The sequence below is a fragment of the Cibotium barometz genome, chromosome 5 (genome assembly GCF_041138505.1).
Source record: "Cibotium barometz isolate CiBa-2024 chromosome 5, ASM4113850v1, whole genome shotgun sequence".
NCBI classification, from domain to species: Eukaryota; Viridiplantae; Streptophyta; class Polypodiopsida; order Cyatheales; family Cibotiaceae; genus Cibotium; species Cibotium barometz.
The window spans coordinates 24675142-24747230 of record NC_141050.1 but is presented as its reverse complement, the minus strand read 5'-3'; the positions used below and the strand labels follow the sequence as shown (position 1 = coordinate 24747230).

At 38.2% G+C, this 72089-nt stretch overlaps 2 protein-coding genes and 1 non-coding gene across 4 annotated transcripts in view; 1 reads left to right on the top strand and 2 right to left on the bottom strand.

Moving 5' to 3' along the window:
- The window catches only part of PFD1 (PREFOLDIN 1), a 25189-nt gene extending 18657 nt beyond the window's left edge, over nt 1–6532 (bottom strand). For both annotated transcript variants that reach the window (XM_086798175.1, XM_086798176.1), the window contains exons 1-3: nt 6419–6532; nt 6289–6342; nt 6058–6160 (exon numbers count right to left, since the gene is read on the bottom strand). In XM_086798175.1, the coding sequence (XP_086654301.1) occupies nt 6058–6160; nt 6289–6342; nt 6419–6439 (178 nt within the window). In that variant the 5' untranslated portion in view covers nt 6440–6532. The remainder of the gene's footprint in view (nt 1–6057; nt 6161–6288; nt 6343–6418) is intronic.
- A 29967-nt stretch (nt 6533–36499) lies between these two features.
- LOC147638259 (transcription factor MYC2-like) lies at nt 36500–40033 on the top strand. Its single transcript, XM_086798174.1, has 2 exons — nt 36500–37154; nt 37325–40033. Exon 2 carries the CDS (start codon nt 37330–37332, stop codon nt 39814–39816), a length of 2487 nt encoding a protein of 828 aa, XP_086654300.1. The 5' UTR covers nt 36500–37154; nt 37325–37329; the 3' UTR covers nt 39817–40033.
- Nucleotides 40034–41455: 1422 nt separating this feature from the next.
- Nucleotides 41456–41528, bottom strand: TRNAR-ACG (transfer RNA arginine (anticodon ACG)). The gene has a single exon. It is a non-coding gene; the product is annotated as a tRNA-Arg (tRNA).
- Between the last annotated feature and the right edge of the window lie 30561 nt (nt 41529–72089).

Here is a 72089-nt window from a genome sequence, read left to right as displayed (position 1 = left end):
GTAGCCTTCTCTTGCCATTTTAGCTAATGGGAGGCCCAAATCTATAAATTGGAGTCCGCTCTCTTCATTAATAGAGGCTCTCTTGCTGCACACTAGCCTCTACCACTGTTGCAGGCTGCCCTAATGATGGCTACTCTCTTTCTCTCTCTCTCTCTCTTGAAGGCTGCCCATGAAGAATACAGGCTTTTGGGGACTGTTTTGGAGGCTTCCATCACGAAGAAATACTGAAGGCAAGGGTATTTAATCATTTATTATGATTTCTAGCCATTGTACTTGTTGTACCAGCCTTTGTACCTGCTATACCAGCCATTGTACTGGCTATACCAATCCTTTGTAGTTGTTGTACTTGCTGTACCACCCATTGTACCGGTTGTACCAACTTCTGTACTTGTACTAGCCATTGTACCTGCTGTACTAGTCACTGTACATGCTGTACCAGCCTTTGTACTTGTTGTACCTACTGTACCAGCCACCGTACCGACTGTACCAGCCACTATACCTACTGTACCAACCACTGTACCGGCTGTACCAGCCATTGTACCTGCTGTACCGGCTGAATAGAGAGTTGTACTTGCTGTACCAGCTCTATTGCATGAAGACCTGTGGTTTTTGGGAAAGAACCAGTACCCACACGGAGGTATATGGATTGCGTTGTTGGCTCGGCATTTCTACAGCCTATGTTTTGGCTTGGTTGCCTCGTGTTGGGCTGTGTTACACTGTTATGGCATTTGTATATGGATAATCCGGCATCTCCCGTGGGGAGTGTAAGGCCCTCAAAGCTTGTACATGATATTATTCTCCTTGGGTAATAAAATACTCCAAGGGGGGAGTCGGCCCATTCCAGCCTCTATGCGGTGTTACACGTGCAAGCTCCACTTTCAGCATTTGTGGATGTTTTGTCTAGCTTTTATGTTTCATGCAAAGTGATGATGATGGATATATGTTAAGGCTGTGGCCATGTTTAAATGTTTTAATATACATTGATGGTATCAACAAGTGTGTCAAAGGCCCTAGTCCCCCGAGCACCTGCCGCGAGTTACAGCATCCCACTGTAACAGTTGTTGATCCTTGTGAGCAGTATGATGCCTCCTTGACTCGGAATCAGAATGGTTCATTCATCTGGTCGCTGAATACCAGATTGGACGGGAGCTTCCTGATGAGGCTGTTGAGCTCATGTTTGTAGAGGACTCTTTAAGAGGCAAGATTGCGTATCTTGTGGTTTCAGCAGCATGCGAAGGATCTTGGACTCTTGTACACAGGAGAGGAATTGATGGATGGAGTCGGACTCCAAGTTAGGAGTGACTCACTTTGGGGAGAAGGAGAGCCAGACACGAGGACCTTGACATCAGGCTACAGTTTTTCCCTTGGCTCAGGAGCGGTTTCATGGAGCAGTAAGAGGCAGCCACCTATTGCCTTGTCGTCAAAAGAGGCAAAGTATCAGGCTGCTTATGGTGCTGCTTGCGAGGTGGTGAGGCTACAAAGGTTACTTGGCGAGATTGGGTTTCCACTGGTGGAGCCCAGGGTCATCCAGAGACACTTTGTTCGTGAAAAGATCGTTGCTGATGACATCTTGCTAGAGTTCTGTTCGACGGAGGACAGTGCGGTGGACCTTTTCACGAAGTCTTTATCTCAAGCTATGCTCCGGCGGCACTCCAGTTCACTCGGGTTGGTTCCACATCTAGGAGATGAGAGGGGGTGTTAGCAGTCATCTCCTGTCTGCATATTTACACCAAGGCCTCTGTTGTGGGTGTGCCCACCCGATTTAGGTGTTTTCTCATTTTTCCCTACTCTCCATATTTTTCCCTATTTTTACCAGGTGTGGGGGGCTGTCTTGTGGCTCTTGGCTGATCCAGGTGATGGTCAACTGCCCCTGGGCTTCCTTGCGCTCTTTAATTTCTCTATCTTGTGTATCTTCCTAGCATATCAGGATGTCCCCCATAAGTTTCAGCCCATCTTTTGCCCATCTGCCTAGGGGGTGCCTCTTTGGCTTCTCCGAGTTTGCGAGCACGTGTTTCTCCATCCTGTCAAAGATTCAATTCAATTCTGAATGCAGGGCCTCCCATTTTTGGGATCTCTTCATCTTGGTGCAAGAGAGAGAGAGAGAGAGAGAGAGAGAGAGAGAGAGAGAGAGAGAGAGAAATGAAAATGAAATCTGTATTAACGTCTTCGAAAGGCCAAAATGACCTATGACACCAAAAGTTACAAATAATATGGTCAGATGAAGTACAAATGTCAGTGGTGTGTAACAGAAAAAAAGTGAGTAAAGATGTAAAGATCTATAGATCTAGAGATCAAGAGTAACATGGGAAAATGGGAAACATGGGAAACCTGGGAAGCTACTAAGAGAGAGACGGAGACAGAGTCGCTTAACGTGGACTTTATTGATCTAGAGAGACCAATCGACGGAGAGACTGAACCCAGGTGGGTTCATGTCATCCCAAGGGCGAGAGAGAGAAGATTATGTTGCTGCCTTGGGGGCCTGAGCAAGGTGTTAGAATTGTGCATCTCAGTGTTATATTTGCTTTACCTATTTATTGGGTATTTTAGCTATTTCTCCTATTTTTGGAAGTCGTGCGCAAGTCGGCCAGTTATGAGCAATCGGCCAACTCACTCCCTTCACTATAAAAGGGGCCTCACATATTCACTTGATGTAGTTCAATCCCAAGCACAAGTTCAACACTTTCTTGGTGGCTACTGCCATTGTAAAGCTTCATGCTATTATAAAAGGTGATCTTGTCCACAAGTTCACTCTCCTTTGCTCCCTCTTCTCTCTCTTGTTTTGTCTATGCGTCCACCTGTACATACTCCAACATGGTATCATTTGCTTAGGATTCTGGCTGCCCACATTTGCGATTCTGCTATTTCTCTGCTGGCTGCATTTCTGTCTACCAAAGGCGGCCGTATCTCCTTAGATGGCTGCGTTTCTGGCTACTGAAGGCGGCTGTTTTCTCCTCCATCTGCTGTGTTTCCTGGAGCACCAAACAGTGGCTGCATTTTCTCTACATAGCTGTGTTTTCTTCTCCCTATGCTCTTTCTCATCAGCGTTTCACTCCCCGGGCTGCCCTGTTGCTGCTGCTTCATGCCAAGCATCATCAGCAAGCTTCTTGGTGCTGTTTTTTCAGCATTCATCATGGTGAAAGGGCTGTTTTCTCTGTTTTTACAGCATGGACTGCAGTGGAAGGTGTTTTCTCGCATGTGGTGCATCCCAACAAGCGGCCCCGACATCTCTACTTCTTCCCCGGCCTCCCCTCCCTCCGGTTGGGTGTTTTCGGTGAGTTTTGGTCGACTGTTTTGCTGCTGTCCAGCCTCTTTCTCTCTCAGATTTGAGAGGGGGCTGATTGGTCCTGGTGCCTCACTTTGTTGGAGAGTGCTCGAGAGGAGTCTTGGAGTGCTGAGATTTGTGTACTTTGTTGCTGTGGATATGGCTCCCCCCTTATGAACAAAGATGATCTCAGCTCTCTACTCTTGGAAGAAGAGTCCGTCCTAGTCTCTCAGGGTAAGATGAAAGTGTCTCTTAACAGTTTTGATCACGCACTTTTTACAATTCAAAAGAAAGGTCGGAGTCACTGATTCTCTTGTGGGAAGAGAGGACATCTGTCCAAGGATTGTTTGTCTAAGAAGGACAAGACCAAGGGCAAGTCTTAAAGGGTAAAGACACGACACACGACAGTTATACAGATACTTCCAATAACACATCTAGGGCTCCAAGGCGTTTCCGGCTCAGGACCAAGATGATGTACTTCTCTAGTATACATGCAATTCCTGTTAGAAGTCATCTCCTGTCTATACCTATTTACCAGGGCTTCTGTTGTGCATGTGCCCGCCCTTTTAGGTGTTTTCTCATTTTTCCTCACTCCCCGCATTTTTCCCCCATTTTTTTCCCATTTCTCTGTGGCTTGGGTGGCAGCCCTGTGGTGGCAGGAGGTCTTAGTAGGTGGCCGACTGCAGTTGTTTGCCTATTGGTGCTGGCCGACTGTGTGATAGGTCGTGGACACCTTCTCCATGTAGGCCGACCGTTCATACCTGGCCGACTGGGTATATATATGCTGGTCGTGGAGATATAGGCCTATCGGCTGTCCTAGAGCAAGCCGACTGCAGTGCAAGGGCCATATAAAATGGCCCCACAGCCCCCTTGCTACATTGTCTTGTATTGTGTTTTATTCCGGGATCTTCTTGTGTATATAGAGCAGAGTTACACGCCTCTCTCTCTCCCCTTCTCTTGTGCTGTTTTTCTACACTGTTCTTGCTCAAGTGTTTCCAGATTTGGTCATCATCTCCACTACGTATTCTGACAGTTCCCCCCATGTACTTCCAGCCAGAGGAAGCTTGTAGGCGGGAGAGGGGGCTGATTGCAGCTCCACTTACTGGTGCATGGGAACTGTGATTCAGAGTTCCAAGCATTAGACATCCGGCGGACATGGTTATCTTTGGTGTAGCAGAGATTTTGAACTGGATTTGTTCTGAGTTCATTGTTGGAGGCTTTTCCGTCCACTGTTGGGGATTATGGGTGTGGTGTGTCCAACAACTCATCATCTATTCTTGGAGTTCACTGCACACTTGTGTGGGAATTCATAGCCAAGCAAAGTTCCTTGCTGTTCGTGGTGGCATTTTGTTTGGAGGAAACAGGTTGGTGGGTGCTCTCTCCAAGGTGATTCCGGTATCTGCAGTACTGGAGGGTCCATGGTTGCATTTTCATCAACTTATCTTCTTCAAACTCTTGCACACTATGAGTTGCAGAGGGGGTGTTAGAATTGTGCATCTCAATGTTATATTTTCTTTACCTATTTATTCGGTATTTTAGCTATTTCTCCTATTTTTGGAAGCCATGAGCAAGTCAGCCAGTTATGAGCAAACGGCCAGCTTACTCCCTTCACTATAAAAGGGGCCTCACATATTCACTTGATGTAGTTCAATCCCATGCACAAGTTCAACACTTTCTTGGTGGCCATTGCCATTGTAAAGCTTCATGCTATTATAAAAGGTGATCTTGTCCACATGCTCTCTCTCCTTTGCTCCCTCTTCTCTATCTTGTTTCGTCTATGCTTCCACTTGTGCATACTCCAACACAAGGGTGGGTGGAATAAGGGGAGGCAGAGGGAGCCAGGTGCGTGCAACGCACGAGTGCAAAAAGGGCAAAACAGGGCGCGGCCAAACCAGGTGGCAGCGTGAACAGGGCGCAACCAGGTGGAGGTAGAGGCGAAGGCGGAGGCAGAACAAGGCGCAACCAAGGCAGGCGGCGGCCGCCGAGCAAGGCGACCAAGCCGGGGGCCACGATGGCGGGCAGGGCAAAATAGGGCATGCAACGGCAGGCTCAGAGACATAGTATTGCACGACTCAATGATGGTTGATTGATTTAATGTGATAATGACCTTCACCAAGTACATTGCTTTATAGCCTTAGAGGCTCATATGTATGACATCATTGCTTATGTCAAACAAGTATAATATCTAGATATTATTAAAAAAAGTTCATAACCCATTATAAGGGTTATCATGAAAGAACAAAGGACATAACTCTTTAACTAAGACCTTTTGGACGCTATTTGAGAAAGGCCTTAGCATCAATGCAAACACTTCAACTTTTGCTCTTCATATGTTTCTAATTCAGCATTAAGTCTTCAATTATACCTAATTAGACAATTAGAGTAGTTCAAGGCTTTACAAGACATGTATAATGGAAAGAGGAGGTTCTATTTCCGCTGTTTGCAATTATTTTAATAGGCAGGCTACTACTACTCGTGGGGCCTCACATCTTCAATCTATTTATAAACTAGGACTCCCAGCATTGGCTAAATTCCTCTCCCAAACCCTAAACCTAACCAGTAGCCCTGGCATGACACATGCATCTAAATGTTGGAGCTGATGCATGTGATGAGACCATCCCTTCCCATCTTTTACATGCTACATAGCATTGAGATACATAATTTTTGCCATGCTAGTACAGTCGTTCACATTTTCTTACATGCTATGGCATAGAGATAGATAACTTCTTCTCCTGCCTCTCACACAGATATGGCATTGAAAGGCTTGTCTTTCTGCTGATTTTCGTGGGACTTACCAACAGATTTGTAAGTGTTTGTCTCAGAAAGCCGTTCAAGCTCTTCCAAAGTGAGTAATGTGCGCTTCCTCTCTGCTTCCTTACTTCTGATCTGCATCTGGACCTGCACACACGCACACAAAAAAAAACATACAATCCAACAATACACGCATACACAAAAGGCCTTTGTGGGTTAACTTTAACAGTAAAAGATGATCTTCTTCTCGTTCGAACCTTCAAAAGAATGCATACCTGCTTGAGCTTGCTGGTTGTTTCCACTAATCTTGATTGAAGTTCCACAAACGCCTGCAAGAAAAAATGATCAGGGTTTAATCAGTTGCTGCGAAGCAAAGCCTCTACCTTGCCGAGACAAACTGCTGACCTCCTTGTTGATTTCTGCCATATTTGCCCCACTTTTGGAATCTGAAGTTTGGGCAACTGAACTGCGCGAGTTTATTTCATACGGATCATCCGGTCAAGAGCCGGGCTCGCAAAAATAACAGAAGATTCGCATTTGTCCGCCCGGCCAGTTGTCCATCAAACAGTTCCTGCCAAACCATAGAGGTGTCATGGACCATAAATCGTTAGGTGTGACTCTTCATTGGAGATGGGCTATAGCACTTTTGGATCTATTTTCATGGTATTTACATTGGGCCTTTTCATTAGATCCTTCCAATGAGATGATAGAACTTGTTTTAGGGATTGAAGTTTGGTAAGAGAAAGATTGTATTTTCATCTCTCAGCAGCATAAGTATGCCAAGGATATTTGAAAGGCATTTAGCAGTGGGCACCTCGATGGAGGTTGATGTGAAGTTGTCTATAAAAGTCACTTCTACATTGGTGGATATGGGGGAGTCACATCTTCTTATGCAACACATGATTATACATTAGCAGTTAGTGTGTTGAATAAGTTCTTAAATAAGCCCAAAAGGAGAGCCATTAGAGGGCATGAATATGAGCGCTAAAAGACATATGAAGTACATTACCTACACTTCGAGCAATACCTTAATTGGATTTTGTGACTCAAATTTGGCTAGAGACTAAGGTAGCAGGAGATCAGTCATATGTTATTGCTTCTCCCTTAGATATGGAACAATTTTGTGGATCAACGAAAAGTAGCCTATAGTTGTTCTTTCTTTTATATAGAAGCAACATGCTTTCCTTCATGTGAAGCACTCTGATTGCGGAGTCTAAAACTGCATGTGGTAACCAAAGTTGCATGGCAATTCAAGTAATCATGTGTTTTCCATGCTTGTACAAAGCATATGAAGATTCAATATCACTTTCTGCGTGAGTTTATCATGGATGGAAAGGTCAAGATGGCGCTATTATGTGAAAATCGACAATTTTGCATACATCTTCACCAAGGCTCTTGGGATAAAAAATTCTCAAACAAACCATTGTGCTAAGAGTTAAGAGTTAGTTCTCATGCCATTGACCTTAAAGGAAGGTTGGCTAGAGCTGGATTCACCACACTAGATTCGGAAGATGTAACAAAGAGGAACACTTGTAAAATTCAATGCCGTTCTAGAAGGGGCATCCCCATTGCCCTCGGAGAGTAATGGTCGAGTAGTGGGTCGTCTTGATCAGCCAAACCCACTATTGATCTGCACAATAACAAGGGACTAGCTGGACCCTTGTAACCATTGGCAGCTAAAGAACCTTTATTGATCATATATGTGCTCATCTTAAAGGGTTTATAGATCTTCAAAGACTTTCTTTGTATCTAGATCAAAGGAAATATGCATCCCACTCAGCAAGGAAAGAACATGCAAAAACTATCAAACCACATGAGACGAGGAATCTCCCCTAAAAATGAGCCTGTTGATAATAGCGTGACTCACTAGAAAAATGAAAAGTTTTGAATTCATCAATACCACATGAGACGAGGAATCTCCCCTAAAAATGAGCCTGTTGATAATAGCGTGACTCACTAGAAAAATGAAAAGTTTTGAATTCATCAAACCACATGAGACGAGGAATCTCCCCTAAAAATGAGCCTGTTTTTTATAATAGCGTGACTCACTAGAAAAATGAAAAGTTTTGAATTCATCAATACCCCAATGACTCGCTAATTGAATGGCTAGTAAATGGGTGGGATAATTATTAATATTGGACACAGCATAGGCATCAACCCAGACATCCACATGAGATGAATGTATGGGAGCCACATTGTGCTGGTATAAAGTGGCATTCGATGCTAATAAAACTACCATGCAAAACCTCTTTATTCACAAGGCACTATGTAGGGTGCTAATGATGAGTGTCAAAAGAGATCTTGTCGTTGGCTCAATGTGGCTCCCACACATGGGAGGAATGTGTGGAAGCCACATTGTGCTAATATAAAGAGGCATCTGATGCCAATAAAACTACCATGCAAAATCTCTTTATTCATAAGGCACTATGTAATGTGCTAATGATGAGTGTAAAAAGGATGTCGCTGGCTCAATGCTACTACACGGGAAATTTTAAAAACATTGTTCATTGAATTGGAGTTGTAAACAAAGTTACATTGGAGTTCATTGAATTGGAGTCGTAAACAAAGTTACACATTCATTTTTTTGCTAAGAAAAACCTATATCCTTAATAAGCCTAAACACATCCATTCAAATCCAAGGGTTCATTCTTCATATGCCCCAAAGGGCTTTCCATTTCAAGCCCTTTTGCTTTTTGTTTTAAGCCTTATTGTCTTTTTCCAAACCCCTAATCAACCTCCACTTTAAAGAGAGTGCCAATGACAACCTTCTATTAAAATGACCATTGTAATAATTTAGCCAAATGACCCCAAGAGAAGGTAACAAAAAGAGTACTATGTAAAGAAGAAAACATAAAAAGTAGTCCAAGGCTTTAGAAGGCCAATAACCAATCACCAAGGAACACTCTAATGCCTTGCACAAGGAGATGAATGAAAAAATGAATAACCCCTATTATGGGGAAGCTAGATCACCTCACTTGCATCTTCTATGGTGTCACTCCATAGAGCCTTGCCAAATGGGTAGTGAGAAAACAAGGAGGGAGCTATGGAATAGCTCAACCTCTATGGAATAGAGGTATAGAAGAGGGAGCAAACACACAAGCAATGTCATAGCAACACACAACAAACAAGAGACAAGGCAAGCACACAAGCTATTAACATAAGAGTAATACAAGACTCAATTAACATAAGAATACAACATAACACAAGCTATTAACACATAAGAGTGCAAGACAACACAAGACTCAATTGTGATTATGGGATTTCTCCTTTCTCATTTCTTGAAAAAAACTTACATACAAGCTAATAACTTGTATACAAGAGAGGAGGCAAGCAAACAAGCTATTATCATAAGAGCACAAGACTCAATTATGATTATGGGATTGCTTCTTTCTCGTTACTTGAAAATCACTTATATACATCTATATTCGTATTAAACACAAGCTCCCCACCTTCCATGTGGCCAAAGGAGAGGAGGAAGAGGGACGAGGGAGCTTAATGCATGTGCTTGAATGTTGCAAGCATGGGAGTGATTCACGGTGCCCCTCTCTCAACTTTGAATTTTGAATTTTTTAAATGAGAGCTATTTTTTCTTACCTAATGATTTTCTTGAGAGATAAAAAATAGGAGCCTCAACTTCATGATGAGAACTTCGAAGTATAGGCGTCTCTCTCTTTCTTTGTCTCATTGTAAAGAAAAGACATAAGACATTATGTAAGATGTATTTTCTCTGTCTCATTGTAAAGAAAAGACATAAGACATTACATGTAAGATGTATTTATTTGAGAGTAAGCACACCTCACAAAGCATCCCCACGTATTAGAATTTAATATAAATTAAAATTATATGTGTATGTGTGTATATATAAATTTATTTATATTTATAAATACATATCTATGTATATATAAGTACATATATACACATATCTATGTATATATAAGTACATATATCTAAATAAAATAAAATAATAATATGTATACTTGCATGTGTGTGTGCGTGCATGCGTGTGTGCGCGCCTGTGTGTGCGTGTGTGTGCGCATATGCACGTGTGTGTATGTGTATGTGTGTGTGCGTGTGTGTGTTTTGAAATACAAATAACATATCTACAACACCCAAAGATTTCGAGAACCCAAACAGTCTTGATAAATGAAATGTTCAACATGATTATTGCTACAATAATCATGTTATCAAAATTATGAGACAATCTCTTCAGGTATAGTACACCATGTGCCAAAGAGCTTAGACTACGATGGTAGTCATCATCTTTGAAGGAAAATCTTCAAAGGGTAAATATTACTCTGAGTAAGAGTGAGGTTAACCATCCGTAGATTGATAGTGGTCAAATTAGAAACCCAACAAGGTTCTAGAACATATGCTTGTGTGCATAGATGAATAATCTAGTGAAGTGGAATACATCTCACCTTTGAAATCTATTTTTTGTTGTTCATGTCTAGATTTTCTCCATTTATGTTGTTTTATGGAATCTAGTCTAGATCTCTTATGGCCATAGAGCTATGCAAGGAGAAGATTCAACAAGTTGGTAGCGTAGTCTACAAATATTTAGTAGCATAATCTACAAATGGTTGGTAGCGTAGTCTACAAACTTGAGTTCTCAGAGAGATTTCAAGTACATCTAAGTTTTGTGCTAGTGGCATGCAAAAACCAACGCATGTAGTTTGCCTTGAAGTTCTCATTCAGAGTTTGAGACACGAGGTTTATTGTGTATCGATAGACACTTGTTAAGTGAAAGGATAAACTAGAAAAGGTCTCAAGTGAGAACAACTAAATATGCCTACCAGACAACTTTCCCCAAATTTTTTCATGGACGAAGACTCTTTAGAAGGGAGGTAATGTCATGTAGTTTGTAATGGCATGCATGAGTCGCCCATGCGACGGAGCTTGACCGGTCATGGAGTCCACATGTCAGAGAAAAGGTCTCAAGTGAGAACAACTAAATATGCCTACCAGACAACTTTCCCCAAATTTTTTCATGGACGAAGACTCTTTAGAAGGAAGGTAATGTCCTGTAGTCTATAATGGCATGCGTGAGTCGCCCATGCGGCGGAGCTTGACCGGACATGGAGTCCACATGTCGGAGCGCATATGCCGAATGGTCCGGGGTTCAAGGGTGAGGCACCCGGGTTAGAGGACCGTGGGCGATCGGGTTAGTGTCGACGAACATGCCACTATATAATCCTGACAATGTGGACACTTATCCACATTCCTCTAAGGTTGGGTGGTGACTAGAGCTCTTGCCCCTCCTTGGCTATGGTGGCGATCTATGGTAGTGTCTATGGAGTTGTAACATTATGTTACATCCTATTAGCCACCACCATAGCCAAAGAGGGGGGCCAAGAACTCTAGTCACCACCCAACCATAGAGGAATGTGGATAAGTGATCACATTGCCGGCTTATATAGTGGCATGCCTACTCGCACTAGCTTGGCCGCCCATGGTCCTCTGACCTAGGCACCTCACCCTTGAACCCCGGATGCACTCGCCACATGCGCTCCAACAGCATGTGGACTCCATGTCTGGTCGAGCTCCGCCATTACCTACCGGCGGTGACTCACGTATGCTATTACTACAAGCTATGTAACATTACCCGAAATTTGTTGTTGGTAAGCATATATAGTTGTTCTCACTTGAGACCTTTTTTGACCTATCCTTCCAGTTAACAATTTCTCATCAGTATACACAGTACACCTCATGTTCTTGTCTTTGAACCTAAGAATTCTCCTTGGTTCATGTGGAAGTGTGGTAACTCCAAGGACTCAACTACAACTTTAAGACAAATACATTGTCTTGGTGATACATTGTTTTCACATGAAAAACTAGGTGTACAGCAACTTAAGTTTGTAGACTACACTACCAACTTTAAGACAAACTACGTTGTCTTGGTGATACATTGTTTTCACATGCCACTGACGTGAAAAACTAGGTGTACATCAACTTAAGTTTGTAGACTACACTACCAACCATTTATGTAGACTATGCTACTAAATATTTGTAGACTATGCTACCAACTTGTTGACTCTTGTCCTTGCATAGCTCTACGGCCATAGGAGATCTAGACTAGAGTCCATAAAACAACGTAAATGGAGCAAATCTAGTCATGAACAACAAAAAATAGATTCCAAAGGTGAGAGGTATTTCTCTCCACTAGATTATTCATCTATGCACAAGCATATGGTCTAGAACCTCGTTAGCATTTTAGTTTGACCACCATCAATCTATAGTTACTTTCACTCTTACTTAGACTAATATTTAACCGTTGAAGATTTTCCTTCAAAGATAACTATCAACTTTCTATCTCTACCCAACACTATATCTGTATGGCAGCAGGTAGGCTATAAAGTTTGTAGAGATGTTTGATAAAGAGCCTTTCAAACTCATATTTTTTCACATCTTAGTTGGTCAAATGTTGACCTTTTTACTTTTCCTTCAAGAAGAGTTTTCGTCTGCAAAAATGGTTCAAAAAGTTGTAAACAAGTGTATATGTGGTCATCTACGTCTATAACTTCCCTAAATACTATGACAAGGAAAGCAGGACACATAGCACATATTTTCCTTAAGTACTATGACCAAGGAAACATACAACGCTTGTGTTTCATATGGAATACCAAACCATCCTTGCCACTTGCAACTATGAAAGATGTCAATAAAACACAAATTGCTACTAAGGCATCGAATAACGTCATGCCTTTAGTATACCTTAGAAGTTCTCAATTCCTCAAGAACCTAATAATGAATGTGCTGCGACATTCAAGGAATTCCTTGCGTGTTCTACGACATCAAAGATCTTTTCCTCTTGTGGTTAGAAACCACACGAACTTTAATTCAACAAATTTGTGCAATTGTTATAAGTCTTTAGCAAATTGTTTTATAATGTGGTAAAGTTCAATTGACCTTACAAATAGTTTAAGGAAAGCTACACCTCTACTATGTGAAAAAATATCGTAAACCATTTCAATTATGGGAAATGATTTACTATAAAAACCAATAAATGAGAAACTCATCGCGTACCTAGCCTGTATATATATATGCTAGGATATGTGGATTAGGTATGCCTCTAACACACCTTACACTGATAGACAAACAAAATCAATCCTTGTACTTTGAGACTGCTTTCACATGAATAACACAACATTCAATTTGTGTTCAATACCAATATGAAGTTCGATGTATAACAAATCTTTGTTGCCTTCTCATTATAGTGGCAATGTACTACCTACCTGTACTACCCAATCGATGACCAACAAAGAATAATGGTCTTCATACGCACTTCATTAAACATATTACAAAACACAAATATGTACAAGTTTATCCTCTTATGTTTTGTGGTAAAGTTGGACTTCGTCACATCCCATGTATCTTAAATACCAAATTCTTTCTCATTGGCTAAGTAACTCCGTACTCTTTACAAGCAACTTCGTACTCATGCATACACCCTTCCCAAGTTGGAATATCCATAGAGTTGTCTTTAACAAGACGCTCAAGCTACTTACTGCTGCAAAGTGCTCATCTATATTCGACTCAACACCTTTGGCACTATGGCACAAATCATGGGGCATGCTAGCACGCAATTGTTGTTGATCCAATGACATCTAATCAACAACTATGTTAATCTCTGAACTCTATGGTTCAATATCTAGCTATGAGTCCTACTAGGCTATGATAGTAGCCTTAGACCCATTACACATCGCCATACCCCTACCTGCCCATGCTGATGTGGTGGGGGTATCCACCGCCCATAATTCATGGGCAGGCAATCTCCCCCGCCCATACATGGGCGGTGGGGTATGTGTAACGGACCTTAGACTTCAACTTTTAGTGTGAATATAAATAGAAAAGTCCCTAAAGAAGTTGCTCAAAACATTGTGGTACCACCTCATGGCCATCTACCATGCCTAAGCATAGCATGAAAATAATTTCATGCATACTCAACTACACACTGAACACTCTTACCAATTTGGTTTTATACCAAATTGACAAGGTTAGGGTATCTAGAATAACAAACACCTAAGGTTTGTGACTTTCCATAAAATTTGAGCTCATTGGAAGTCAACACCCAATATCAGTTAAAATATACTATCACTTTTTCCCCGACAAGTTTTATCACCCCATTGACACAAGGTCAAGTGGGCATGAACGATCCACCCCTGAGCACTCCGTCTCAGTACATAACCCAAGAGATTCATTTGATCACTCCATATCATTGCTCACTCTTCTTCTCGTAAAAACCTAGGCCGATCCTCTGAATTAGCACTCCTTTTTGATAAGGAAGGTGATTATTGCTGGAAATTGTGCGCACATACTACATCATCAGGCCTAAGTATAACAAATAATCAAGATAATTTCTAAGCACTCCATGTTAGCATCAAGATCAAGATCTGCATAGTGTAATCACTGGGAATTATCACCAAATCTATAATGGTTTTCCTCTAATCTCTCCAAATCAACTCCAAACCTTGAGTTTACTTCTAAACCACCATGTTCAGACCTAAACTCGCCAGACGTTAGAATACTTTGCTAAGCTCTCTAGCTTATAATTCTTTCTAACCAACACAATCATGGTTTACAAAACTATGTTGGATCTAATGATAATAAATAACCTTACTTGTCTCGAGTGAAGTACTTCTCACTTTAACCAGGTAGTAACCCTATCACATAACGGTAATGATCCAGCCTTTTCCCAGTGCCTTGTAAACTGGTAGGTTCTACGAGGACATAAACTTTGTAACACTAAATAGCCCAAGCATATTGAGAATTTACTTTTTTTAATTTATGAAAGTCATTCCATACTTCCATAATTTGTATAGTAGCAGCCAAACATGTGCTAAAAAATGAATAGTGTTGAATATAGGCGAGATTACACTCCCTGAATGTTGTAAGGCATCCCCCACATATCACAACCATCCAAATATACTAGTCTTCCTGCTCACCAATGGTTCTATAGCATTCTCCATCTAGAAACCACTCTGTCTCATCAGCACTAGTATTTAATCATGGCTATGCTACACAGAGCTTGTCTGAACTCTATCATTGGATTTCATCCCAACAAAAGGCTATAAATGAGTCTCAAACTCAAAAGCATACAATCAATAAAAGGGTCAACCTATGCGTATAAGCCTTCGTGTCCCCCATACCATTTGATGTCCCATACCATAAAATGAGCATGAAGTTCACCGTGTCACACAAGCAGACTCTTTTCCTCTCCAAATTCTCAAGCATATGGATGACTATGCACCCATGAGTGTTTGCACTAGACGAACCATGCACAGTCTGCTCCAAAGTTCAACATGGCTATGATTTTAAGAACTATATCAAGTTCCATAGCTTGAGATACTCAATCTAGAGTATTTATGAGAACAATCCGACAACATCCCAATGCCCCACTACATAAACTCCTAATCGAGCTAGTATATGAAGTAACACGGGAAGCTCTAAAGACTAGCGACAAGAAGGTAGCTTTTAGAGCAAGACCTCTCAGGGAGACTCCCATCCCCCAAACATTTTTTTAAAATGAAAAAATTAAAAATTTATTAAGGTTCTAAAACCTTATCATCATCATGTGGCGCTCTCGTTGGTTGTTGGCCCCGCTGGCCTGTTTTCCTTCGTGTCGTTGTTGGAAGATAGCTCATGAGCATCTACTGTTGTTGTAGTAGCCCACACAGAACCAAGGCAATGATGATACATTCGATAGACGAGTGCCAATGCAATGGTGTCACACGTGTGCCTTCTAGTACTTTGTCGGTGTGCGCTGGTCAACTTGTTCTAACAGTTGTACATGCTATCCCGGGGTGGTACTTGTACCATGCGTACTTCACACTGATTTTGCAAGGCCGATTGCATTTGAAGATGTTGGAAGATTTGGACGCAATCATGACGGATTGTCATGGTTGGCTATATGGGTATACACATCACCAATAGCATTTATTCTGCTTCTCTCCTTTGGCTATGGCTACCTATGCTTTGAAAAATGAGAGAGAAAAAATAAATAATTGTAAAACAAACATAAGATAAGGCTTATCTCCTCTAGAACTCGATCACATGCGAGAAGAAGCGAGAGGACTACGTCAGCTCTGATACCAATGTTACATCACCACAATCGTTGGCCATAGCACAAGAGGGCATGGAGCTCTAGTCAACCATAAAGGAATGGCAATAAGTGTCCACATTGCCAGCTTATATAGTGGCGTGCCTACCCACACTAGCCCGGCCGCCCATGGTCCTCCGACTCTGGTGCCTCACCCCTAAACCCCAGACACACTTGCCACACATGCGATCCGGCGTGTGGACTCCATGTCTGTTCAAGCTCCGCTACCACTATGGGTGACTCACGCATGCCATTATAGGCTACGTGAAATCTAGATTAACTCAACACATTTAGCACTATGGCACAAAGTATGGGGCATTCTAGCACCCAATTGTTGTTGATCCGATGACATCTAATCAACAACTATGTCAATCTTTGAACTCTACAGTTCAATATCTAGCTATGAGTCCTACTAGGCCATGATAGTAGCCTTAGACTTCAACTTTGAGTGTGAATATAAATACCAAAGTCCCTAAAGAAGTATCTTAAAACTTTGTGGTACCACATCATGGCCATCTACCATGCATGAGCATAGCATGAAAACAATTTCATGCATACTCAACTATACATTGAACACTCTTAGCAATTTGGTTTAGTACCAAATTGACAAGTTTAGGGCTTTATCTAGAATAACAAGCACCTAAGGAAACTAAATAGCCCAAGTAAAACAAGAATTTACTTTTTTTATTCACGAAAGTCATTCTATACTTCCATGATTTGTACTGTAGTAGCCAAACACACGTTCAAGAATGAACATGAGCGTTGGATATAGGTGAGATTATAATCCTTGAATGTTGTAGGGCGTCCCCCACATATCACAACCATCCAACTATACTAGTCTTCTTGCTCACCAATGGTTCTATAGCATTCTCCAACTAGAAACCACTATGTCTCATTAGCACTAGTATTTAATCATGGCTATGCTACACAAAGCTTCTTCGAACTTTGTTGTTGGATTTCTTTCCACCAATAAAAGGCTATAAGTGAGTCTCAAACTCAATTTTGTCCAAACACTTGATCACTACTGAACAAGCATACAAGCAATCAAAGGGTCAACGTATGCGTATAAGCCTTGGTGTCCCATACCACCAAGACCACCATGATCTTCATGAACATTTGATGTCCCATACCATAAAATGAGCATGAAGCTCACCGTGACACACAAGCGGACTCTTTTCCTCTCCTTGAGAAACAAAATCTCAAGCATATGGATGGATGACTACGTACCCCATGAGTGTTTGCACTAGATGAACCATGCATAGTCTGCTCCAAAGTTCAACATGGCTATAATTTTAAGCACTATATCAAGTTCCATAGCCTCAGATACTAAATCTAGAGTATTTATGAGAACAATCCGATAATGTTCCAATGGGCCACTACATAAACTACTTATCAAGCCAATATATGAAGTAACAAGGGAAGGTCTAAAGACTAGCAACAACAAGGTAGCTTTTAGAGCAAGATCTCTCAGGGACACTCCCATCCTATCAAACGAAAGGAGAAATGACATACTCCAAAGGTGGGTAGAGTAGCTATGTACTCTATTATAAGCTGCATTGAACAATTAGACCATTAACATCATGAACATCTAAGTTTTGGTAAACTTCGAATTGAAAGATCATGAGACAAACCTCACTCTAAGATTACTACAAATCTTAGAATAATTAATCTCTCGGACCATGCACAAGTGTTGGCATATTTATGGACCAAGCATAAAACACTTCAATTGTTTAGCAACAAACAATGTAGTTATCATACTCTCAAGATACTTATTTGTGGCTTAAAATATGGTACAATTCACAAGACCACTACGGCCACATGAATAAAATAACATCATTACTATGAGCACCACAACTTTGCTTATATTTACAACACCCACCCAGATTGTACAAGTAAGCAAATGACTCATGTGCATTCCTGCACAGTCTTCCATAAATGTACACATTTGTTTTTTCATAGCTTTGTACGACGATGGCACCAAATTTATGGCAACTGCAGCCATGAATCACAATTCTTTTTTTGACAACAAAGATTTGTTATACACCAAAATTCATATTGATATTGAAATTGAATGTTGTGTTATTCATGTTAAAGCAATCTTAAAGTATAGGGATAAATTTTGTTTGTCTATCAGTGTAAGGTGTGTTGGAGGCATACCTAATCCACATATCGTAGCATATGTATATATAAACTGGGTGTGATAAAGAATTTCTCGTTTGTTCCTCTATAGGAAATCGTTTCCCATAATTGAAATGGTTTATGATATTATTTCACACAGTAGAGGTGTCCAGTGAGACCACACTTGTAGAGGTGTGTCTGGATGGTGCTATTAGGGTTTGGATGTGACCATAGATAGCCCATAAACATGTCCTTGGTGCATGTTACTCTTTTCTAGTAGTGCGTAGACACTATATATCACATAAATGTTGTCTATGTGGAAATCATCTTCGTTTGCAAGATGTGTAAACTGTTCTTGGAAGAACGCAAGAACTTTTGGAGAGAGGAAAGTGTAGCTTTCCTTAGACTATGTATAAGGTCAACTTTGCCACATTATAGAACAATTTGCTTAGAACAATTTGCTAAAAACTTGTAAGAGTTAAGTAAATTTGTTGAATTGAAGTCCATGTGGTTTTTAACCACAAGAGAGAAATATCTTTGATGTTGTAGAAAACGCAAAGGAATTCCTTGAATGTCGGAGCACATTCACTATGAGGTTCTTGAGGATTTCATAACTTTTAGTGTATACTAAAGGCATGATGTTATTCGATGCCTTAGTAAGCAATTTATGTTGTATTAACATCTTTCATAACTTTTAGTATATACTAAAGGCATGATGTTATTCGATGCCTTAGTAAGCAATTTATGTTGTATTAACATCTTTCATAGTTGCAAGTGGCAACTATGATTTGGTGTTACATGTTTTCTTGGTCATAGTACTTCTGGAAAATATATGCTGTGTGTCCTCCTTTCTTTGTCGTAGTACTTAGGGAAGTTACAGACGTCTATGACCATATGGTCTACACACAAGCACTTGTTTACAACTTTCTGAACCATTTTTGTGGAAGAAAACTCTTCTTGAAGGGAAAAGTAAAAAGGTCAACATTTGACCAACTAATAAGATGTGAAAACATCTGAGTTTAAAAGGCTCTTTGACCTACCCGTACCGATATAGTGTTGGGTAGAGATTTGATAGTCATCTTTGAAGAAAAATCTTCAAAGGTTAAATATCACTCTAAGTAAGAGTGAAATCAACCATCCGTAGATTGATGGTGATCAAACTAAAAACCCGATGGGGTTCTAGAGCATATGCTTGTGCATAGATGAATAATCTAGTGGAGAGGAGTACCTCTCACCTTTGGAATCTGTTTTTTATTATTCATGCTGCTTAGATTTTCTCCATTTACGTTGTATTATGGACTCTAGTCTAGATCTCCTATGGTTGTAGATCTATGCAAGGAGAAGAGTCAACAAGTTGGTAGAATAGCATGGTAGCGTAGTTTACAAATATTTATTAGCGTAGTCTACACAAATGGTTGGTAGTGTAGTCTACAAACATGAGTTGCCACAGAGAGCTCTTGAGCACCCCTAGTTTCTCATGTCAGTGGCATGTGAAAACAATGTATCACCAAGACAACGTAGTTTGTCTTAAAGTTGTAGCTAAGTCCTTGGAGTTACCGCACTTCCATAACATGAACCAAGGAGAATTCTTAGGTTCAAAGACTAGAACACGAGGTGTACTGTGTACTGACGAGAAATTGTTAAGTGGAAGGATAGGTCAGAAAAAGTCTCAAGTGAGAACAACTATATATGCTTACCAACAACTTTTCCCAATTTGTTTTCACAGACAAAAACTCTTAAAAGGGGGGGTAATGTCATGTAGCCTGTAAACAGCATGCTTGAGTCGCCCGTAGAGCAGGGGCAGTGCTCGACCAGACATGGAGTCCACATGACGGAGCGCATGGGGCGAGTGTGTCCAGGGTTTAGGGATGAGGTACCCGGGTTAGAGGACTGTGGGTGGCCAAGCTAGTGTTGGCAGGTAGGCCACAATATAAGCTGGCAATGTGGACACTTATCCACATTCCTCTATGGTTTGGTGGTGACTAGAGCTCCTTGCTCTCTTGTGCTATGGTGGCGATTACGATGATTTAACTACTCTAAATTAAATAGGGTGATTACGATGATTTACAATGATTATGGTGATTTAACATGATTACTCTAAATATTATAGGGTGATGACTCTAAAGTGTACTAGATGCAAAAGCCAATTGTTTACTAATGAATGCCCGTCCAGCTCTACAGATCTCGAGGTCCTGAATGAGGCTGTCTGGAATCTTGGAGCCCACATGCCTGTCATGCCTCCATGGATCCTCTAGGGACAGAATAATTGGGGCATGATCTGAAAATGTAGTGCTTGCTAGAATACTAACCATGCCTCCACAGCTGCAAGCCCACTCGTCGACATAAAACCTATCTAGCCAAGAGAGGTTGGGGCCAGTGCTCCGCCTATCTGATCAAGAGAAGCTAGGACTCCCAGGGCTAAGCCCAAACTCTGGAAGATGCCAAGGGTCCTATCCCTTAAGAATTAGTATCATCTCCTCCCATGCGGAGTACTCCGCTCCTAAGACTATGGCCATGCCACCTCCAAGTCTATCCTCTGCTGCCTATTATTATATTGAAGTCACTGCCCATGCACCAAAAATCATCATGCGGCAGGGCTTGTCGGACAGTTGGATGATTACTCTAAAGCAATTACTCTAGGGTGATTACTCTAGAGATTAATTATTCTAGGGTGATTAATCTAAATTAATTATTCTAGGGTGATTACTCTAGAGATTAATTATTATAGGGTGATTACTCTAGATATTAATTATTCTATGGTGATTACTCAAAATTAATTATTCTAGGGTGATTACTCTAGAGTAATTACTCTAGGGTGATTACTCTAAAGTAATTACTCTAGGGTGATTACCCTAAAGCAATTACTCTAGGGTGATTACTCTAGAGCACTAATATGCTATAGCACTAATATAGAGTGATTATTTTAGGGTGATTATTCTAAAGCAATTACTTTAGGGTGATTACTCTAGGGTGATTATTCTAAGGTGATTGCTCTAAAGTAATTACTCTAGGGTGATTACTCTAGAGCACCAATATAGTGTGATTATTCTAGGGTGATTACTCTAAAGCAAATACTCTAGGGTGATTACTCTAAAGCAATTACTCTAGGGTGATTACTCTACATAGAGCAATTACTCTAGGGTGATTACTCTACATAGAGTGATTACTCTAAAGCAATTACTCTAGGGTGATTACTCTACATAGAGTGATTACTCTAGGGTGATTACTCTACATTGAGTGATTATTTTAGGGTGATTACTCTACATTTTATGATTATGTTAGGGTGATTACTCTACATTGAGTGATTATTCTAGGGTGATTACTCTACATAGAGTGATTAGGGGGTGTCTAGGGTTCAGGGATGAGGTACCCGGGTTAGAGGACTGTGGGCGGCCAGGCTAGTGTGGGTAGGTAGGCCACTATATAAGCTAGCAATGTGGACACTTACTCTACATTGAGTGATTATTCTAGGGTGATTACTCTACATAGAGTGATTAGGGGGTGTCTAGGGTTCAGGGATGAGGTACCTGGGTTAGAGGACTGTGGGCGGCCAGGCTAGTGTGGGTAGGTAGGCCACTATATAAGGTGGCAATGTGGACACTTATCCAAGTTCCTATATGGTTTAGTAGTGACTAAAGCTCCTTCCTCTTGTGCTATGGCAACGATTACGGTGATTTAACATGATTACTCTAAATTAATTATTCTAGGGTGATTACTCTAAAGTAATTATTCTAGGATGATTACTCTAAAGTAATTATTCTAGGATGATTACTCTAAAGCAACTACTCTAGGGTGATTACTCTGGAGATTAATTATTCTAAGGTGATTACTCTAAATTAATTATTATAGGTTGGTTACTCTAAAGTAATTACTCTAGGGTGATTACTATAGAGCACTAATATAGAGTGATTATTCAGGGTGATTACTATAAAGCAATTACTCTCTCTAGGGTGATTACCCTAGAGCACTCTAGGGTGATTACCCTAGAGTGCTCTAGGGTGATTACTCTACATCAATTACTCTAGGGTGATTACCCTAGAGCACTAATATAGAGTGCTCTAGGGTGATTACCCTAGAGCACTAATATAGAGTGATTATTCTAGGGTGACTACTCTACATTGATTATTCTAAAGCAATTACTCTAGAGTGATAAAGCAGTTACTTTAGAGTGATTATTCTAGGTTGATTACTCTAAAGCACTACTAGAGTGATTACTTTAAAGTGGTTATTCTAGGGTGATTACTCTAGAGCACTACTAGAGTGATTACTCTAGAAGCACTTCTAAAGTGATAACTCTAGAGCACTACTAGAGTGATTACTCTAGAGCACTTCTAAAGTGATTACTCTAGAGCACTTCTAAAGTGATTACTCTAAAGCACTACTAGAGTGATTACTTTAAAGCACTACTAGAATGATTACTTCTAAAGTGATTACTCTACAGCACTTCTAAAGTGATTACTCTAAAGCACTACTAGAGTGATTACACTAGAGCACTTCTATAGAGAGTGATTACTCTAGGGTAATTACTCTATGGTGATTACTCTAGGGTAATTAATCTAAAGCAATTACTCTATGGTGATTACTCTAAAGCAATTACTCTAGGGTGATTACTCTAAAGTAATTACTCTAGGGTGATTACTCTAAAGTGATTACTCTAAATTACTCTAGGGTGATTACTCTAGGGTGATACTCTAGAGTACTTCTAAAGTGATTACTCTAAAGCACTACTAGAGTGATTGCTCTAGAGCACTTCTAAAGTGATTACTTTAAAGCACTTCTAAAGCGATTACTCTAAAGCACTAATAGAGTGATTGCTCTAGAGCACTTCTAAAGCGATTACTTTAAAGCACTTCTAAAGCGATTACTCTAAAGCACTAATAGAGTGATTACTCTAACGTGTTTACTCTAAAGTGAGTACTGTAGAGCACTTCTATAGAGAGTGATTACTCTAGAATGATTACTCTAGAGGACTTCTATAGAGAGTGATTACTCTAGAGCACTTCTATAGAGAGTGATTACTCTAAAGCAATTACTCTAGAGAGTGATTACTCTAAAGCAATTACTCTAGAGCACTTCTATAGAGAGTGATTACTCTAAAGCAATTATTCTAGAGAACTTCTATAGAGAACTTCTATAGTGATTACTTCTAAAGCAATTACTCTAGAGAACTTCTATAGAGAGTGATTACTCTAAAGCAATTACTCTAGAGCACTTCTATAGAGAGTGATTACTCTAAAGCAATTACTCTAGAGCACTTCTATAGAGAGTGATTACTCTAAATCAATTATTCTAAGTGATTACTCTAAAGAAATTATTCTAAGTGATTACTCTAAAAGCAATTACTCTAGGGTGATTACTTAAGCAATTACTTTAGAGTGACTATTCTAGGGTGATTACTCTAAAGCACTACTAGAGTGATTACTCAAGAACACTTCTATAGATTACTCGAGTGATTACTCTAGAGCACTTCTATAGATTACTCTAAAAAAGTGATTACTTTAGAGCACTTCTATAGATTACTCTAGAGCACTTCTAAGTGATTACTCTCTAGAGCACTTCTATAGATTACTCCAGGTGATTACTTTAAAGAACTTCTATAGAGAGTGATTACTCTAAAGCAATTACTTTAGAGTGATTATTCTAGGGTGATTACTCTAAAGCACTACTAGAGTGATTACTCAAGAGCACTTCTATAGATTACTCTAGAGTGATTACTCTAGAGCACTTCTATAGAGAGTGATTACTCTAAAGCATTACTAGGGTGATTACTCTAAATCACTACTAGGGTGATTACTCTAAATCACTACTAGGGTGATTACTCTAAAGAACTACTAGAGTGATTACTCTAGAGCACTTCTATAGAGAGTGATTACTCTAGAGCACTTCTATAGAGGGTGATTACTATAAAGCACTTCCATAGAGAGTGCTTACTCTAAAGCAATTACTCTAGGGTGATTACTCTAAAGCAATTACTCTAGGGTAATTACTATAAAGCAATTATTGTAGGGTGATTAATCTAGGGTGATTAATCTAAAGTAATTACTCTAGGGTGATTACTCTAAAGCAATTACTCTAGGGTGATTACTCTAAAGCAATTACTCTAGAGTGATTACTCTAAATCAATTACTCTAGGGTGATCATGGTGATTAATATAAAGCAATTACTCTAGGGTGCTCTAGGGTGATCATGGTGATTAATATAAAGCAATTACTCTAGGGTGATTACTCTAAAGAAATTGCTCTAGGGTGATTGCTCTAAACCAATTACTCTTGGATTATTACTCTAAAGCAATTACTCTAGAGTGATTACCCTAAAGCAATTACTCTAGAGTGATTACCCTAAAGCAATTTCTATAGGGTTATTATTCTAAAGCAATTACTCTAGGGTGATTACTCTAAAGCAATTACTTTAGAGTGATTATTCTAGGGTGATTACTCTATAGTACTTCTAAAGTGATTACTCTAAAGCACTACTAGAGTACTTAGAGCACTTCTATAGAGAGTGATTTCTCTAGATCACTTCTATAGAGAGTGATAACTCTAAAGTGATCACTCTAGAGTACTTCTATAGAGAGTGATTACTCTAGATCACTTCTATAGAGAGTGATTACTCTAGAGCACTACTATAGAGCGATTACTCTAAAGCACTGCTATAGAGTGATTACTCTATAGTACTACTTTAGAGCAATCACTCTAAAGTATTACTCTAGATCACTTCTATAGAGAGTGATTACTCTAGAGCACTACTATAGAGCGATTACTCTAAAGCACTGCTATAGAGTGATTACTCTAGAGCACTACTATAGAGCGATTACTCTAAAGCACTGCTATAGAGTGATTACTTTATAGTACTACTTTAGAGTGATTGCTCTAAAGTAGTACTATAGAGTAATCACTCTATAGCAGTGCTTTAGAGAGTAATCGCTCTAAAGTAGTACTATTGAGTAATCACTCTATAGCAGTGCTTTAGAGAGTAATCGCTCTAAAGTAGTACTATCGAGAGTAATCACTCTATAGCAGTGCTTTCGAGAGTAATCGCTCTAAAGTAGTACTATCGAGAGTAATCACTCTATAGCAGTGCTTTAGAGAGTAATCGCTCTATAGCACTGCTATAGAGTAATCACTCTATAGCACTGCTATAGAGTAATCACTCTATAGCAGTGCTTTAGAGAGTAATCGCTCTATAGCAGTGCTTTAGAGAGTAATCGCTCTATAGCACTGCTATAGAGTAATCACTCTATAGCACTGCTATAGAGTGATTACTCGATAGTACTACTTTAGAGCAATTACTCTCTAGCTATAGAGTGATTACTCTATAGTACAGTGCTATAGAGTGATTACTCGATAGTACTACTTTAGAGCGATTACTCTAAAGTACTACTATAGAGTGATTACTCTATAGTACTACTTTAGAGCAATTACTCTAAAGCACTACTATAGAGTGATTACTCTAAAGCACTACTATAGAGTGATCACTCTGTAGGAGTGCTTTAGAGTGATTACTCTAAAGCACTACTATAGAGTGATCACTCTATAGTAGTACTTTAGAGTTAATCACTCTAAAGGAGTGCTTTAGAGTGATCACTCTATAGTAGTACTTTAAAGATAATCACTCTAAAGTACTACTATAGAGTGATTACTCTAAAGCATTACTATAGAGTGATTAACTCTAGAACGATTACTCTAGAGCACTTCTATATAGAGTGATTAACTCTAGAACGATTACTCTAGAGCACTTCTATAGAGAGTGATTACTCTAGAGCACTACTCTAGTGTTACTCAGAGCACTATTGTAGAGTGATTACTCTAAAGCAATTACTCTAGCAATTACTTTAGTAATTACTCTAGAGCACTATTGTAGAGTGATTACTCTAAAGCAATTACTCTAGTAATTACTCTAGAGTACTATTGTAGAGTGATTACTCTAAAGCAATTACTCTAGAGTACTATTGTAGAGTGATTACTCTAAAGCAATTACTCTAGCAATTACTTTAGAGTACTATTGTAAAGTACTCTAAAGCAATTACTCTAGAGTGATTACTCTATAGTAGTGCTCTAGACTATTGTAGCAATTACTCTAGAGTCCTCTAGAGCACTATTGTAGAGTGATTACTCTAAAGCAATTACTCTAGAGTGATTACTCTAAAGCAATTACACTAGAGCAATTACTCTAGAGTGATTACTCTAAAGCAATTACTCTAGAGTGATTGCTTTAGAGGGATTGCTCTAGAGCGATTACTCTGGAGAGCGATTACTCTGGAGAGTGAGGTGAGAGATTGAGAACGATTACTCTGGAGAGTGAGGTGAGAGATTGAGAACAAGTGCAATGCGAGTGCAATGCTCTAGAGCGATTACTCTGGAGAGCGAGGTGAGAGATTGAGAACAAGTACAATGCGAGTACAAGAACCAATAAAACCCAGAGATGGTGGCAAATTATGTAGACTAGGGTCATGGGAGCCCAGTGTCATAGTTATTCCGGAGGAAAATGCACTGAGTTTAAGTTCAACGGTGTGAACTACGACCTTTATTTATGAAGAGCAAGACCACACGTCTTTTTTTGAGGGAGAGAGAGCAAGTTATGCCTACAATTGGATTGAAATGGAAGTGGAGCATCAATGAATTATGTTCACATGGGCTCCAAGTTAAGCAAGAAGGGATGCCAGGTCCATCACTTGTAGGGATGCCATAGGGATTTGGTCAACAGGCTTAGGGGAAGGTTTCGAGGCTAAATAGGCACCAATCACGAGGCCCAAAATTTGCCAAGACATCCCAAGGCCAAGCGCATGGTATGGAAATCTGGTCGAAAATGCCCATGACACTATGTACTTGATTCTCCCAAGATTAATATACACTATTTGAGGGAGGGGCCGGCTGTTCTTGCAACTCATTGTGTGTCTTGTAAATTCAACAAATTACATCTTGTATTGTGCTTGTTGTCCATCAAATCTTAGTGCATTTAAGTGTATTGATTAGCATTGTGTTCAACCAAGCATTCCACACCGATTGGTGGAATTACAATTTCGTTGTATCATCTTATGATAAATTTAAATCACACATTCCATCCATGATATCTTCAACCAATTCTATCACACAATATATTTTATACAATAAAGAACCTTTTATTAACTTTCTATTCATTTCAAACAATCTATTTTATACAAGAAAGAACATTTGTATAACCTTCTACTTATTTCAAAAACAAGGTAGCATTCATGAGCTCATCACATGGCCCTATCTGTACCCTATTCATAATCATGGATAGATGATCTTCCATGCAATGTTGCTATCTTAAATTCATGCTCTAGAAGCATCAAGATCCATCTTAATATCCTTCCATTTATAAAATTTTATTTCACCCATAATAAAATAACTGATGATCCACATAGAAGCTAAACTTATTGGCAATGAGATAATGACAAAATGTTTCCACTATAGCCAATCAATTTTTGAGTAATTCTATAGAACATTATTCATTTCTTGTGAGGAAAAATAGATGTTATGTAAATTCCACTTTCCAATTAGGTTCCCAATTATGCATTCTAAGAATTGGTGTGTTATTCAAGGCCTACATCATTAAGCATATCTTTATATTCCTTGGTCGGCATAAATTTCATCATTAATTTGTAAAGTGACTTGATAATCATTTCAAATTCTAGGATGAAGTAAATACCCCATGTGGTCCATGAAGATTTGAATACCCTTGAAGTTTTAAGGTGGTGGTAAATTAATAATGAACTTGATAATATTGACTTCAACCATGGGTATTAAATGCTAATAATGATGATGAACTTGATATTGGCTTCAGCCATGAGTATTCTATGCTAATAGACCACATGACCTAAGAACACTACTTGATTACCCTAAAATAGAATTTGAGTGAGTTAAATGTGATTCTATTAAACTTGCATTGCTCTAACACTTCTCAAAGACTCTGCCATGTGCTGCAACTAGTTTGAGTGCACACATAAACCATCAACACTTCACTCTAGCACTTCCCTAAGATGTGCCAAGTGCTCCAACTAGTTTGAGTGCACACATAAACCATCAACCAACAAATATTTACAAGAAAGGGTAATCCATAACCCAAATAGCATCAATTTATATGTCATTAATGCCCCTAAGATGTGCCAAGTGCTCCAACTAGTTTGAGCACACACATAAACCTTCAACAAATATTTACAAGAAAGGATATAACATAACCCAAATGACATAAATTTATGTGTCATTAATTCCCCTTTAGTTACTAACGCCATCTTATGTTGATTTTTGGATTTAAAGATAACTTATTTTTACCCATCACTAAATTCATCAAAAAAGTTATCTACTTAATACCCTACAACCCTTTCCAATGTATCCTCCACAAAGATAAAAGGGTAATAATATCTCTTATTTCATGTATTTATGCTTCTTGACATTGATACAAATTTAAAGATTTTTATTCCTCTTAGGAATAATTATAATTAGTGACATACTTCAATGTGCTCAATTTCATAGATGAATCCCATATCTAGTAGCATTTGTATGTCCTCCTTATGTTTTACATCCTTGTTTTACATGCACCATAAGCTACTACCCTATCATCTACTATTGGCAATATGTTATTTATTGATTTTGATGGAACTCCCTTTATGTCTTGTATCTCTAAGCAAGATAATACTTATACTCCATGAGTAGTCCTTGTATCTCTAAGCAAGATATAATACTTATACTACGAGAGGCTTTCTAAATGGATGCCACTAAATCTGTGAATGTCTCCATGTCATGTTGTTCAAAATTAGTAAAAACTTATGTAAGATCTCTCTTATTAAGCAATAAGTTTCATTATCTATGAAAAATATTTTCATTTAAATAAAATTTACGAATAAAAATATTAAAATAGAAAGAGTTTTTTTTCCCAAGATAAAGTAGCAAGGTTCATATGCAAAAAATGAGAAGACCCTCGGTGGTGCACCCTAGTGTTCACACCTGTACTTTAACATAGGTCAAAAGGTTAAATGATAAAATTATTTAGGAAAAGAGAATAAAAAATATTAAGCCAAGTTTAATACTTAATTAAAAATATTAGGGCCAAAATTGCATGGCTCTCCCTTAGAAAAATAAATTGGTAAGCACCACTATATGCCAAGTGTTAGTACTTAATTAAAAATATTAGGGCCAAAATTGCACAACTCTCCCTTAGAAAAATAAATTGGTATGCACCACTATATGTGTGTGCACATTAATTTAACTAATTAGGCTAAGGGTAATTCTCATTAGTTTCAGAAAACCATGGTTTGGCCAAATCAAGGTGGATTTAGGTTGATAGAGGTAGTGGTTTATCTACCCTTGGTATTTTGTTGGTGGTATGAGTGGTTTATGCAATCCCAATAAAAAGAGAGAAAAGAAGATTTGAGAGAAAGAAAAGCCAAGAAAATGAAGAACCAAGAAGAAGAAGAAAAGAGAGAGAAAGACAACCCAAGAAGGGGAAGAACCAAGGGAGAAGAAGATCCAAAAAGGAGAATAGCCAAGAAAAATAATGCTTGAAGGAGAAAGAAAAATGAAATATTAAGCAAAGAGGAGAAACTAGGAGAAAGAAGAGCCCTAGGGTGGGAAGACAAAAGAAGAATGAGGAGCATCGATATGAAACCGCTAACATCCCAAGGACAAAGAGAAAAAACTAGGAGCCAAAAGAAGAGAGGAAAGAAGAGACATAATATCGTATCACTATAAGATGAGCAGATAAGAACTAGAGGGTGTTGTGTGAAGGCACAGAAACATACCAATGAACATTGAAAGGGATCTATAAGAAGCCATAGGCTAGTAAGTTGGATCAAGATCAAGCTACCCCTATACAAAGGTTATTAAAATAAAGATTCAGAAATGTATATCAAAGCCTTGAAAAGGGAAGATTTTGTGGACTTTATTAAAGCAACCTTAAAAGTGGTACTATCAAGCTACCCCTGACTGTGCATGTTGTACATAGTTATAACAAAAACTTGGTTGTAGAGAGGAGAGTGAATAAGAAACAATAGAGTGAAATCCATTTTGGGAGATGCTAAACTGACAGATCTCCTTTAAGAATTGACTCCCTTGGTAGAGAATCAAAGGTGAGAAAATATTCAATCTAACCCTTTGGTGATTATCATTATTTATCGACTATTATTAACATCCTGGTAACTTGCAAACATTTTGAAGCATCTTGTAATGTATGTGATACCTCCTTTGCAAACCATGGCAAGGTTAATGGTGCGTGTTGGTGACCATAACCATGATGTACAACGTAGCACTTCAAGAACATGATAAATAAAACTAGACACTTGATTGCACATGTGATCAAAGTTGACAGGAATACAGGACCATGGAAGCCCTAAATGAATGTAAAAAAGGATAGATCTTTGTTAAGAGAGGAGAGTAAAGAAGGTTAAAGGTACATGTTGGTGCCCATAACCATGATGTACAACTACACACTTCAAGAACATGATAGAGAAAACTAGAAATTTGGTTGCACATGTGAGCAAAGTTGAAAGGAATGCAGAACCAAGGAAGCCCTAAATGAGTGTAGACAAGGATAGCTCTTTGTTAAGAGATGAGAGTAAAGAAGAAACAATAGAGTCAAATCCACTTAGAGATGTTGAACTAACAAATCTCCTTGAAGAATTTACACCCTTAGTGAGAATTAGAGGTGAGCAAATATTCAATCAGAGTGGGAAGCAAATATTCAATCTCATGTAGAAAAGGATAGCTCTTTGTTAAGAGATGAGAGTAAAGAAGAAACAATAGAGTCAAATCCACTTAGAGATGTTGAACTAACAAATCTCCTTGAAGAATTTACACCCTTAGTGAGAATTAGAGGTGAGCAAATATTCAATCAGAGTGGGAAGCAAATATTCAATCTCACCCTTTGGTTGTTATTTTATTTATTGACTATTGTTAACATCTAGGTAACTTACTTACAAACACTTTGAATCATCTTCTATCATCCATTTTAGGATAACTATTGCACAAGAAAAGAAAAGAAAGATGCCAATGGCTTTGATAGTTTATTTAGCACTCAGGAAGAGATCAACGTATTCTTTCTTTCATGGAAGTCGGTTTCCAAGGTAAGGATTACTAGAAGAAAGATGTTTGGCCTTTAAAATGTCAACAAAGGGACCTACTTTTGGTGTGGATCTTGTAAACCAGATGAGAAGAGATAGAAATGGTGACTTACATAATCAAATGCTCAATTTGGCCACAGTCATAGAGTGTTTCATGGATGCCTCAATGGTCAACAATGGCTTGCCATGTGTATGATCCAAGGTAAGTAAATTTATATCCTACATTAAATGATGCTTGGGATTCTATTTTTTATGTTGGTTAAACATGGTGTACATTGTTGGGGCAGTGTATAAGAACTCATAATCATAGCAACCTTTGAAATGAAGGAGGAAGACACGACAAGCCAAATTGTGTTTTGGGATATGTTGAACACTACCATGAGGCAATGTATCTTTGACAATGCAAATTTATATGGACTGTTTTGGGATATCCCAAATTGTGTTTAGGAATATGTTGAACACTACCATGAGGCAATGTATCTTTGACAATGCAAATTTATATGGACTGATGGTAGACGAGGCATCATCATATTGGGGAGCAATAAGAGACGTATATATAATGGAGATGCTGACAAAATTATGGAGGGTCGAGAAAGGTCTTGTCTTTTTCATTGTGGGAACAAAGTCTATACCAACACACACACAAACAAATACATAAAGAAGGCTCTACAAGAAGAACTACAAAAAGAACATATATCCATGCGCGAAAAGTTGAGAACATGTAAGACCAAGGAGGACGTGATTGTTCAAGGTCAAATCATAAGGAATTGGTGGAGAGGACCAAATTGGAGGAATCTTATGTATGTGGTCAATACAAAACCCTTTTTCCATTAGTGATTAGGAGATATCTAATTTTATTACATCATTATGATTATTGATTGTTCATTTTTTTACTCTTATTGTACAAAAAATTCCACTTGAAGAAGTACGCACTCCAAGATCGCACCTAGTTGAGTGCATACATGATGGGAGCTGGCTAATCGGGAAGGGAAACAAGTCAAAGGTCACATTGTATGATTCATGTGTAAGCAACAAGGAAAATGCTATATTGCAAAGTGCAAAGAAATATGCTTATATGACTAGTACGCATGTGGGAGATGCACCCAATTTAGAAGTCTTAATGAGTAGAGCAACATCCAAGAGTACACCAACACTACCACAAGCCACTCATATTGTTTAGACTCCCATGTATGAAGGCACACTATAGATTCATCACAGACTCATGGGGATAGGGAGATAGTTTAGAAAAAGAGATGTTCATCAAAAATATTGAGGTGACAAAGAATAGCTTGCATTGACTTGGATATGTAATGGAAAATAGGGATAGAAAGTAAAGGGGACGGTCATGAAATATTGGTTTAATTTTAGTCTCGACAAAGGAGCTCAAGACTAAAAACCAAATACACAAGCCCATCTATGTATACACAAGCAAAGGAGCTCAAGACTAAAAACCAAATAAGTAAGCCCATCTGTGTATACATGAGCAAACTATCCACAAAAACTTCAGCATGCATTCCTTCATTTTTGTTGTGAAAAAGTTCTATCGCATTTTCCAATGTGAATCAGGATCATTTCCAAACATTGTATGCCATATATTTTTTGTTTTTGCATCATGTTCGACTATCTTTCTAATTAAACTATCATAATGAATAGGATCATTTCCAAACACCGTATGCCATATATTTTTTGTTGTTGAATTATGCCACCCACAACCAAATTTTGTCACCACACCAATGAGCTAGGAGTTTAATTACCCCCCCACCAGTAAGCTCGGACTATAATTGCTTCACCACCCCCATTGCTTTACCCCTATGCAAAATAATATGATTGTGGACCTTCTTCCATTTATCTACATTCAAAGAATGAGGAAATCAGTATTTTATCTTGCTATTTATTCACCCTCACATTGGCATATGTGTGTGGACCTCCTACTAGAAATTCACATTTATTTGTCTCGCCCCCTCTTGACATAAATAGATGCAATTATAAGGGAGGGGATTATCACATTTATTTATCTCAACCCCTCTTGACCTCCTCCTACTAGAAATTCAAATTTATTTATCTCATCCCCTCTTGACATAAATAGATGTGATTAGAAGGGAGGGGATTATCTACTCCTTAGAGTGGGGGATGGCACGTGACCTATTTTACCCTTACGTTGTAGCAAGAGTAAGTTACCCATTAAGTGCTTACCTATTTTACCCTCTCGTTGTAGCAAGAGTAAGTTACCCATTAAGTGGGGGATGGCACGTGACCTATTTTACCTTCCCGTTGTAGCAAGAGTAAGTTACCCATTTAGTGTCGATTGAAACCTCACTCTCATGTCAATAAACCACATAATTTACATGCCAAAATTTTCATAATTGTCAAGAATCATTAATTCCTTACCATGTCATGAACATTTATTTTTCTTAAAAAATTTTTGTTAATTTACTTCTCTTTTCATAATTTTTGTATGAAAAGCATATTATATTTTGCACTATGCAACTTATCAATTTTGAACAACAAGGATATAACAATATTCAACACGTGTTAAATCATGATACTAAAACACCATCACCACTAAAAGGATCACTTATCTAGTAGTCATTACTCATCTATATTCATCACAATTTCATGATAAGTCTAATAACAGCCACATCTCATTGATCTTTATCACAATTACATGCCAACATCATCAAAATGAAAATGAATTTGTAACTTTGGAGCGATAATGAAACACCCATTATTCATATTCATTTTTTCACACTAAAAAATTACCACCATGATTTAAATTTATCTTAAATTATTTTTGCATTTGTAAATATATATAATAGCCATTTTTCATCTACATAATTTCTTTTTATTTATTTCCTTTCCCTAAGGTACTTTACTTTAACATCATTACATCTCCTAACATGTCTTAAAACTAGTGTAAAGAATGTAATATACATAGCTTCTGTTTACTTATTTCCTTTCCCTAAGATACTTTACTTTAACATCATTTCATCTTCTAACATGACTTAAAACTTCCAAAACATATCCTCACATTTGCAAAAAGTAATCTAAACTATTGCAAGATAACTTAGTTGATAATCATACCAAATCTATAATTACATCTAGGTTGTAGAAATTCCTTGACATATAGGCATGTGTTAGTTTACTACCACACTGAGATAAATCACATCTAGGTTGTAGAATTTCATTTAAATACAGGCACGTGTTAGTTTACTACCACACTAAGACAAATCACATCTAGGTTGTAGAAATTCATTTACATGTAGGTATTTGTTAGTTTACTACCACACTGAGACAAATCTTCAACAACATTATGTAGGCATGTGTTAGTTTACTACCACAATGAGACAAATCTTCAACAACATTATTATCCTTTCATGATTGCATTCAAGATTTTAATCATTTAAATTACATGCTTATTATACCTAGTCTTTTCAAGTAGCAACTAGGAAGCTAAAATATCCCCCTTTCTCACTTTTAACTTCAATCGTACATATTTGAAAAAATGGACACGAGTTGCTAGGGAGTTTGAACTAGACCTCTCTTCCTTCCTAAAGGTTGAGATCACTACTTGGTTGTTGAGAGTTTGAACTAGACCTCTCTTCCTTCCTAAAGCACTATTTGGTTGAGAGTTGCATGCCTCTTTTCATGTTGAGTGGTTGTGAGAAGCTATGGTATGCAATTGGCCCTTAGGCTAGTGAAACACCAATAAGCCTTATCATTCATCATGTTCATGGGGTCCAATATTGGTTGGTTATTAGCTTGGGCGTGAAATCTCACATCTTCAAGTCCCTACTCATGGGGTGAGCATGAGGAGAGGTGTAAGTAGCTTAAGGTGATCCAAAATAGAAGAGCATATAATTATGAGGGAAGCATAGGTGTCAAACTAGCTATGAGGGTTGGATGATTCATTGAGTTAAAAGCCATCGCAACTCACCTTCTCCCATCTATGGATCACATTTTTCCACATCATAACCGAGCATGTGACCTCTTTGATTACTACTGAGACCACACTAATGGAAAAATATCGATTGAATAAAGCGCTTGCTTGGCTATGACATTAGAAAACTCATCTTATAAACGCAATTCAAATGAGTAATCAATTATTTATCCCACGCCGACTTGGCATGTTTTCCTTGACTTGAAGGTAAGTCATGCAAGTAGACAAGTCATTTTGCTCTATGCAAGTTCCTTTGTTTAAAAAATGGAGTGATTGTATTGTTGTTTTTTTTTAATGTAAGAAGAGAATGTTAGTGGGGTCAAAGAAAAAGGAAATATTACTCAACCAAGTTCTTGCAAGTCATACCCACAATAGATGGACTAAACATTTACTAGAGCCACTTGCAATTTAGTTGTGTAAGTCAAAATTATTCCATGGGACATGGAACACTTACATCACTTAAATGCCTTACATAGCCTTCCAATTATACATGAGACACAGCTCTAATTATAGTAGTGATGGCACTTTCGCATATGTAAGAGCTATAGGTAGTGAGATTTGACTCAAGCCCCCACTTAGAGAATCAAATCTCTTACCAAACACACTACACACCCACATACTAAACATGGAAGCAAAGGAGTAGGTAAAACTGATATGAGAGAGGTGTAGATTGCCACATGGAAAAGGATCAAATAATCAATAATGAAAGATGGGTAAAAAAGATTTTTGATTTGTGGCCCACTTCTTTGTCCTAAGCCTAAGAGGTAGAATCAAACTCAATCACATTTGAAGACTTCCAATTGTCAAAGTTTAACATCAACAAAAGTGCCCAATAGGATATTTAAACCATTTTTTTTGAATTTAGAAGGAAAAAAGAGACAATTAATAAAGTGACATATTGCTCATAACTGAGATTGAACATTGCTAATTTGGTCATATCAAGTTTCAACTTGAAGAAATGGGCAATTTGTTTATTGTAATTTATACGTTTCAAATGAATTATTTGGTTTATTATAATCACATAATTTAGTTACACCAAACTATACATTTCATTTATTATTATTATACATAATAGCTATTGTACCATTTACATACTTTATTTTGTACCAATCTATACATTTCACTTTATTTGCTGTAATTTCGTCTTTCTTTACTCTCTCTCTCTCTCTCTCACGCTGTTGCATTCTCCTCTCTCTCTCTCTCTCTCTCTCTCTTTCTCTCTCTCACGTAGCGTCTCTCCTCTCTCTCTATTTTCTCACCAGCTTGCAAGAGTTCTCTCACTAGTTGTCTCTCTCTACTCTTCCAGTAGAGCCCTCTCCTCTCTGAATTTTCTCACTAGCTTCCCCGCCGCTAGAAATTGTACAGCTCTCTTTCTCTGCTGTAACTCCATCTCTGTCTACTTTCTCAAAAGCTTTCGAGCTAGAAATGTACAGCGACGTCCCTCTCTTTCTCTCTCTCTCTCTCCCTTCATTTGACGTGATTTCGTCTTTCTATTTTCTCATTAGCTTTCAAGCTACCAACTGCACACACACGTCTCTCTCCCTGCGTGTGTGCGCGCGCACTCAGAAGGATCAGCTTCATAGCTCCACAGGAAATATTCCTCTCTTTGATTGTGTTGCACTGGGCTACAGCAGGTGGGATCTTGCAGAATGTGCAACGTTTTGCAAACTAGAGCCAGATTGTGAATTCCCCACAGAGAAAAGCAGCGTTTTTTTGAAGAAAAACAGAGAATTGGGCAGTCAGTCCATATGTGGACAAGCTCCACAAAGGGTGTACTTCAAAGCCCATTTCCTCTGTTTCTTGTAATAATTGGGTACAGCCGGCCAGATGATCTTTTTTCTCCTGTGCCCCCAACCTTCTCCTTCTAAGGTTTGCAGACTTCAGCAGGCAGAAGAGGCTTTCCATTCTCAGTAAGGTAACTTTTTTTTCCCACTGGGCATTTTGAGTCTTACTTATTAGCACCTGATAATCTCACATACACATGGCTATCGCATGATGCCACTGTGGGCTTCTGGATCCCTCAAGGTCCTCACTACATCCATATCAATCAAGCTTTAACTCATGTAATTACTTGTATAATTATAGTTGAGATGAACACCTACAATGACCTGATGGCCGGGGGCCATTGGTGGAATGATGACAATGCCATTCTTGAGGCCTTTATGAGCTTCTCTTCAAATGAGGAGAGTCTGTGGCCCCAAGCTGAGCAGCCTGCCGCTGCAATAGTCCCATCCAGCCGTGAAGATCGACTTCAACAAAGACTACAATCCCTTGTAGAGAGTAGCTCAGAGACGTGGGCCTATGCTATCTTTTGGCAACTCACAAACGCCTTCAATCATGAGCAAGTTCTCGGATGGGGTGATGGTTACTTCAACCCCAAGGAGGGCGAGCAGAAGAGCCCAACAAAGCCAGTAGCAGTTCGTGAGGCTGATCAGCAGCTGAGAAGAAGGATCTTAAGAGAATTGCAAGCCCTTGTCACCCATAATGGAGAGGATTCTGCAGCATCTGCTAGTTTAGATGTTCTAGAAGCTGATGTTACCGATACAGAATGGTTTTTCCTGGTCTCTATGATGTACTCGTTCCCGATCGGGACTGCAACCCCCGGCAGGGCATTCCGAAACTCACAGCATGTTTGGCTTAAGGGCTCAGACCAACTCCAGGGGCAGAATTGTGAAAGGGCAGAGCTTGCCCAGCAGTTCGGCATTCGAACAATTGTATGTGTCCCGACACTGAGGGGAGTCTTGGAGCTTGGATCAACAGAGGTAATTGGGGAGGACTTTACCCTCTTAAGCATCATCACACATTCTTTTGATGAGGATGCCTATGAAAACACATCTCTAGGTTCTTTGTTGTCAAAAGGTGACATGCCATATTTTCATAGTCCAAGGAGTTTCACAGAAGATACACCTTATGCAGACATGATTTTTGCAGAAAATGAGAGTGGAAAGATGTTGCCAATGATGTGGCAACCTAGTATTTATCACCAAGCTGAGGGCAGTCATGTTGGTGAGGGGATCACCTCATCTACTCAGAATCCTGTTTTAACAGCTCCACACAGTACACAGAACGTTAAGATTGAAGCAGACATGTTTGATCGTAACAGAGTTAGTTCAAAGCTACATTATCAGCCATCTAAGGTTGATGTTCAGCTTGGATCCCTAGAATGTCACAGTTATAAGCAGACAGAAGAGGTGGAAAATATAGAAGAGTCATCATATCTGATGACATACAGTAATGCGGTGAGGGCGGGAGAAATGTGGAATCATATTCAAGTTGCCACCTCAGCAGAGCCGCAAAATTTTATGCAAATTGCAAAGCATGCGGACATGCAGCATTTCAGCCAGCATGGCATGCCAGCAATGCCTCTAGAGGCTACAGGAATGCAGGGTCAAAGCCAGATTGGCACAACACATGTGGCTCACAGCTACACTGACGTGTTGAAGGTTTCAGAAATGCTGAGCTACACTCAACCTGTGGGGGGTTTAGATGTTGACGGCCGCATGGATGTAGTGAAGGCGCCCAACCTTCATAACGCCAATCAGCTTGAAGAGAAGACAGATGGGATGCTAGCCAAAACATGTAATAACGTCCTCAAGGCTGCCGGGAGTTTAGGATTATCACATGCCCAAACGTACAACCATACAGCCAAGCCTTGGGATCTTGATGCCCAAACCCTATCTTTGAAAGCACCAGACACCACAGCCTACAAGCAGGATATTAAACTGGCAGAGCTTTCAAATCTTGAGAAGCCATCCCAAACACATAGTGATACAAAAAGTGCCCACTCAAACAAGCCTTTCAAAGAGCACAAGACGGTCTTTTCCCTTCAGGAAGACGGTGTAACAATGCAAGCACATGGAGCTGTCCGGTCTAGTGTGGAATCCGAGCATTCAGATGCTGAGGCCTCCTTTAAAGATGCAGATTGCAGCCAGTCGGTTGTTGATAAGAAGCCTCGGAAGAGGGGAAGGAAGCCAGCAAATGGTAGGGAAGAACCCTTGAATCATGTGGAAGCAGAGCGCCAGAGGCGAGAGAAGATGAACCAGCACTTCTATGCCTTGAGAGCTGTTGTGCCTAATGTGTCTAAGATGGACAAAGCCTCTCTACTAGCAGATGCCACTTCATGTATAGAGGAGCTTAGGGCCAAAATCCATGAGTTGGAGATAGGAAACAGTAACCTGCTTGCTCAGCTAGATGGAGAGGGTGTAAGTGTGTTGTCTCATGATCAAAACCACTTCAAAGCTGGTCAAGATGTCCCACCCATCCGTAGCACCGGTTCACATTCAAAGAGCTCAACTTCTGTTGTGTGCCCACATGGCAGGATGACCATCAATGTAAGGTTTCTTGTTGGAAGAGAAGCCATAATCCGGGTGGAAAGCTCAAGAGAAAATTATCCAGTGGCGAAAATGATGGTGGCTCTGCAAGAGCTGCAGTTGGATGTGGATCATTCAACCATAGCCATAGTGCAAGACATGCTATGTCAGACAATCGTTGTGATCATGAGAAATTCTGGTTACATGACAGAGGAGCAGCTTATGGCTGCCCTATCTAGGAGAGCCATGAATTGTAACTGCTGTTGAGGAGCTGCATACCATGGCATTGGGACTCGGGAGTTGGGACCTCTGATTGTCATGCACACGGGAGCAGTTAAAGAGCACAAATTATGTGGATCAGAACATGGTCTTCATATCTTACTTGGATTCAAAAGCAAGGGAACATAATCAATCTTTGTAGTTGCTATATGTACCAGTACTAACTCTGGGAAACTGATTAGAAAAGGTGATCGTTTTGGTTGCACTTTGTTTTTGCTTTTTGGAAAGCCTCCGGTTTTCAACTCTCTCTCTCTCGTATTTTAAATGACTCGTCCTCTGAAATGAAATATATGTACAATCATAAAGGAATACATGACTAGTTTTTAGACGCTCCTCTGAGGGTCAGTGTGTAGAGAGTGGATGGGAGGCTATGGATGTGCTTGAATGCCCATCCACAAGTAGCTTCCCTTGCCTGTCATCAGATGCTCTGACAGAAAGAATGGGCAGGTTATGTGTAAGGCAGTCCCCGAAACGTGGACGGGTGGACAGGCCTGATCTCCTGCACACACACACACACACACACACACACACACACACCCCCCCGGAACTACCACCAGCTTCATAGAGCCCATGTTGTAGGGCTCATATGAGCGTGCTTATGAGATATAAAATGTGCACACAGGTCTAGTGGGCTGCAATTATTTTGGGATGTCCTATTTATTTTCTCCTCTTTTTGCACCCCTAAGAAGTAAGTTCAAAAACAAAAGTGGTACTACCCATGTAATGGGCAATATGGGTCAGTGTGACTTGGCTTAGTTCTGTGTATTCTTCATGTATTTAACTAGCTTGGGCTTATAATTGTGAGCCAAAAAGGTGTTTGCTTTATATATTTATGAGTAAATTGAAGCTGGGGATGCAAATGTAAAATGTGTTCTTCTTAGCTCACATAGGTAGAACAAGGATTGAGGGTGGCTACATAATACTCCCTGCATCCTTAGGTTCTTCTTGCCTACATAGTACCATAGGTCAAAGAAAGGACAGGAAAGAACATGCTTTGTAGGACATGAAAGATTGAGATGTGAGATTGCCACACCATCCTTGTTTCCACTTAGGGGATGTCACATACATCCAGTATATCCTTGGGGTGCACCCCTTGTTTCCACATTGCAATTGCCATGTACATCCAGTACATCACGTCCATGGGGTGCACCCCTTGTTTCCACATTAAGAAGGGTCATGTACATGCAGTATGTCAGTGTAGCAAATGTGGCAACTAGATGCAACTTACTGACCTAAACAAGCACCAGTCAATGCAAAAGCAACCTCATCAATGGCCTTACCGTCATGATAGCCACATCAGGGCAAATCCTCTGGGGATACTTGCCATACGATCTCCTTCGGCCTGGTGTGTGGAAGGCAGCCGCTGCCTCCGCCGCCAGTGTGCTGGTCTGCCCACACCTGCCAGCGTCCTCATGGCTATGCTACGCAGCCTAGAATGTCTCCAGAATGCATGAGTAAGCTGTAGAAGCTCTCACCTGCGAGACTGAAAACCAGCTTGAGTTTTTTTTCTCAAGAGTTATTCCCTCCCAATCTAATAAGGCCTAGTTTCAGATCTGTCACACCCATCACAACAAGGACCAATCATCTTACTAAATGAAATAGTAACCAGATAAAAAGAAAAGCGATCCGATCCTGCTGGGGATCGAACCCAGAATCTCCGGTTCCGTAGACCGGCGCCTTATCCATTGGGCCACAGGACCTTGCTGTTAAAAACGTAAGTTAAAAATTTATATATAATAAACTATTTAGTACCACGGGTACGTTTTTAAGTTACGAGAGAATAAATATAATAATATTGTACACTTACTATAATACTCTTTTGAACAAACTTAGCCTTGCTCAAATAGGCCACCAAAATCTTGATATAAAAGCTCTATAAGTCTGCAAGATAGCCCGAACTTCCACTTATATTTAATTATTTTTAGGGTGAAATCTTTGCAAATTTAGCAATCTGCTCTATCAATCATTGGCTACCCTTTTTTGCCTCCCTTGGTAGACAAAATTGAAACAAGACAATTTTTGCTTTGCAAAGTCACCTATAGGACACAAAATCATTTTGATTTTCTAAGGTTCAAATGTCATTTTGATTTTGGTGGGACCCATCTCTAAGAATTTGTATGGTTTTAGTCAAGGAAAGATTTTGTAATAAATGTACCATGACAACTTTTTCTTGAATACTTTTGAATTATGACACCTAGTGGGTCCTAGTCTCTTCTCTCGTTGAATTCTTGAGCCACTCGTGTCTTTAATGTGGACTCGTGGAAATGATAATGTATCTAGTTAGAAAATAGAAAATAGATCTTCTTTATCCTCTACCCATGTCTTTCATGTGGCCCTGTGGAAATGACGATGTAAAAAATTAAATTAAATTTTTTGTATCTAGTTAGAAAAGAGAAAACAGAACCATTTTTTATGTATCTAGTTAGACTAAATAAAGATAATGACATCCTAAATGATAAATTATGGGAACATGGGAGTGTGAATAGCTAAACTATGAATGATTTATTTTGAAAAGCTAGCACTTTAAAAAAACAAAAAAAAAGCCAAAGTGTCATGATCTCCATAACTAATGTTAAAATAATAACCTAATTCACTTGTCTACAAGGGATAGGGCCACTCACAAATCTTATGGACGTTGGCAAGATATGAGTTCCTTGATATTTTCTTATGGCCTAGGCTTAGACGCGAGGGCTCTAACTAAAACTTGTTACAAACATTCAACATGTTAAGTCCAATGGAATTTAATGATTAATGCAAAGAGCCACCTTGTGCTTAATGAATGCCTTTTTTCCTTTTTTTATTCTCTCATCACATCTACCTCTCTTATACATCCATTTCAAAGTCATGAGAGAAGGGAATGACTTTAATGAAAGAAGAAAGGGAAGAATGGGCCCTCTCCTTATTCACCCATTTCAAAGTCATGAGAAGGGAATGACTTTAATAAAAGAAGAAAGGGAAGAATGGGCCCTCTCCTTTATTGGTGGAACATGGAAGAGAGATTGGAGACAAGGAGCTAAGTTGTATTATTCAAATTTAATAATATTAATTAATAATAAATAATGGTCAAATTGTACAATTTATCATTTCATGAATGTAATATTTGTTGACACAATATTAGTTTTTGTATGAAATTGTTTTCCATACAAAAGGTGTGCCCATATATGCATGGAGTGATGGATTTGAGGAGATATTAAAAACATAAAAAAATAAAGGCACGTGTGCTATTGGGAAAAAGAAGTTGGCTTAACTTGTCAAAGGATGACATGCGCTTGTGCTTGCTTTGCATTTGTCAATTTTCAATAAATGAATAATATTTTATTAGTTAGGGATTGGCATGTTCTTGAGCTTTCTTTGCATTTACTCGTTTTCTTTGTAAAGTATATACCTATTTATGTTTCTAATATATACCTATTTTCTTTACAAAGTATATACCTATTTGCTTTCCTTATAGCTTGATGTGTCCTAGAGCTTGCTTTGAATTTGTCAATGACTTTAGAATGCAATACGTTAATATTATCCCAAAGTAACATATAATCTATGTCATTTTGGTGTCATTGGAATAATAGAGAAAGAATAATCTTTCTTGTTTAAAAGGAACAAAATTATTACATTGTAAAAAATATATGTTATGGATAAATTCAGATCTTTTACAAATGTATGCTTTAAACCTTGAAATGATAATTATGTCATCATTTTATAAAATAAAATTAAACAATGATTGAAAAAAGTACATAACTTGATTTGAATATTTTGGATTGAAAGATAGCATTACCTTTTGGAATCTATTAACATTCTTTATTTTAATTTTTGTTTCATACTTTAGAATTTAATATACAATATTTTAGATCATGTAATCTTATTACATGGTACGATAAAATACACTTGCTATAATTGGTTAAAGTATTATCAATATTTAAAAGAGCACTGCTTTCTTTATTTAATTAGGATTTGTTCTAGTCACTTTTGTTTCAATATTTAAAAGAGCATTATTTAATTAGTATTTTTTAAGTCACTTTTGTTTCACTTTGATAATGCTTTAGAATTTAAGTTACAATATGTTGTGTTTAATATAGTAAGCATGTTTAGATTATGTAATGTTATTATATAACATGACAATACGCTTGAATCTATGATGTAATAATAGATCATGATTCATGGTCCAAAATGGACTTATGTAGAATGGAAAAACAACATGCTTGTGAAATGCAAAAGTTTGACATACATCTATAGGTGGAGCAACTAGAAATGAGGAAAACCCATATAGTAGAAGAGCGTCAATGTTTTTGATGCATATGGGGAGTCAAAAAATGATGTGCCAATAGAATAAGAAATGATATGCTAAGGAATGAAGATAGAGAAGAGCTTGAAAATGTCAATCAACATAGCACAAGTTATGCAAAAAGGCATCAAAGTTTGTAAAGGGTTATTACATGTGCTGCTTTTGATGGGAGAAAATGTTGCATAGAGCCTTTATGGAAAGCGGAATGCATGTAAATATTATTTGCAACCTAATTTTTCAAAATGCATCGATGAGCACTACTTCACTTTACTCACTAGTTGGTGGCCTCAATTTCAACTACTCCCTTAGAACATCTAACCTTGCCATTAGAAACTTTAAAATCACCATCATCATCTAATTGTTGCCCATTATGAAGCCCTCCACCTTGACATCCTATCAACACAAGCCATCGTGGAACCCTCTATCTTGAAATCCTAGCACCAAGAGATCCATGGATAAGGATACTATGAAGGTAATGGCATCACCTAGATTCCCAAGAGATCCATGGATACTCCACAATTTCCCATCACTACAAAGCCAAGGAAGAAGAAATCCACCCCTAGAATATAATACCCACAATCCAAAACATGGTGGGTGAATGAGGACTACATAAGCCTAGTGATACTATGAAATAGGAGCTTCTACAAGTCCAATGATACTAGGAGGCCCAGTGATACTATGAATAAGGAGCTTCTACAAGTCGAATGATACTAGGAGGAGCTCCTACAAGCCCAGTGATACTATGAATGGAATACCAAATTATGGCTTCCCAAAGTAGAGGCCTATCCCATTGAGGCAAAAAAAAAGCCAAAAGAATAGGAGGCAAGAAGGATACAAAACCTCACCAAGGGATAGTGGGAATCACATGCATTGCACATGGATGCCCCTACCTTGCACCAAGCCTCCCCCACATCTTTCCCATTCCTTGGACCACGAATCCTTAACCCTCACTGCAATGACAATGGACTTTTTAGAGCGAGGAAAAAATCAAGCGACACATTTCAAGGAACATGCACACAAGAAGGCTAAGTCCATTAATGAGAACACCATAGGTGTGCAACACAAATTCAACACATCTAGAAATGGATTGCATGTGTTTTTTGTATAGAGATTTTCCTTCATAGCTAGTACACCTTCAGACTTCATCAGTAAATGGAAAGTCACATGCAAATCATTACGATTCAAAATCAATTTCACCATCACAGCACTTCGGAGTTCGAACAAACACCAAGACATGTGTATCAATATTGAAACATATGAAAAAAAAAGAGAACACAACAAAGCATACAACACTTTTCAAACTTCCTTAATAACAGCGCAAGTGGCAACTTTCCAAAAATGCATCGACTCTAATGGATTACAAAAACATAATGTGGACAGGAAGACGTAGCCCACCTAAATAACGTAGGTGCAATTGCAAGGATGAATATCAGTAGAGCCCTAAAATGTGGCACATAAATACCAAGATGGATTAGGATGACAATATCAAGGAGCAATGTTATGGCCTCTCTCCACCTAATGCTTGAAACAACTCCACCTTAGTGAACGCACGCATCTTGGTGCATGAACTCATGTGCCACATGCTCCAAGCCAAGCACCTAGATGTAAATATAGTAAATATGCTTGCATGGAACATATGTCAGCTTTTTTCTCTCTCTTTTCTAGAATCCTTCGCATAAGCACCTAGGTAACTCAGCAATTGTCACTGAATAGTTCAATCCCAAGGCCCTTTGACCCTTCTGTGCTAACATAAAACACATGAGATTCATTACAACAAACTACAGGTGCTTCTCTAATGACTTGCACATCCAATGTTCTCCCTTTTTGAATATTGTCATGAAATTCCTTGGTCAATTTGTTCCTCCACTTGTTGACAACCTTTCCATCCTTGAATTTGGATTGAAAGGATGAAGGAACCTTCCTTGTATTGTTAGTGGTACTGTGCGAAGGAGACACACGGGGAGTAACACCTTGCAACACAAACCCATTCAAAGTGAGCATTTCTATCTCCTGGGGTTGAAGAGATGTACCCTCCTCCACCGGCCAAACTCGTGGAGTGGGTCTTGGCATCCCAATAACTTGATTCTCATCGACAATCCAAGATTGCTCTGGTACAATGTTACAAAACCAAAGAAATTCTCCCACCGTTCCACCAAGGTATTATTGACGCCTCCAAAGTAAGGTGTTGGAGCTCCTACTTCTTTAGCCCCGTCATTAATATATCTTCCACATCTTGCATTATGTTGAGGTGGAATCCCAAACACGTCATTTCTTTCCTTGGCCTAGCCTGACAAATTGCCCACATTGTATTTGCCACTTTGGCTTCAACAACAGTCTGGTTCCGTCCTCCTTTCTCCTCTTTTGACCCGATTCTACTTCTATCGTCAGTGAGAGTGTAACATACTCAGTTCCATGGCTATCATCTTCCAACTCCACTCCTAGATCTGCCAAAGGAGGCCACTTTCCACGAACACTCCTTTTGCTCGCATGTCTCTACGCATTTTCGGACAATGCACCCCCATCTCCTGCATGGAAGAGTGAGATCAACGGAGGCTCTTGACTTGCAAGCCACACTAGCATGTATGCTTGCATGCTTGCTCTCAGACAAATTTGTTATTGGCATAAATACACCAGAGTTATCCAGTGTTACAAACCAGGCACCTTAGTGAAACTCTCTAACCTCCCACCAAGCTAACCATGTTTCTAATGAAGGTATCTCATCTTTTTTGCATGACTTGCATACTGGAACTTGCAAATCTCATGCTGTTGTAGTCTCCACCAAAGCATTTCTCCATTTGCGAAACAATACTTTATGCTCCTCTTAGAAAGTCAGCCTAATACAATTCATTGTATGTTAGACCATACTCTTCTCCCAATGGAATACACGTGACCTCTCCTTCTCTGACATTTTCTACTTTGCCCCTCCAAAGTAAACATTGCGGACTGCAATCCAGTTGGCATTGGCTTCATCTGCTTCTAAATTCTCGTTTTGCAAACCCATTGTCCCGAACCAGTTTATTAAGCATTCTCCAAAATATTACTTGGCCATTCATATCCTCGACCCTAAATTCACAAGTGGCAATGGTAAGAATCTCCCTCATAAATGGATCATACACGAAGGCTCACATGGTTGGCCAACATTGCACTATATTCATATGGTCAAAATGAATGAACATGCTCTCTAAATTTCCACCTAGTCGCATCCTGTTAACCAAGTCAAGCCCATTTTTGGGGCCCATAGTTGACATTTTGAACACATGGGGTTCATGTGCAAGGCCCAGGTGACCAAGAAATAGGACACTATGATGAATGGAAACCTACATTTTGTTTTCAAATGAAGGATAGCCTCCAAGCTATAACCATGGCCATACTTCCAAACATCGCTCAATCCTTTTTCTGTTTGAAAGTGGAATCATACTATCCAAAAGCTCAACATACTCCTCCTCCCCAATACCTCAGGCTCCACCCTTCTTATCAAAAAGCATATTGAATATCACATCCTGAGTCACATTTGTCTCCATCTATTTGACTATAATAAATGGATTGAAGTTTTCCCTTAATGGAGCCATGTCTTCAATGTTTTGTTGCAGTTTTCTACTTTGTCCTTCCTCATATGGATGACTGTGATGACCCAAGTGTATTGCACATCTTCTAGTACCCTTATGGTCTCTGGGTAAGCAATAATATATTACAGCATGACACAAGGCCACACATTCTGGCAGCTAGTCACAATGTCTGCAAAGAAGGTTCCCATACTCGGGGCCAATCAACCATGTGAGAAAGCTCTTTTTAAATCTACCCTTCCACTGTGTTTCATTGTGATAACCAAGCCTAGAGTAATAAGGACAATCAATGTTCACACAACACAAGTGGCTTGAGCATCTACTGAACCGAACTTGTCCCGAGAAACAGTCAAACATGTCAACCCACTGATGACAATCAAACTTATGTTCCATCCCATACATTGCTAACTTCCACTATGTTTCATTGTGATAACCAAGCCTAGAGTAATAAGAACAATCAATGTTCACACAAGGCAAGTGGCATGAGCATCTACTGAACCGAACTTGTCTTGAGAAATAGTCACTTAAACATGTACTATATTCAACCCACTAGTGACAATCAAACTTATGTTCCATCCCATACATTGTTGATGTCTCCAAACATGGAGGTAGTTCAAACGCTACATACCCATCATAGACAGCTCGTCCACTTGCTTAACTTCTTAAACACTATGCAAAGCTCCATGTAAACTATTGTTTAGAGGTAATGCTCTTATTAAATGCAGAACACTATTTATATTACCTTTGCAGTTGTTCACCTTATCTAGATTAATAGGCTTCTCATTGTTTACCTTAGCAGTCACTATAACCACTTTGTAAAACTGGTGTTGAATGGCATCAAGACTGAACCCCTCTTCTCTATTTGAAAGCAACACCGACTCAAGCTTCACTTCTTCACCTCCCAGCATCAGAGGTCGCAAAGAAATATGCATTCCTTCCAAACCAAAATGAGTTTTCAACTCTACTAAACCAATAGAAACTAGTCTATTACTTGATATAAGCACTAGTTTTTATCTCGACTTTAGGTTGTAGATGGTAATATGGTGCAATATTGGATTTGTGCAAAAAGACCAAACAAGAATGAAGAAAATGAGAAGAAGACATTGCCAACAATCAAAAAGCATTTTTGAGGAAGGAGATAAAACCATTAATAGGCTAGTGAATATTTATTTAATATTTATATTACTAAAATTCAATGTTAATTAACCTGTCATTATGATGATAATAAAGTAATAAATATTCTATAACAACTAACAAATTTCAATTCCCAATAGTAAAATTGGAATTAATTATATGTCAATATTAGATATAATATCAATAGAATTATAGTAATTTTTATAAATGGTAACATGTAATTAAAATATTATTATAGAAATTTATAGTTTAATAATATTATAATATATAGTATATCAATATTATACTATAATTTTAATAGTACTATAGAATTGACATCTCGTCTTGGATTTTAATCCGGGTAGTGGACTCCACACACAGACATGAAAAACTTAAAAAAAGTTTTGGAGGAGATATCCCCCCTTGGTGGCAAAGCTCCATTTTTGTCATCGTTTCCAAGAAATCATTGCTTGGGATCCGCATAATGATGAGATACTTGATGCCAGTGCATCTTCAAAGGTCGATGGAGATTTGACTGTGGAAGTCCAATATGCATGTAAAAGACCTTAGAGATACTTGTAATGTTATTGCATATGGAACTTTTGGAGTAACAAACATCATTTCTATGAAAGCCATGTAAACCAGCTCTTAATGATTAATTTTAAACATGGCAGGCACTGGAGATGGCGAGAATCAAAACCCAAGTTGATTGGAATCCAGACGATGGAATCTAAATTCGGACGAGGGATCAAAATCCAGACGACCAACGAGAGAGGTGGAAACCGGATGGCAGAATGGAATTCGACACAGCGGAATCGGAATCCGATGGATTGAAATGTGGACGCGAAGGGCAGAGTCAAAATCAGAATCAAAATCTGATGGATCGAAATCAAACACGCAGAGGGTAGAATCGGAATCCGATGGATCGGAATCAAACACGCAGACGGTAGAATCGAAATCTGGATGTAGAATCTAACTTGTGGCATGCGCCATCGACAGACTTCGGGCAATGTACTTTGCTTGCCCTTAGAGGTTGCAGTGCGGCGGTGACAATGGGTTCAGCATGAAGACAGATCATCAGAATCCAAATGGTCAGATTGGAATCTAGATGGTCGGATTGGAGTCTGATGGTGGAATCACAACCCAATGGCAGAGGTGGAATCTAGATGGTAGAATGGAATCACAACCCAATGGAAGAGGTGGAATCTAGACGGTAGAATGGAATCCGACAGCGATAGAATCATAATCCGATAGTGGAATTGAAATCCAGTAAACGATGGCGGAATCATGATCTGATGGTGGAATCAAAATCTGACGGTGGAATCGAAATCCACAAGGTCGGATCAGAATCATATACGTGGAATTAAAATTCGACGGTTGGATCAAAATCAAACACGACAGAATCGAAATCCGACGATAGTGGGTTCAGCGTGAAGAGATGGATCAAAATCCAGACGATCGGATCAAAGTCTGATGATGGTGGAATCGGAGCCCAATGGCAGAGGTGGAATCCGGATGGCATGTGAAGGGCAGAATCAGAATTCGATAGTTCGAAATTTGGATGCTGAAGGGTGGAATTGGAATCCAACCTATGACATGCGTCGTCGGCATGGTTCATAAGGTCTATAGAGCCAACTCGATTAGGAGGTAGTTTGGTTAAGTTGGGAATCTTGTTAGCTAAATCAAACTAATGAAAATCTGGTTAGAGGAGGATCGTGGTTGCACTCAAAACTAGGCAAGTGGTGGCACCCTAAGAACTGTACCCTTATAGTTATCGTGCTATAAATAGCATTAGATGCACCTACATTCCTTAATATTCTCTTTCATAACGTCAGATTCACACAACTCGATAAATAGAAACATTTAAAAAATTTATGCATCCAAGTAAAAATTTAAAACAAAATAATAAACTTATCTACTTATTGTGTCTTTTCTTTTTAACTAGGATATCACTTTGGTCTTGAGATCTTTCTTTTCTTACTTTCCTCTTTTTGGTCTAGAGCTTTGATTTCACCGAGGAAGCTGGTTTCCAGGTGAGTCTCCTCTCTACTTCCTTTTCTCTTTGCATCTCTTCTTCATTTTAGGGTTTTCCAGCTTAGCATGGCTCTCTCCGACCATGAAAATTAAAAAAACAACCCCCTATGGGTAGGCTAGCACGGCTTGCCCAAGGGCATTTTTTTTATTTTCTTGGCCACTGAGAGAGCCATGGTGAGCTTGATTCATTGAGAGCTCTAGGGATTTGATGGCCTTCACAAAATTTAAAAAAAATGCCCTGTGGGTAGGCCGGCACGACCTTCCCACCACTGGGCATTTTTTAAATAATTTTTTGTGGCCATGGAGAGAGCTTAACTGATTCCTAAATTAGTTACGAATTCTAATGAGAAATAAATTAATCATTTATCTGAATATTTCGATCTTGATAGATTTCCTAAATTTTCTTTTTACAATCTATGTGAATATAAAACGATAGAAATTTCTCTCTTAGAGTATTTAATTATTAATTTATCAAATACTCATAAAATTTGAACATAGAATTTAAGAGAATTCTAATTTTGATATAAAAATTCTTTATGCATCTATTTATGATAAAAATCAACTTCAATGGGAATAACACCTTTATAAAAAAAATCCTTTTTATGCATAAAATCAAATTTAATAGGAATAACACAAAGAATTTCTTTATGCATAAAAATCAATTTTGATAAGAATAACGCTTTTATAATAAAAAAGTTCCTTTATGCATCTTTCTATGCATAAAAATCAAATTTAATAAGAATAACACTTTTGTAATAAAAAAATCTTTTATGCATCTTTCTATGCATAAAAATCAATTTTAAAAAGAATAACACTTTTGTAATAAAAAAATTCCTTTATGCATCTTTCTATGCATAAAAATAAATTTTAATAAAAATAACACTTTTGTAATAAGAAAAATTCTTTTATGCATCTTTCTATGCATAGAAATTAAATTTAATAAGAATAACACTTTTATAATTTAAAAAAATTCCTTTATGCATCTTTCTATGCATAGAAATCAAATTTAATAAGAACAACACTTTTATAATTAAAAAAATTCTTTTATGCATCTTTCTATGCATAGAAATCAAATTTAATAAGAATAACACTTTTATAATAAAAAATTCCTTTATGCATCTTTCTATGCATAAAAATCAAATTTAATAATTAATATTAGTGATATCCATGCATATTCATCGATGAATATGTACAGGGAGTAATTAGAATATTTCTTTTAGATGCAAAAATGGTGGGAATTACTCTTTTGGAATAACATAAAAACAAACTTTCTATTTCATCACAAAATTCTGGAAAATTTTGCCATAACCTCCTTTAAATATGGCTGACCATTTCTCATTTTTATCATTCTTTACATAACTTAATTAACTCAATTTAGAATTATAGAACTCTAATCTACACAATTTTCTAAATTCAAGAGAGTAAACAATAAGAAGAGTTTAATTAATCACTTAGTTAATCTCTCTAGGATTAAGGAAGGTTAGAATGTAAAGAAGAGAAGGGGGTGGCCTTTTCGTCAAAGGCATAGCATTAGAATTTAATTCAATCATTTGCAAAACATAAAAAATCAAGAAAACCATAGATTTTTCATTAAAATTTGTAAACAAAGTAAGAAAATTAGCTTACATGGAGCTTGTAAGCTCTCCTTTGGCTTGAGGGATTGAGGGATCTACTCTTGTTTGAAGCAAGAGTGGCCACCAATTCTTTTTGGAGAGGATTAGGCAAAAAAGAATTGAATTATTAAAAAATTCAATGTAGATGGCTTAGGACAGGAGTAGAGTAACACTGCATAAACACCATTTTGCTTTTACAAAGGGGAAGGCTTCTATTTATAGGAAAAAGTGAGCCTCAAACCAAGCAAACTGATTCTAAAATTCTCCAGATCAGTTTGGTCAATTTTTGACCATTTTTTGGGTCAGTTCAGCTTACTTTTTGGATCTAGTTTTAAAACAGGAGAGAGGAGAGATGAAAATATCTCATTTTATTGATTAAAAATTGGGGGTAATGATGAGAAAAAGGTGCCTACTTCATGAGGGGAGATCCCCACTCTGAGGTATCAAAATTCAGTTTTTTAATTCTTTTCTTTGGTCCTTCGTCCACTCTTCATCTTATGTAAGCATTTACTCATTTTTGGGGGGTTTTTATTTTATTCTTCAATTTATCTCCTCCCTACATTTGGATTAATCTTATTGGTCCATAAGAACCTTAATTAGACCATAATCCAAAATTTTCAAAAAATCTTGACCCTTAGGCTAAGGTCTTTTTTGCACATAATATTTTTTTTCTAATGCACTTTAGGAAATTTTTTTAAACTTCTATTTCGGGGGAATTTATTTTAATAAGAAGGGAATTTTTTTCCATCCAAAGATATCTAAAAATTGAATTATCTCTCTCTAGAATATTTTCTCTCTCTAGGCCAAAACAGGTAGAAATAAGATCTTTTATTATTCTGAAAAGGGGATTGATTACAGGGGAAGAAACTGGACATCTTGAGGAGCTGGGGAGGAATCTTACATCCTCTACCACTTGAAAAACGTGAGATGTCCTCATCTCATAAAAACTGGGGGGGTAATCCTGCATCAGTTCGGCTTCTTTCTCCCAGGTGGCGTCTTCATAAGGATAGAACTTCCATTTGACTAATAATTCTCTCAGAATTGTGTTCCTGAGAACCTTCTCTCAAACATCAAGGATTTCTTCAGGTTGGAGTTCCATCTGCCCTTGGGTTGAAGAAGTTAAGAGTTCATCATTAAGCACATGATTCGGGCTCGGTATATACTTCTTAAGTAGGCTGACATGAAATACATTATGTACTTTGAGATGAGGAGGCAGAAAAAGTTCATAAGCTGTCACCTACTTTCTTTGTAATCAGATACATACTTCTTAAGTACATACTTCTTAAGTAGGCTGACATGAAATACATTATGTACTTTGAGATGAGGAGGCAAAAGAAGTTCATAGGCTAAGTCACCTACTTTCTTTGTAATCAGATATGGCCCATAGTATGTGGGGGATAACTTCTTGTACTTCCCAAGAGATAGAGAACTTCTTTTGGGGCGTACTCGAATGAAGACCATATCTGCTTCTTTGAATTTTCTGCCTGACCTCTTCTTATCCGCATACTGCTTGTGTCTATCTTGGGTAGCTTTTATATCCTTGTGGATTGACTGCATCTGCTGCTCCATATCGTCAAGCATCTTTCTGGACATCTCGACCCTAATCAATGGGTCGGACCAAGTTAATGGTGTTAGATAGTCTTGTCCATATAGAGCTTTGAAAGGGCTCATCCCGATACTTCGGTGATAAGAAGAATTGTAGGCGAATTTGACGCTTCATTAATCAATGGATTTGACACCACTGTGATTGCAAGCAAGGAGGCTTTTCTGCTGAGGGCATTTGCTACCACATTTTCTTTGCCTGGGCAGTACTTGATTTCAAAATCAAATTCCTGCAGGGTCTGCATCCACCTTCTTTGGCGCATGTTGAGATCCTATGAGTGAAGATCCACTTTAAGCTCTGATGATCTATCATTAAAGTGGATCTTTGACCTGGAGGCATCTCAGTTAGCTCTGCTGGGAATAAATCATCATACTCACTTAACCATTTTGGTTCTTTAGTCTTTAACTTTGTGTCTACTGGATTCATTTTGACAACATAAATGAGCAGTTAGCTCTGCTGGGAATAAATCATCATACTCACTTAACCATTTTGGTTCTTTAGTCTTTAACTTTGTGTCTACTGGATTCATTTTGACAACATAAATGAGCAGTTTCTTTCTAAGTCCCTTCAGTAACCTAGAAGCTTTTACTAATTACAGATCTGGGGATCCGAAAATTCCAGTTCCTTAAACTTTGTTCCCGTGAAAGTCACTGAAGGAAATGGTTCCATTGTGAAAGTGAATGTCAGCTTGATTTTTGTGGAGTCAATCCATTCCAAGGATTCCATCGAAAACTCCCAAAGGTAAAACTCTGAACTGACAGAAGCAGTCAATTACATTCCCATCTAGATTAAACTGAATATGATCTGTCTCATGGTGAGTGGAAAGAATCTTCTCATTGGCCAATTCAACTTGCATAGGTTTCCCTGATTTCTGTTTTAAGACTAGCTTACGCAAGCATCCTGGGGAAATAAATGAATGAGTACTGCCTGAATCAATCAAAAGCTTGAATGGCTTACCCTTATACTCAGCTGGAGCATGGATGACAGAGAATTGACGATTTGGCCCTTGGTTTTCAATCGCGGCATAAATCTGACCTCTTTCCTCTTCCACTACTTCTGCTATCGTAACTGCTATGGCTGGTGCAGATTGGGCAGAACTCTTTCTCTTTGGTTACCCCAGTTCTGGGAGGGAGTAATGAGACTACTCTAAACAGAGGCAGATGGTTGAGCTGGAGTCCTCTTGGGATTGCCCTGATTTTGGTGAGACGGGACCCTGATACGAAGGGGCTGGTCTCTGCACTATGGATCCTTGACTTCCGTGTTCTCTTGACATGGCAGGAGTCGGGCAGTATTTAAGCTGGTTACCGAAACCCTGATACCCAAAACACATGTTCTCACTTCTAAGCTCATCCCTCTGAATCCTTGAAAGAGGTGGGGCTCGTGAGAAAGTGCTCTGAGGAGGGAAGGGTCTTCTTCACTTCTGAATTTCCCAGCATCTTGATTCTGATTAGGGCCTTGCTGCCTCTTTGGGGGTGGAAAGTTTGAAGCACTTCCCGAGGTTTGTAACCTTTTAAAGTTTGAGGGTGCAGGCTTCGGTGTGGGACCTTAACAACAAATGCTTTGGCAAAGTCCTTTGCCATTCTGACAGCTTCTGCCCATTGAGACTGGTTTGGCATTTTTCACTAAAGTGTCCAATGGCTGGTTCATCCCTCGAATGAATCTGGCCATCAATTGCTCTTCATCCAAAAGTGGAGAATATTTGAGGAGAAGGGCAAATGCCTGATAGTATTCTTCAATCGTCCGGCTATCCTGCTTCAGTTCTAAGAACTCATTCATTTTGGTTTCCAGGAAGCCCGGAGGACAGAACCTCTTCCTGAGGTAAGCTTTAAGAATTTGACCAGGTCTGGGTATTTCGGTCGAGATGGTTTGTCTCGCAATGGTTCCTCCATGTGACCCTGGCCATTTCCATAATTTTCAATCTAGCGAGAGCCATCTTGCTCTTCTCGTTATAATCGGCTACATCAAAATACTCTTTCATTGCCTCGATCAATTTTTCCACTACTCCTAACTGTTCCCCTTCACCCTTGAAGGGACCAGGTTAGGATCGGTGTAGGGCTTTACGAACGTCCGGATCTAACTCTTCATTATCGATAAGAGGATCCGGCTGCCTACCACGGGCCGCGCGCCTCATGATTATGACAAAACGATATTTTTGTCAGCTTAACTTTGTCATCAGATTTATGACTATTTAATTTTTGAGATTTATTTCTTAAACAAATAAATATTCCATCATAATTCTTGAAAACAAGATTCACTCTGATAATTTTATTAACCAATATTCACAACCACGAAAATAATTTGGAATCTTTTCAAAATGTCATTTATTATCAAAAGTTTTTGATATATACATAGAGCGTCTCGGCTCCAAAAGTCACCGTCTCAATCGCGTATGCATAAAAAGGTGATATTGCGATGGAGATATGCTATGATATACACAATTTATCACTGATAATGGTGCTTTAATTCTTCTCCTAGGAATAAAGTGGCTAAGAGGTCTAAAAATACAGCAAGAAATTCTGAAATTCTGGGGTGAGTGATTATAGAGTTGTACAACTCCTAGCCTTATCAAGATCATGGTTAGTGAGATATTCTGTCTGAGTCTCTGTCATTGATTGGTATTGATGCGAATACTTCGCCCTCCAGAGAACCACATATGCTGACGTCGCTCTACTAGATTAGGAAAGTATAGATCCTCAAAGTGTGACGAGCGAGTCGCACTCTGCTTTCTCGGGTTGAAGCGGAGTTGATGAGATTTTCGAAGGCAAAGGCGATCATATCGTGACTCTGGGAGAGTCCAGGAATGCTAGACAGATTTGGAGTATCCATCTAAAAATCCAGTTCAATTTATGAGTTTTCAATTTATGAAGTTCAATTTATGAGTTTTCAATTTATGAGTTTCATTTCAAACATAATCTTAACAAGTGAAAACATTATTTCCCAGATTTACTCTAAAATTTTAGGCAATTTTTGCTGCTGTTTCGTAAGTGTACAACAGTGCTCTGATACCAGTTGTGAGACCCCTCTGCATCCTTTGTGCACCGGACTCTTGGTTGCTTAGCAGCAGCAGCGAAAGTCGCTTCCTCTTGCACGGGGCAGGGTTTCCCACTCGAGGCCTCGCCCTCGAATGTCCGGATACAAGACTAATCTGGTGGTCATTCCGAAACCGAAACTGGGAAAATTTCCCTTGCCTGAAAAACGAGGACGATTCCACCTTTTTGGATTTCTTAATGAATTTTCTAACGGGGTCAAGAGACTAAACTATCCTTCACCTGATTAAACCAAATAGAAGAAACACTATCACTGACTTAAATTTGAAGAAATCAACGCTGTTTTCCTAACCGAAATCAGCCACAACCGTTGATCTAATCATTTGAGAAAATTCTTCAGGTTTTTATTTAACTACTCGAATTTTAAGCGTATTCCTATTATTTCCATTTAATTATTAAAACTCCACTGATTCCAGCCTAACCCCATCCGGCCCATGGGTTAGCCACCACCCAACCACTGGAATCGGTAGAACCAGACAATTACTCACCCACCCATAATTGAATGCCTTTCTTAACTTTTGCTTTCGAATACAGATACGCACACACTCCTCTTTAAAACTTTAACTTAATAAAATATCCATTGACAAACAGTTATTGGTTACAGATGTCATAAAATAATCCATTGACAAACAGTTATTGGATATAGATGTCATAACTCAAAAATTCCATCCAGTCCCTTGTTTCTAAAAAAAAAACAGTCATTCTGGAGTCTCCATTGGGACCAACTAGTTAGCAACAACGAGATTCAGTAACAGATTACAATAATCATTTTGTCCATCATACATATCTTCCACGACATATGCATGGGTGTCCTAGGCACACCATGAGCCCGTGCATCTCCTGGTCAGAACCCTCTAGGATCCTTCTTAGGTGTCCTGGCACTTCACTCAGGAACCACTTCGTCGGCCCTCGCCCATCATAATGGAAGTGCACCATTTTTTAACCATACCGAGGCTGGTCAAGATCTCGGCAGGCTTTGCTGCATGAGCCGTCCTTTGAACACTCCCCGCCAGTTGTTGTTGTAACCGAACTTCCCTTAGAAAAACATATACTAAATGCTCCCTCCAGCATTTTGGCGTAAGACATCCTTTAAGAAAACAGGGTTTCTATGCAAGTTTTCAGTTTGATTTTCTTTTGAATACAAGGAGCATTTCTTGAATCAGTATCCCCAAAACTTCTTGATCGGCATTTTGAATTTCATACCAGAATTCCTCGAATTCTATAATCTTGATCCACAGATCAATTCAAAGGGTCTCAAACTTAGTTTTAGATTTGGCAGGAGTTTTGAGTGTATTTTTCTAAACTGGTCACACCTTCTTTTCTCAAAACTGACGAAAGAGTTTGGTCTTGGTCATAGTCTGATTCAAGGTTCGAGTCGGATAAGATTTTTCCTCAACTATCTTTCTCGAAAAGGTTTGATAATTGAGTTACTATTTTACTAAATTTCTTTTTTTGAATATTCACTTAATTGATTTCTAAATTAGTTACGAATTCTAATGAGAAATAAATTAATCATTTATCTGAATATTTCGATCTTGATAGATTTCCTGAATTTTCTTTTTACAATTTGTGTGAATATAAAACGATAGAAATTTCTCTCTTAGAGTATTTAATTATTCATTTATTATCAAATACTCATAGAATTTAAACATAGAATTTAAGAGAATTCTAATTTTGTTCTTTATGTATCTATTTATGCATAAAAATCAACTTCAAGGGGAATAACACCTTTATAAAAAAAATCCTTTTTATGCATCTATTTATGCATAAAATCAAATTTAATAAGAATAACACTAAAATAATCTTTATGTACAAAAATTAATTTTTATAAGAATAACGCTTTTATAATAAAAAAATTTCTTTATGCATCTTTCTATGCATAAAAATCAAATTTAATAAGAATAACACTTTTGTAATAAAAAAATTCCTTTATGCATCTTTCTATGCATAAAAATCAATTTTAATAAGAATAACACTTTTGTAATAAAAAAAATTCCTTTATGCATCTTTCTATGCATAAAAATAAATTTTAATAAGAATAACACTTTTGTAATAAGAAAAATTCCTTTATGCATCTTTCTATGCATAAAAAATAAATTTAATAAGAATAACACTTTTATAATTAAATTTTTTTTCTTTATGCATCTTTTTATGCATAGAAATCAAATTTAATAAGAACAACACTTTTATAATTAAAAAAATTCTTTTATGCATCTTTCTATGCATAGAAATCAAATTTAATAAGAATAATACTTTTATAATAAAAAAATTCCTTTATGCATCTTTCTATGCATAAAAATTAAATTTAATAATTAATATTAGTGATATCCATGCATATTCATAGGTGAATATGTACATGGAGTAATTAGAATATTTCTTTTAGATGTAAAAATGGTGGGAATTACTCTTTTGGAATAACATAAAAACAAACTTTCTTTTTCACAAAATTCTGAAAAATTTTGCCATAACCTCCTTTGTATGGCTGACCATTTCTCATTTTTGTCATTCTTCACATAACTTAATTAACTCAATTTAGAATTATAGAACTCTAATCTACACAATTTTCTAAATTCAAGAGAGTAAACAATAAGAAGAGTTTAATTAATCACTTAGTTAATCTCTCTAGGATTAAGGAAGGTTGGAATGTAAAGAAGAGAAGGGGGTGACCTTTTTGTCAAAGGCATAGCATTAGAATTTAATTCAATCATTTGCAAAACATAAAAAATCAAGAAAACCATAGATTTTTCATTAAAATTTGTAAACAAAGTAAGAAAATTAGCTTACATGGAGCTTGTAAGCTCTCCTTTGGCTTGAGGGATTGAGGGATCTACTCTTGTTTGAAGCAAGAGTGGCCACCAATTCTTTTTGGAGAGGATTAGGCCAAAAACAATTGAATTATTAAAAAATTCAATATAGATAGCTTAGGACATGAGTAGAGTAACAGTGCATAAACACCATTTTGCTTTTACAAAGCGGGAGGGTTCTCTTTATAGGAAAAAGTGAGCCTCAAACCAAGCAAACTGATTCTAGAATTTTCCAGATCAGTTTGGTTAATTTTTGACCATTTTTGGGTCAGTTCAGCTTACTTTTTGGATCTAGTTTTGAAACAGGAGAGAGGAGAGATAAAAATATCTCATTTTATTGATTAAAAATTGGGGGTAATGATGAGAAAAAGGTGCCTACTTCATGAGGGGAGATCCCCCACTCTGAGAGGTGTCAAAATTCAGTTTTTTAATTCTTTTCTTTGGTCCTTAGTTCACTCTTCATCTTATGTGAGCATTTACTCATTTTTGGGGGTTTTTCTTTTATTCTTTAATTTAACTCCTCCCTACATTTGGATTAATCTTATTGGTCCATAGGAACCTTAATTGGACCATAATCCAAAGTTTTTAGAAAATCTTGACCGTTAGGGTAAGGTCTTTTGTGCACATTATAATTGAATGGGAGAATTAGGGTTAGAGTAATTCATGTGTGGGAGACATACTCAGAGAGAACAAGGGAGAGAGAGAGAGAGAGTTGTGGGGATAAGTCAACTCATGATATGAGTGTGTGACTCCCCTATCACACATGTATATTGCACTAGTACACATAGTGCACTTAGTACATTAAAAGTACTAAGTGTACTATGTACTATAACTTATGGGCTTGTACACACTATAAGGGTGGGCATTATGCCTTTACCCCAACAACCTCCCACTTAAAGGCAAAGTGCCCTTAAGTAAAGGAAAAGAAAAAATCAGCATGTACATGATAATATACAAGGCCATATCAAGGCTGAAACCTCATCCATGCCTATCAAGTGTCTGCAATGAGCAAACCGCTCCGGAGGCAAACTCTTTGTCAACAGATCAGCCGGGTTGTCATCCGTATGAATCTTAACAAGCTGAATTTGCTTGTTCTCTATCACCTCTCTGATGAAGCGATACTTCACATCCACATGCTTCGTCTTTGCATGAAAGACAGGATTCTTTGCCAACTGGATGGCACTCTGACTGTCACAATGCAACAATGGAATATCCCCTGTGTAGCCCAAATCAACCACTAACCGAGATAGCCATAATGCCTCCTTGCAAGCCTCTGTGGCTGCAATATACTCAACCTCTGTAGTAGATAAGGCTGTGCACTTCTGCATCCTGGATATCCATGACACAACACCTCCTGTGAATGTAAACACATAACCGGTAGCAGACTTCCGGTTATCTGGATGACCGGCATAATCTGAATCCGTGTAACCATGCACTAATGCATCCTGTTTGCCAAAACAAATGCACATATCCTGTGTAACCATGCACTAATGCATCCTGTTTGCCAAAACAAATGCACATATCCTGTGTGCCCTTCAGGTATCTCATGACACCTTTCACTTCTTCCCAATGCTTCTTGCCAAGGTTGGCCATGTATCTAGAAACCACTCCCACTGCAAATGCAATGTCCGGCCTAGTAGCAACCATGGCATACATGAGACTGCCACAAGCTGAAGCATACGGAACCTTGGCCATATCAGCCCTGTCTCTATCCGACTGTGGGCTGTCCATAGCACTGAGTTTCACATATGGAGGCAAAGGAGTACTAGTCTTCTTCCCCCCGTCCATATTGAACCTCTGCAAAACTTTGCCAATGTATTCCTTCTGAGACAAATACAACACATGCTGATTTCTGTCCCGAAGTATTCGCATACCCAAAATGTGATTTGCATCACCCAAATCCTTCATATCAAAGGTTTCATGCAGCCTCTGCTTCAAGGTATCCATCTCCTTACGAGATTTCCCGGCAATCAACATATCATCAACATACAAGATAAGGATCAATAGACTGCCATCCAAAGCTTTCTTGGTGTATAAGCAGTGATCTATGTCACTTCTCCTGAATTTCTGGGATTTCATGAATGTATCAAATTTATGATACCATTTCCTTGGTGCCTGTTTGAGCCCATAAAGACTCTTTTTCAGCTTGCATACAAGCTTCTCCTTTCCACTTACTGCATAACCCTCTGGCTGTTGCATATATATCTCCTCATGGAGATCACCGTGAAGAAAAGCAGTCTTCACATCCATCTGAATCAAGTCCAGATCATCATGTGCAACCAAAGCTAACACAGCTCTAAGTGTGGTCATTTTGACCACTGGAGAGACGATTCAAAGCCCACACCATATTCCTGCTTGAAGCCCTTAGCCACTAACCTGGCTTTGTATCTTGGCTTTGCATCTGGTGCAACTTTGAGCCTGTAAACCCATTTGCATGGCAAAACCTTCTTGCACACCTTGTGTTCTGGTCTCTTTGAACCTAAGAATTCTCCTTAGTTCATATGGAAGTGTAGTAACTCCAAGGACTCAACTACACCTTTAAGACAAACTACAGTGTCTTGGTGATACATTGTTTTCATATGCCATTGACATGAAAAACTAGGTGTACTCAAGAGCTCTTTGGCAACTCAATTTTGTAGACTACGCTACCAATCATTTGTGTAGACTACGCTACTAAATATTTGTAGACTACGCTATCATGCTATACCACCAATTTGTTGACTCTTCTCCTTTTATAGCTATACATCCATAGGAGATCTAGACTAGATTCCATAAAACAACGTAAATGGAGCAAATCTAGTCACATGAACAACAGAAAAATAGATTCCAAAGGTGAGAGGTACTCCTCTCCACTAGATTATTCATCTGTGAACAAGAATATGATCTAGAACCTCGTTAGGTTTTTAGTTTGAACACCATCAATCTATGGATGGTTGATTTCACTCTTACTTAGAGTGATATTTAACTTTTGAAGATTTTCCTTCAAAGATGAATATCAAACTTTCTATCTCTACCCAACACTATATCTACACAGGTAGGCCATATAGTTTGTAAAGATGTTTGATAAAGAGCCTTTTAAACTCACATGTTTTCACATCTTATTATTTAGTCAAATGTTGACCTTTTTACTTTTCCCTTCAAGAATAGTTTTCGTCCGCAAAATGGTTTAGAAAGTTGTAAGCAATACCTTCACAACTACAGATGCTCAAGGCATATGTGATAAGGTAGAGATTAGCTCCGAATCCTATGCTATGATTACTAAGCAATTGGATGCAGGGTTCAAGGCGGTTCTTAACAAGAGATGCAGGGTTCAAGGCAGTTCTTATCAAGGCAATTCTTATCAAGAGATGGGTGTTGCTCATTCCTAAACCGTTCCATGTGAAGTAGGCATGGAAAGATCTTAATGCAAAAGTCTTAGATATAATTGGTGAGCCAATGCATTTGGAACATACACGAATGCTTAAGTTTGGATCAAAGGAAGTTCCCTTCAAATTGCATGCTAAACAATAACTTCATATTGGATGTATGTAAGCTACAAGTAACAATGGTGAAGTTCTACAACATGCTTATCAAAGAGTGTAGAGGTAAGCTTTAATTTGTTTTAAAGCTTGATGATGACAATGAAGTCATTAAGGGCCGAAAGCTTGAATGTGTTAGCTTGACACTAATGAATAGGGCATTGGATCCCAACATCAATTCAAAAAATTCAAAATATTTTAGTGTACAATTGGAGAATAAAATATGGTGGCTTGCTGTAGTTGAGGTGCCAAAGGACGACCATGAAGTATTGAAGATTTTTTTAAACTTAACAGAGATACTAGATATTGCATGACAACAAAACAATGGTGAAGTTTTGCATGCCGATGGGTTTGGTGAATACAAGGTAGAATGGCATCTTGTGGGTGATTTCAAAACATTGAAATGTATGTTTGGTGTTTCAAATTCAACATCAACTAAGCTCCCTTGCATGGAATCTAGAAAGAAAGACAAGAATGGGAAGAAACACTGGATTGCAAGGATAGGACAACGTGGTGCTCCGACACGTGACCAACGCATTAAAAGGAATGGAATGTTGGTTCCATTAGATCCTAAGTGAGATCCTATTTTAGAAATACCCTTGACAAGGGTTCACTTTGGCACCTTGCATTGCCTAGTAGGGTAATAGACTCAAGTTAGTATTTGAGTACGTGTGTTTTGCCTATAAGATGGAGCCTACTTCAAATGCTGATGCAACATGCAAGAAGATAGAACCAGTATTATCTAATGTTGGATTACACCAGGGCCAAGTAGAAATAAAAAAGGATGAGAAAAAGTCAGGAAAGAGTGAAAATTTGCCATGTAAACCTTGTTTTGGTGGGAGTGAAGGCTAGGAAATTCTTATCTCAACTCAACTGCAAGATGAAGATGGTAAGTTGCTTATAAAACAACCATAGAAGTAAGAAGCATGTAAAGCAACCATAGATGGTAAGTTTCTTGTAAAACAACCATAGAAGTACGAAGCATGGAAAATACTACACATGGTTATCTCTAATCAGAGCAATGGGGGACAGATGCAGATAGCAAAGGCTAATGTGTGGATTGCAGTCGATAAATTGGCACCACTTTTACAAAAGATGACATTCAATTCTGATGATGCCAATGTATTTAAAGAGGTGGTAGTAAACTTAATGATGTAGGCATGGACTTCAAATTGCATTACGTACTATATGGTAAGAGTCGTCGCCATTTTGTTACAATTAAAATGTGAATGTAATATTTTGAGTTTAATTTTGGATCCTCTATTTTTTGAATGCATCACATGCTTGAGCAGTGATATGGCCCACACAAGACATGGAGCAATCTCACTGGGCAAGCTCAATGCAGATTCCAAAAAGCGATGTCACATGAAGGTGGAATCAATGATTCCAATCCTATGAGGTAGTTACTCCAATGGTGGTATAGAAAAATAGAGATAAGGTATGAGGAAAAATTAATAAAGTCCAAATCCAATGATACAAAAGCTATTTATAAGGCAATATATGAAGTGAGGAAAGAAAGACATGAAAATAGCATAGCTAGAGAACATCATAAGAATGGCTGACAACCTAGGAGAGAGTTGGTAGCAAATGGAAACATCAAGCAAGTGGTGAATCTGGAAGTGATTCAGGGTTGTAATTGAGAAATAATAATAACATTTTATGTTTATGAGAGTAGTGGAGAAATCCAATGTTTTAAAGAAATAGGTGTTTGCTAAAGTTGGATTTGGATAACTTTTTCAAAGTGTTCATAGTGTTGATATATTTTAAAAGTAAGTGTCAATAACTTATAATAAGTCCCATTTATAAATGAAGGCACTTCCTTCATTTCTCTCCATTCCTTCTAGCTTGTGTGAGTATGGCGTGTACCAAGGCATCGGTTCATTCATTTAAATCTAGTGAGCGTGTACTAACACTAACAAAGATGAAGGTCAAGCTTCTTGAAATGGGAAAGTTGCTCCCCCTACTCCTGCTACACATAAGAAGAGAAGATGGAGACCATGCACCACCTCTCTTCGTGAAATTAGGAGGCTCCAGAAGAGTTTTTAGTTGATTATACCCAAGGCATCTTTCTTGCGGTTGGTGCAAGAAATATTGTAAGATCTACAAAGGGAAAATCACTACAGGTACTTTTCAAGAGATCAAGCATGTAATGTGGAGCGATGGGGTCAGCCCAATAATTGCTTGCTCTTCAAGAGGAAACTAAAACTTGCATGGTGGACTTCATGTATGATGGTCAGTTGTTAGCCATCCATGCTTGGCACATCACACTCTAGCCCTTAGATCTCTATCTTGTCCGTCGTAGGATTTGTAACAATAGTGATGTATTCTACCTTAACCATGACATGGTTTGAAGAGCTACGATAATGCTCATGTATCGTTTTATGTTTTCATGTTTTTGTTCAGTTGTACTTGATGCGATGTACTGGATTTGGAATTACTATTAAGTTTTTTAATTTCCAACATTATGTCCTAATATCAATGTATATTCTTATACATGGTGTACAATGACCATAACAAGCTAAAATTTGTTTATGCATAGATCACGTGGCTTACAAACATGAGCATGGTTGTGCATATGCAAGTGCTATTTTATATGATAATAGTTTTTTCTAAGAAAAAAATATTATATAGCATAAGCATGCACGTGGTATTTTATACGATAATATTTTTTTCGAAGAAAAAAATTGATGCATGGTGTGTATTAAAATGGGTTGAAATTTTTTCTGTGCTTAGATCATGCAACTTACATAGCCCTAATAAGATATCAACCCCATCAGCAGAGGGGCATGTAGGGCCCCTATCTAAAGGATCATGTGTGGATATCTTATCAAGGCTATGTAAGCTACATGATCTATTTTTTTAAGAAGGTGGTATATGATACATCCATGCACACATAAAGTTTGAGCTCATTTTGATCATGGAAAGAAATTTTAAAAGTTAAAAATTGGTAAATTTATGTATTAGGCCAATTCTTGAAAAATATTATTTTCATCTATAGGTATGGAAGTAACCCTCATTTCTCATCTTTCATTTATCTCTCTCACCTCCAAGAGAATGGCTCGCACCAAGCACACTAGAAAGAGAGTCTGGCCCCCGAAGGATAGATGCAAAGGAGAGATACAGAGGACCCCCCGCAACATCGCAAGCGCAAGTGGAGGCATGGCACCATGGCTCTCTGTGAGATAAGGAAATACCAAAAGATGGTCCACATGCTCATGCCGAGAAGGCATCCTTCCAACGTGTGGTATGAGAGATAATGTGAGATCTGCAACTCCATATGGACATGAGGTTTTGGGCTTATGCAGCAACAAGGCCACTACCTATGCGGTGGACAGCTTAGGCGCCATGGAGGCACTCCAAGAGATTGCAGAGGCAAACCTAGTGGATATTTTGGCGACACTATGCTTGCAATTGTCCATGCAAAGAGGGTCACTATCATTGAAAAGGACATGCCGTTGGTGCAATGCATGCGATGCTAGAGAGATCCTTTGAGCCAGGATCTTTAGTGTTTTACATATCTTGCATAAATGTAATTCTCAAAAGCTATGTAAACCTCAGTGTATATCTTGATAAATATAGAAACTTTTTGCTCTTATCTTATGTTACAAATTAGTATCATTTAATTTGAGTTTATATAATTTGTTAATTTATCTTTGAATGGCTACAATTTTTATTTGAGTTACGTGTTTAATTTGAATTAATTTTCTTGAGTCCACTAATAGAATAAATTACAAGACACGTGTTAAAACGAAAAAACTACACAACTCAAATTTCCATTCATGGCAAAAAAGTTACATAGTTATCATGGCTATATCCTAGGCTTCTTAATACCGAGAAATCAAACATGATTAAGATCAAGGTGGATCAAACCATATGAGAAACATGATTTATAATGGTGATTAAGATAATATACAAAATAAGATTAAGCTAATATCAAGCTAATGATGATAATTAAGAAATACACCACCATAATTTCAGTGCATTAGAGTTGATCCAAGTACATCCTTTTATAGCTCTCATGGAGCTTCCAACTCACAAGATGTTTGCACCCTTGTGCGAACCATGTGTCCATAAATGCTCACACTACATGTGCCTCCTTGCACTTTCCATGTGCTACCTTTTTGACCTTTGACTTTACCTTACAAATGACCATACAAATGACCATACAAATCAACCTTTGCTAATGTACCCTTAGTCTATTCTTTTCTAATGTGCATGCTCCTCCCCTTTCTCTACTCATGTTTTACCCTCACACATTACTTTTCTCAACACTTGCCCCTCAATGTGATGCGGGTCCCATCTCACAAGATGTGTGCACCCTTGTGCCAACCATGTGTCCATCAATGCTCACACTACATGTGCCTCCTTGCACTTTCCACGTGCACCTTTTTGACCTTTGACTTCACCTTTTACGAATGACCATACAAATAAACCTTTGCTAATGTACCCTTAGTCTATCCTTTTCTAATGTGCATGCTCCTCCCCTTGCTCCACTCATGTTGGACCCTCACACATTGCTTTTCTCAATATGGTCTACCATCATCCGACTCGATGACAGGTGTGGCATGGTGTGGTCAAGGTCCGAAGAGTTCCTCCAACAAGTGCTTGAACTCTTTATCAAAAATCTCATATTCTCAACCTGTTTCTGAACGGTGATGATAGTAGAGATGTCATCTACACTGCTTTCATCATATCGCCTAACCTCATCAACCTGTGGTAGAGCTTCTTGGAGATCAAAGTACAAAAACTAATCATTGGCATCTTGCATAAGTATACTATAGAGTTCCTCCTCCCTCAACTCCAAGAGCTCCAACACATCTTGCATGAGGAGGTACTCCACCCCTTCAATGGTGATGGCACTCAATGAAGCTAGTGGTGGGTCATGCGACTTGGCGTTTCGTGAGGTTGGATGCTTACAAGCATCATGCAAGAGATCTTTGCGGCCTCAACAATAGGGTCTAGAAAGGTCTCCTCTGGCTCTTTGTCTGTGTATTTCACCAGTGGGAGATCATTGGTGTCATCATCCTCAAGATCTTTAACATTAGAGCTTAAGATGTAAATAGCAAAAGCAATATCCTACTTAATGAGATTGAGCAGGATGTGCTCTTCAAAGGAGGTTGTGACAGAGATAGTGCAGAGATGTCTGACATGAGAGAGAGCTCTGCTCATCTCTTTCTTGTGGTTGGATCCACTCTTCATATCGAGAAAAGGAACTCTAAAGGAATTTAACACAAGTTAGAGTTTGGGATAGCGTAGGTAATGTCATTGGACTGCATTACAAAATATAGCTAACAATGAGCCATTAGGGTCCAAGGTGAAAATGGCAGCCTTAAGGTCTACATTCTCACAAAACTTGGGGTAGATCTGGTCCAAGGTGAGCATAGTGAGTGCTGCTAATGTGGGGAAGTAGGGGAAGTGGCCATGATGAGTAGTGGAGAGTTAGCACACAAATGGAAAGCTAGAGAATAGATAGGATGAATGAGTTTTATCTAACTTATACTCATATTTATACTTACAGTCAAATTTATACTATTTTTAATAAATTTATACTTATGTTTATTATTGTACTTATAGCTATAAACTTATATTTATTTTAATACCTTAAGTCTATAGACTTAAAAATTAACGACACTTTATTAAAATATAATAAATCATAAATTATACTTCTATTTTAAATTATAATATATTATTTATTTATTTATTTATTTATATAGTTACTTATATTATTATTTTCACCAAAATATATACTTAAAGTTATATTTATTTTATACTTACATATATTTATTTCTATAGACTTAAATTAATGACACTTCATTAAAATATAATAAATCATAAATCATACTTCTATTTTATGTTATATTATATTATATTATATTATTTACATAGTTACTTATATTATTCTTTGCACTTAAATATGTACTTAAAGTTATATTTATTTTTATACTTATATCTATAGAATTAAAAATTGATGACACTTCATTAAACTATAATAAATCATTGTAAGGTTCCCCACTTCCTAAATAGGGAAAACCTTTAAGATAGTCTACTAAGTCTAACTTAGGGTAGTTTCTTACTCACATCGACACCTTAACCATGTAGGTATGACCTAGTTCTATCTTGCCAGGGGGAGCGTGGTCTTTTTAAAGGACTTCTAAAATTAAACCACTTATAGAGTGATCGACTTTAATTCGGGCAACCTCTATTCTTGACTTCTAAAAACAACGCTTTTTTCCCTATCTATGCAAGGTACAACCGCTGACCTAGTTCTCTAGAGTAGGATTGCCCAGGGATTTATTTATCTAAAAAAGTACTTTAATTAATTTATTGGAAAGTTACCAAACTTATCGTGTCCACCTGTCCATAACATGTTGCCGTCTCTCAGGGCATCCCATCCTCCCACTTTCCACCCAGCTCACGCATCAATTTATTTTCTAATTAATTCTACCACACTGTTTGACATAAATAAACAAGTTCCTTAATTAAAAGCCTTACAAATGGTTCATTTAAATAGTCTTTATCAATAATACACAATGTTTACAAACAAAGTTTAAAAAAAATAGATACAATGTTCAAAATTATTCATAGCCAAATCCAAGCTCTTTACTTTATTCTGCCATGATCTAGAATTCGACCTTCCAGCCTCTACAGATTGGGCAATCCCTCCGGGACCATAAACCTCATCGTTCGGTAGCTGGCGAGGACTCTCTATGGACTGGGCAATCCCTACAGGACCATAAACCTCATCGTCGGGCGGCAGCTGACGAGGACTCTCTATAGACTGGGCAATCCCTACGGGACCATACACCTCATCATTAGCACTTGGCGAGGACTCGAGCCGGCCTGTCGCCCTCTCAGGCTCCATCGCTTGATCCTCCCGTTTTAGGGAGATGTCTATGCGCTAGGGAGGGCTTATTCTCACCACACTATCTTGGGCTCGCAGAACTAGACAGCATCACAATATTCGCCTCCATTGGCGAAATCTTATTCTCCCAATGGTATGGGGGATACCTTGGGTCGAGACTCCGGGCCGCCTCACTAACGTTGCCGCCTGCTACACAAGCACAGAAACGGGGTTAGCATCGAGGTGGGAGAAGATATACCTGTTCTTCTTAACTCAATCAAGATAACACTTTACAAACTGAGTTCTAGAACATGATAGATTTCATCACTTTCCTTGAGAAAACAACAATTTCACCACGAATTTTGGTATAAAGAAGAATAGCATCTCTTTCTTAATGTCTTTAAAGTTAACATTAAAGATTAATAAGCAGAATTTGATGTCGAAGTCATATTCTTGTAGGATTTCAATCCATCTTCTTTGCCTCATGTTGAGGTTAGGCTGGGTGAAGATCCACTTCAGACTCTTGTGGTCAGTTTACGAGCTGGAATTTACCCCCCAGGAGATAATATCTCCATAATTTGAGGTAATGAACAACTGCTAAGAGCTCTAAATCATGGGTAGGATAATTTGCTTCATATTTCTTTAGCTTTCGAGAAGTATAAGCCACTGGTCTCCTTTCTTGTCCTAAGGCACCACCAAGTGCTAGACTACTGGTATCAGTAATCACCTCAAATTCCTTGGTGAAATCAGGAAGTTTCAGGACTGGCGCTGAGGTAATAATGGCTTTGAGCTTGTCAAAGCTAACTTGATGGATTGGCAACCACACTATTTTGCAATCCTTCTTAAGAAGGTCCGTCAAGGGTGCAGCTACCAAGGCATAATCTTTGATGAAAATACTGTACCATCCTGTGATTCCCAAAAATCCACGAACTTCGCGGACTGATTTAGGGGGTAGCCATTCCAATATATCCATAACCTTGGTGGAATCTACCGAGATACCATCTTGGGAGACAATGAATCCAAGATACTCAATTTGATTAGTAAAGAAGGTACATTTTCTATTCTTAAATTGCTAAATTGTTTTTTGGAAAAATATAGGTTTGGAATGCCATAAGATAGGTTTGGTGAAATTCAAAATTATTATATTTTGAGGTCCTAGAAAATTAGAAAAAAATCATGATAATTCTTTTTCTCAAGAATTTAATATTTTTGAGGGTTATTTAATATTGAAGTACGTTTTCATGTGCTGACATTAGATAGATGTGGATTATTTACATATTATTAATATGATTATACCTCGTATTAATGGATATTTCTGTTTGGATTAATTCTAAACGATGTTTTCATGATTTTTTACCATTGTTTACCCATTCTTTTTTGACATGTTCCTTAATTTCTTTTGATGGTTATAATTTGCGTTCAAAGTGTGTTTCACCTTTGACACTTTTTCATGATAATTTATTTTACACTTTTTTAAGTGTGGTTTGTGCTTAATTTCTTAAGCCTAAGACAAATTATATCATGGGTCAGTTGATCTATTTATTTTGGTGGATTTTATTAGATATTTTCCAAGTTTTATATGGACTCATCAGGTTCTGCCTAGATCACTTGTGTATGTCTAGGGGTTTTTTATTGAGTGTTACACACATATGTTTCACTTGCCTACTTTGGAGTTTTGTTTGAACAACACTGCATTCATATACTCCAGAGTGATGAGTTGGCCACCAATTTTAATACTTCTTTTGGCATGATTAATGACCATTAGATGGTATACAATGATTTTCATGATCAACTATGGTTTTTATGGATTCGAGGAGCTTCTATGCTTTTATCCATGGTTTTATAA

Excerpts from the sequence above, each read along its gene's own strand:
- LOC147638259 (XM_086798174.1), top strand. The coding sequence starts at position 37,330 with ATGAACACCTACAATGACCTGATGGCCGGGGGCCATTGGTGGAATGAT.